The following is a 65,944-nucleotide window of genomic DNA, read 5'->3' as shown; positions in this document are numbered from 1 at the left end:
AAAACAGGGCTGAAACAGAGGGGTTTATGGCATGCTAGAATGATCTGTTTGGTATTTGGAGCCAAACCCTTCAGAGACAGGTTTTGTTTATATCTGATACCTATAAAATATTGTTGAAAAAGAGTATGATAGGGGACCTTTAATGAAGAACAGTTTAATCTGCCACTGGTATTTACTTTTTACTTTCAAACAGAAAAACTATGGCTGGCAAAATGTAGGCCTGAATGGGGTCAAGGAGGATGAACTTGTAAATGTTTTAGACCGAAAACAAACACTTGAAAGGACATACCTTTGTCGTGTGGAGGTGGTGTTGTTCTTTGCACCGAAAGAGATGTGATAGGGCACACGGTGCGTGTCAGGAGAAATACCTATTCTTTGGCAACCTGCCCATTCTGAAACAAGACAGTGTCACAAAAAGTTACATGACCGAGAGGAAAAGTACAACCAGGAAATGCTTTGAAGCTTTTCTATAACCTGCCATTACAAGTAGGGCAGACATATTAACAGTATATAACAGTATAATCGATTAGCAAAAAAAGTGCTCTTTCTTTAAAAATCTTAAACTAATTGATTAGTCTTTGGAGCACTGTTACTGCCGAGAGGAGCAGATGATCTTTAGAAGAAGCTGATGTTCACCTGTAATGTCATACACCTTGCAATCCATAAAGGCAAAGTATGTGATGCGTAGGCCCAGCATGCTGGACTCGGCCCACAGGTCCCCTTCCTCGGCACTATGGCAACGGTTGCATTCAGCACAGAACCGGGCCTCAGCAGGTTCACGATCCATCTCGAACCGCCTGCACAGACACAGGTCACGAAGGCAAAGGTTATGAAAGTTGACCACATAATACACGATTCAGCTGTGTGTAATACATAACGTTAGTCTGAAGAAATATCTGACACTGACTAAGATGATGTAGTGTGTGTAGCGACGTACTTGTGTTTGCCTTCACACTTAGTACACATCATGGTGTTCATGGCTTCCTTCAGGTCATCCTGCAGTTTAGTGAGGAAGTCATTCATGGACTTTGAGAGCTCAGTTGCTGCCATTCGCTTCCTGCATGGGACCGAAATAGACATGTTTTTAACAATGAATATAACGGGCATAATGACCAAACTCTCAAGTAATTATTGTACAATTGTATTCCCATTAACCCAAATAATTTCAGAAGAAAACACTATTCATCCTTAAATAATAGATGGTTTAAGACAATTTTTTTATTTACTATCATTATTTTAAATATGTTCTAATTGTAGGACATTTGAATATTGAGGATGAGATGAAGTAGAAAGGATTTGTTTTTTTAAGTATGCTACTCGTTACTATGTTTTTGATTATGCTTGATTTATTTTTTTATAATTGCCTTCAAATTTATATATCCTTTAATAACAACTTTTTTGTGCACTCACAACTCATATTCTCGTCGAGTCTCCGGATTACTGACAATATCCCAGGCAGCCCTGAGTACTTTGAACGCCTCTCCAGCTCGTGGGTGTTTATTCTTGTCTGGATGTACCTGAAGAAGAAGTGAAAAAGTTAAAGGCTGTACAAGTAAAAAATGTAGTCCTCTTTTAGCAGTATTATTTTGATTAACACACACCTGTACAGCAAGCTGTCTGTAGGCCTTCTTTAGTTCAGCCTCGGTGGCGTGCACCTCCACCCCGAGCACAGTGAAGGGGTCGAGCTCCTCCTCTGGTACCTCAGCCAACGCCAGCAGTCTATCCAGCTCCTGTCCTGGCCCGCTCCTCCCCACTCTGCTGGGTGAGTAAGGGCTGGACGGGGGTACACGGCCATTCCTCCTGAACTTGCTTCGGACTCTTTCCAGCAGGGACCCCACCCTCTTCCAAAACCTTGACTCCTGAAAGGTTGTCCAATAGCGCTTTCCCCTTTCTCCACTAAGACGACCCAATGCACATTTTGCCCAATGGTAACCCAGAATAACCAAAGCACAGAAAAGTCTCAAACAATATAAGGCAGTAGTCGTTACCCACTTCACTGACCTAACAGTTTTATCCATGAGGTCCGTTCCTGTGCATTTAGTCCATTTCAAAACCCGAGAAGCGTCTGCCTTCAGCCCTGCTATATCTGTGATCTTTACGAGGACCTGCTGCCCTAGGCTGTAAAGTTTCATCCCTCCAGTCTCAACACCGACTCCACAGTTGTGTGTTAATGTGACAATAATCTCAATCATCATGTGGACGCAGGAGATGCACCAGAAGCTCACAGACTCCGACAGCATCTCCTTGAAAGCTAAGAGGAGCTGGTTTCCTGTCCGCCTGCGACCTCGGCTCTGATGGTGATGGTGGTTACGTCTGCGGGTCTGCTTGTGCCGGCTACCACTGGACGTAACATTTCCTTTAGGAAGAGAGGAAAAAGCGCTTTGACTGCCCTGCTCTGAAACTGATCCACTGCTCCTCAATTTAAATCTCCGACCAGGACCAAGATTTCTCCAACTAGACTCCCCGTTCATGTGCTGCTCCTTCGCAGCTTCATCCTCTTCCTGATTTATAACATGCAAGTTCTCTTGATCTGCAGTGTCTTCATGCTCAGACCCATCTGAAACCTCCTCCGTATCCTCTTTGGCCTCTGGAGATCCATAATACCCTGCTTCACCAATCCAAGAGTCATTTGGAGTGGCTGGATTTGGGGTGTCCTGAGATGTGGCATAGGCTGTTTGGTCCTCCAGCTGGCATTCGTCATCAGTCCGTCTGGCCTCCCACTGACCACACTCGGTCACTGATGTGGAATCACCATCAGGGAACTCCTCGTCAGCATCGGAAACGCAATCCATCTCTTTCTCAGCTTCTTCTCTCTCCATCTTCCTTACAGCTGTTTGTTTGAAGTTTTGGGGAATTGGAATCTTATGGAAGATTATATCCTAGATCCATAATCTGTGGCAACATTTTCCCCAGGCCCTCATAAAGAAGTGAGTCTGGGGGCTCCTGAGGGATAGTGTCAGGTCCACCATATCAGCCGCCCCTTCCAGGTGTCAATAAGGCTTTATCACATCTCACATCATGCATCATGCGGTTATCTGAAAAGCAAGAAAATTTAGAGCTCAGTTTAAACCTGTGATAAGCGGAATAGAGTATTGTGACATACAAAACATTCCAGGTTCAAGGTTCCCAAATGTGAGGACTTTATGCTTTTCTGCTTTACCTCAACGGAATATCTTTGTGTTCGAGTCAACTGTAACAGGCAATTTCACTATCTTCTGACATGTTATCGATATCGAAGATAATAGTTTTTAGTTTTCCCTGCTGCTACTAGTAGGCTACAATCAACATGGGATGATAACAATAATAGAATTCAACATGATATCGATGTAGAATGAGTCATTTCAATTATTAATGATTAACTTACATGTAAAGCAGATACAAGACCTTATCTATCTAGTATTTGTAATAGTGAACTTGCAATAATTAGGACACACACACACACTTGCTTGTCGACGTACAAAATGTGCTAAACAGATTACATTCATGTAACTAATACTTAGTTGTTGGCTGATCAAGTTATACAATGAGGAAATGCCGTGTTTCTAGAAACGAGCTAACGTGGCATGAACAAACGTTGGAGAATTTAGAGCCCAATAAAAAGCGACGAAAACAGCCATTATAAAGCGGGCAAACTGTCTGGCAGACTAATTAGACACTCATTTAACACCACCATATATTTTAAAGGCGGCTAAAGTTAGCAGAGTGTTAGCATGGAGAAACAGTCAGCCAACAGGATGACAGACAGTCGTTAAAGGAGCTAAAATTAGATTGCTATCTGGCTGCCTAACATGACAACATTTCGACAAGATACGGTCTCAGACGAGGATTAAACGACAGCACAGAAGCAAGCTGGGGACGTATTTAACTAGCAGTAAGCCAACCGAGCAGCTAACAGTGAAGTGAGCTAATAACAGCAGCTAGCCAGAGATGCTAACGTTAACACTAGCGGCTGTTCCCCTTCATGTGGGGAGTCAGCTAAGGCATGTTGTGGACACCAACCTTACCAAGCGAGGAAGAAAATCATCTTACATTTTGCATTCAAACAAACTAGATGTCATATATACCTCTCAGTTAAGTGTGTAACCTTGTTTGTTATCAGACAGCCAAGTGCCCGTGTTGTTTTTTTAGCCACTTCTTCTTCTTCTTCTTCTTCTTATTTGCTTCACTTGGCAGATCCATACTTACTTTCAGGTGAATACCACCACCTACTGTACCGGAGTAAGTAGAGCAGGAACTAGTTTACATGCATCTTTTTTTTTTAAAGTGCACTGTACTATTGTCTACTTAATAAAAATAAGGGTACTTGTAGCAGGCTACCTGAGTATTTCAATTTCAAGCTGCTACTCTCTAATCTAATACAATTCGGAGACTGATGATATAGCTTTTTACTCCACTGCATTGATCCACAATCTTGAGTTTCTTTAAACATTCATACTACAATACCTTCACTTAACAGTAATACACATGGGTTTATACATCTTCTTTTAAGGCATAGATAATCTTTTTATTCATTCATGTATTTTACTTCCCATTTAGCCTGACCTTACAGCCTACGGCAACCTTTCTGACATTAATCCATCCATCTATAAATGCATCGTCCCATAAGAACATTATTTTACAAGAAAACCGGTAACCCTAAAACCGTCTCACAATAAATACAGTAGATGTATTTGGTACGAATGATGGTATTTAAAAATCAAATGAATAATGAGCATTTGGGTTGTAAATCTAAAAGCAGATCATGGCAAATCATGCAAAGTGCACTGAGTTCTACAACATGTGGTTCAGGTATTAGCAGTGCAGTGGGGCAATCAAAAGTAGCCTATATTAGTTCCAGTGAAATGTTCATAGGCATAAACTTATATAAAAAAGTTAGATTTACCACTTGGTGTATATGTGAACATTTTCACACACAAAAAATAATACAAGCATGATAGAAGTTGAGGGATGGGCAAGACTGTTCACCTGGTTAAATAAAGGCTACAAACAAACAAACTGTATGGCGTAACCTGTACTTTCAGGACCCACCTCCACAAACCAGACCACTGTTGATTATAAAACTCCCAACTCCTCAAATTGTTCTTTATTTAAGTCTATAGTGGTGGTAGTGCTGACTACTTGTTTTGGAGTCTTCCACATGGAAACTCTGGGAACCCCCCACAGCTTCTGCATAAAATACACATCTTGAAGACGCAGAGGGTTAACTTCAAGCCCCCACCAACACCACCACCCACATCTCCAATTTGAAAGCCGCCTCTCTACCGGGAGAGGAAGGCTCTTTTTCGGTCAGATGGCGTGCTGCAGTCCGCCCCCGTCATTCTCCAGCCCACACAGACAGGGCAGCCAGCAACCAATACGCTGCGCCGGAGGAGGATTTCTGCCAGTGATTTCAGACGAGCTACGATACGCAAAGGGGATTTACTACGCCAATCTGAGCTGGGGAAGCTTTCGGCGATAGGTAACAGGGTAAGAAACTTATAGGATAAAAACTGCGATGTGTTTTAGGGTGTTTTCTACGAACATCTGGCTGAGGAATACTCGATGGTTTTATCTAATGTGCAGCCAATAATCCAAGTGTTAATACTTTGTTTTGTACGCTATTCTAAATGTAACCTGCGTTTTATCTAATGTGCAGCCATGTCTCATTGACATTAGTTTTTATTTCTTTTTTAGTCACTCACTCCGGGAGTAGCCTACCGACCTTGGAGAGACACCATTCTGTAAAAACTGTCTGCACATCGGTCTGACCTGAATAAGGTAAGAGAGCATTTTCTGTACACCATCAATCATATAAGGGCTAAAAGAAAAAATAATTAAAAAAGAAAGAAAGTTGAACATGGTTTGCATATGTAAGAAACTATTCCAAAGCATGCATCAACTTTTTATATTCATGTATTTTTTATAAATGCTTTATCATGATAGAAGAGGTGCAGTTCAGATGACAAAATACAACAAGATGTCTAAACCTGCAGGTTCATGTCTTCCTCTGCCTAAACTTTCCACAGCTGTGTGCCATGTCTCTGCCTCGCACACTTGGGGAGTTGCAGCTGTATCGGGTCCTCCAGAGGGCCAACCTGCTGGCCTATTATGAAACCTTCATTCAGCAGGGTGGTGATGACGTGCAGCAGCTCTGTGAGGCAGCAGAGGAGGAGTTTCTGGAGATCATGGCTCTAGTTGGCATGGCCACCAAGCCACTGCATGTGCGTAGGCTCCAGAAGGCCCTCAGAGACTGGGCGTCCAACCCTGCCCTCTTCAGCCAGCCCGTCTCCAACGGTCCTCTGGGGGGCATCCCACTGTTCAAAGTGGACGGCACAGGCTCTGGTGGATCGGCAGGCGGGCCCAGGAAGTCTCTGAGCAACGGGCAGCCTGGGTCCCCCTGTGAAAGGGAAGATCGGGCGTGTCTTACTCCGATGCACAGTGGGAGTCCCAGAAGCCCTTGCTCCCAGGCATCCCCACAGCCACCAGACTCACACTACAGGGAAAAACTGTCCCCCATGGACCCACACTGGCTCACCCCAGAGCCCGATGGGAACTGCAATCTCTCATCTGGACTCGAGGATGAGTCTCCCAGCCCACCACTGATGTCAACATGTCCTCCTGGTCCCTCTTCTTCTCCAGGCCCCTCTGCACTGTCCGCCTGGCCCGGAGGACAGCTGGACGGGGAGACGGCAAGGGCGGTGGTGGAGAGCGTTGACAGGCTCCTCAGGACCCTGCCCAGGTCAGATGCTGCAGAGGTGAAGACTCTTCTAAGGATGAACAAGAAGATGGCAAAGACTGTGGGACACATCTTCAAAATGGGTTCCCAAGATGTTAACAAAGAAGAAGAGATCAGGAAGTACAGTCTCATTTATGGACGTTTTGACTCAAAGCGGAGAGAAGGGAAGCAGCTCACACATCATGAGGTAAAAGCACCAGCGACAAAGATGACATTGTTAAACATAGGGAGATAGAAGAGTTTGGAACATGTATAAGTGAACATTTTGCATAAAATATCACCCAGACAATGAATCCATTTCAAAAATAAAAGTTCAAAATCCAGAGTGCAGCTATTTATACATTTGTATACACAAAGTAATCAATGTATGTATTGTCTGCATTATATCTTTAAAGCCCTTTCCCTCCTTCACTCAGTGCTTTTCCTCCTCAGTTGATCATCAACGAAGCTGCTGCCCAGTTCTGTATGCGCGACAATGCCCTTTTGCTGAGACGGGTGGAGCTCTTTTCTTTGGCTCGGCAGGTGGCGAGAAAATGTGCCTACACCTCCACACTAAAGCATGCAAGGTAGGGACGCTGCCTGGAGAGAACAGTAATCTGTTCACCAGCAGCCAGTAACCAACACACCTCACACCTCGAGAAAAAAATCTGGAATATAGATTTAATTTCAATCCAGAACATGGAAACTCTGAAAATAAATTCATGGTTGAGTAGCATTTTGTTGTAATCAGTCATATGGGAAATAAAGGAAATCATAGCAGAAAAACTCACTTATGAGTCATAGTCCTACCGGTGCATTTATTTTCTTAATAAACATGGTTCAGAACACATGGGGAATTAAAGTCCAAACTCTGTGGTGTAAGAATGATGAGCAAAATTGGGGCCACACAGGAAAACAGAAATCCCCATTGTGTGTTTTACCTTGCATACTATATTGCTATAAAATATAAGCTTTAATGAGAGTTTCAAATTCCCTTGTTTATCAGTGTCATAATTCCAGATATCATTGAAACAACGATATTTAAAAATTCTAATATTTTGACCAATATACAAATATATATTTGATATCATCCCCCCAAGTCCAGTTAAAAAAGGTCTTGCCGCAACTTGACAAACACATTGTCGTGATTTACAAAAGTAAAAACCTAAATCGTCTTCATCATTCACCTGCCGAAGAAGGTGAAAGATCTGTGAAAATAATGTGTTAATGACATTTCTTGTAGCTGAGGTCACAAACAAACTCTTAATTTCATTTCACTGTGTTTCTCCTGCAGGACAAATGCAGATGAGAACAGCCTACTGTGCCAGAAGAGAGCGAGACATGAGGTGAGTTTTCATAGAAGCACGGCTGCCATTAACAATACTCAGTGACATAGTGACTTCCAATAGATTAATGTGTGTTTCTAACAAACGACCCTGTGGCTAAACGTAGCCAAAGTTCAGGTTACAAGTCAGTCATTTGAAGTGGGATATGAGCACTAAATTGTCAGTGATGTGTTTTAGGTAATTGTGCCTGAGAGTGTGTCCTCACTTCTCGGAGTGGAGAGCTCCGAGGGCTTGACCCAGAGGGCAGATGATGACAGCTTATCTGCAGAAAGCCTCGACAGTGTATCACATGGTAAACACTCCTTATCTAAATCATTAAGATATGTAAACGGGTCATAATTTAATCAGCTGATCTTTAACTCCAGACATTCTTCATATTTATTTCTATAATAATTTATCGTATTTGTAGACAGCATTTACACCCAAATCTGTGTGTCCTGTTAGACATCGGCTCACAGTGCAACCAATCTCCATCCCCCCGTCCCCACACCGACACGTCCAACCCTGCCAACTGGAGTCGCCATCTCATACAGCAAACGCTAATGGACGAAGGGCTGCGATTGGCTCGGATGGTCTCACATGATCGGGCCGGCAAGATCAACCTAGCGTCAGAACGAACTCACTGTACAGGTGACTTTTCCAACAATGACTTAACTATTAGTGCTGCAACTTTTAAGTTTGAGTAATACAGCAATTGTTTTCAATTTTTTCAATATATTGTTTTGTCTATAAATTGTCCAAGATGGTGTCTTTAAATGTCATTTTTTGCCCAAGATATTCAGTTCAATATGATGTAAATACAGAAAAAAGCAGGAAATCTTCATAGTTCGAGGCTCTTGCTTAAAAAAAAATGTTATCGATTGACAAAATAGTTATCAAAAAGTATCCCATTAGTCGACTTATCGGTTCAGTTTCATTAACAATAATATATGCTTAATAATGAACAAGGTCTTTTTGCAATGCTTGTCCAACTATGTTAAAAAAAAATAGTTTGATATTATGGGGAATACACTTCTTTGCTTTCTGGTAGAGATTTAGATGATAAGATCAACACTGCTTTCATATTTGAACTGCAAATAAATATAGGTTCAGCCAGCAGCTGGTATTACACTAACCGGCTGCTGGCTCATATTTAACAGACATGAGAGTGGCATCAATGTTCTAACTGTCTGTGCAAAAGCAATATGAAATATGAAACTATTAGTTAAAGTTGGAAAGTGGGGGAATTAAAAGCGAGCCAGTTGACACATGGGGTTGAATAGAAAATGACAGACAGAGTCTTCCTAACCTTTGCTAACAATGAATATTTTATAGCTCTACAGCTTGATCTGTAGTGAGTCACAATCTCTCTGAGGTGACGCCTCCCACCATGCGCAGCTGAACTTCAGCAGTCTGTAAATTAGAGAGGATAGAAGTTAGAAGGGGAAACAGAGGGAGGTGTTGAGTGATATATGGAGAGGAAAGGAGTGAGAGAAGGAGGGTAGAGAGCGAGAGAGGATGGGTGGTGTTACACTGTTTTAGCACTTCTTCCATACCCTGTTACTGTAGCAATTTTCTGACGCATCACAGATTCTCACAAGAAAAGCAAGTGATCTGGGCAAGTCAGCCGTTCTGTGTCGAAGAGATGAAGCGAGGAGAAGGAAGCCAGCAAAGACATGAGGGGGCGGGCAGGGAGGGTAGGGAGGAAGTACTCTGTGGGCGGCAGAATCGGACCCCCCCTCTCAGCAGCAGCTGACGTCAGAGTGTGTTAGGAGCGTGGGCTGAAGGGCGGGATGGATGGGGCGTGGGGGCGAAGGAGTGGGAGGTAATTGGAGGGGCGTTGCATTGACTCACCAAGCGACAGTGTACAAAAATAAAACCTGTGGGCAGAGAAATGGCACAGTCTTTTTTATACAGCTTCTCCCACTACCAAAGGGACTGCGGAAATAACAAAAAATGACATATGTTTCATCTCTGACGTCGATCTCCCTCGTCTTGGTTCTTCTTTTTTCTGTCTCTCTGATCCAAGTTTCCTTCGCATGTCTCTCTCATAACTGATCTTCCTTCATATTTCTGATTACGTGCTATCGTTTTTTTTATTGCATCTGTTCTTCATCAGTTATTTTATTACTGCTTGCTGTATGGACATAGAGGTCTTCTTAATTAGCAAATTAATTAATTAATTTTCATTGACTTGGGAAACAAGTTAAGTGGTATTTACATGTACTACTTCTCTTGCAAGCTAATTAATGCACATCAGAAAATACAAATCAACTTTGGTTCATTGGGCTTGGTCATTTTAAAAGTAGCTCCCAAGCTGAAAAAGTGTGGGCACCCCTGCTGTAGACCTTTTGTTATTCACCAGCTTGGGTTTGTCATAAACCATGATGAGTTCAGTGCATGTGGGAGAGTTTCTCAGTGAATTCCCCAAACTATTATTCAGAGGTCTTGAAACACTTGTTGCATCTTGAGTAATATGACTGAGCTTGTGTACAGTATAACCTCAGTTTTATAATAACTGGCTGTCCGGGCATTGTCAAACTGTGCTGTTCATATATCACTCAAAGCACAAATTACAAATTTGACCTTACTCCACAGATCATGACGGTAAAGTGGAGAGGCGGAGCTCGATAACAACGTGCAGGAGCAGCAGCCCTTGCATCACCAAAGACGAGTCTAGTCACCGGGGAAAATGAAAAAACTCAGCTTTTTTCCTCCGGCCTGCCACTGAACTCTGTCCGTTTTACAGGCTGCTACTGACACTGACATCTGATGGGAAGAAGACTACAGTAATTATCTGAATTAAGGAATGATACCATAAATGTGGAGTGACTTCTAAACACTGAAAAATATTCCATTTTGACTTTATAATCACTAAATATGAAGGGGAGACACAGAAAGTGGGAAAATTCAATGTTTTTATATGGAGAAAAAACATGATTAAGAAAATAAATCTAGTTTTCAGGTCAGTTTTTATTGTAAGAAGTGCCATGTGTTGACAGTGCGGCAGGTTTTAAATTAAATGGGCTCTACACAGTAGAGGGCACTGTAACTTTGGAAATAGAGTCTCTTACCTTCATCCAGTAACATACTAGTTATGTTAAGGGAATCTGGTGTCATACTGTAGGTAGACTTGTATTGACTTTTATAGCAAGTAACAGGCTAAAAAAGAGTATAAGCAGCTCCTCACCCTCAGGAAAAAATGTGATATTTTAGTTTTTGATGTATGTGCATTGTTTAGGATTCAAAGATGGTAATACTCAGCCGTGTGTTCACTCAAATCGCCGTTAGGTTCAGAGGCCTTTTGTTTTTCGCTGCATCATCCAATCGCCCATATGATCTAAACAAATGGGTTGTGGTTTATTAGATACAAAGCCGCAGGTCTTCATCATCCTCTCCTTCACATCTTTATGTAATGGTATTTTGCACAAGCAGCTGATATGGTGTTTTGTAAGAGATGATTTTCCATATTTTTCATTTTCTTAAATTCTGTGAGAATGCCCCCCAGAAAACCTTTCAAAAGCTGGTCAAAATTTCGTAAGAACACCAATGTTTTTTTATTTTATTTTCAGCTGATAGTTAACATTTTAGTTGCCTCTCTACACATCAGGTTACAGGCTCTTGCTCCAGAGCAGGGAGGATGCTGCTTTTCCCCCTCCTCTTACTTGAATGGTGTTCCCAATAGGTGCCATTTTACAGCCTGTGAGGACACTGCATTCAAAACTACATTGCAAGATTTAAAGGATAAAAAAACAAAACCACAGCATTTAAAAATAAAAGAGAGGTGATTAGTGTAAATGTTTAATGCAGTTTTATTTAGGCGTGGCGGAAACAGACAATATGGCTGCATGTTTTTCTGATGATTTCTGTAGTCTTAGATATTAAGTTAACTAATGGTTTACTTTCTAAGCTTTAGAAAAATAAAAACCCATGCAGAGGTTTACAGAAAGACATTTGCTTGACTCTCGATACAGCAACTGCTTCAAGTTATGCCAGCCTATTTGACCCTGATTAAAGTGTAAGTGTTTTCAGACTTAATGTAATGCTAATAATGACTTTTTGTATGCTTAATCACAGAGTATGTCAGTGAGGTAGCTTTCTGTGCATCAGTTACACCTGCCTGTCATTTGAGCATTGATAACCTCCTCAGTTTATTATGTTGCAAAACAGATTATTTATTTTGTTACATCTCAATAAATGTTATTTTATTGCTTAAAGCGTGTTGGTTTCCACAATAAATAATATCTTCTTGGCTTTTCTGATGTGTGTAAGAAAAGGGCTGCGGGAGCTGCGTCACACAGCCAGCGACACCTCTGCAGTCGTATTGTTTGTTGCACTGACTCTCTGCACTGAGCTTGGATGCTGGCATGACTCACCTGTACCACCAATGTAATCAGCGCTCATTCACACAAACACACAGCAACTCTCTCTATTATCAGACAGAGAAGATAAAGACAAACAAACATCATACTACCTCAAATAATTTAGTACTTTGGTCTAGACTAAAACTTCCCAACAATTCATTTATTGCCATGACGAGACAACGGACAACTACTAGTTGTATAGTTTTTATCTGACCGTTACAAATAAAAACTCTATACAACTAAGAATACAATATTTTAAAGTGGCCCTGTTTTGCTCATTTTCTGGTTCATATTTAGTGCCTCTACTCAACATGTTTGGAAGCTTTAATGTTCAAAAAGGTCTTTAATTTTCTCATACTGCCTGTGCTGGAGCACCTCTTTTCACCCTCTGTCTGAAACCAGACTACTCCGATTGGTTAGTTGGCCGGCTCAGTTGTCATTGGTCAACCGCTTAGAGATGTCCCGCCCCTTAGCCTATCAAATTCAATGTGTTGGAGCACTAGCCAATAGAAGGGTGAGTGTTACGTAGTGATGTAACTATGTCCCGGACGTAAACAAAAGCGTCCAATGGAGGCATTTAATGCAGGAGGGGAGTATGTCCGAGGGAAACTCCCTCTGACGTGAACTTTGGGATTTAAGCACAAAAACGTATACAACACACAACAGGAAAGGGAAACCCCCTAAAGCTTGATAGGGCCCCTGTAACCTGTTATGAGCTCAACATTCAACTTTCGTGGCCTTTATGTCGAAAAACGCATCACAACTCATATACAAGAAGCTTTCTGTACTTTTTCACTTATGATATGGACTCTTTTTGTAAACACAGTAAACACAATCACAATAGGTCAGCATTAGGTACAGAATCTAGAGAGGATCATTGGTGAAAAAACTGATCCTTTGACTGAAGAAATATGGCGCGACCACCAGGTCAACATTTCTGTTTACCAAATTGTTTGGTTAATGACCATAAACCTGCAAAACATACAACATGCCTATCATAACCAGCAACTGTAAGAATACTAAAACGCTAAACTTCAATGGTAAACATAATAACTTCTATAATTATTTCTAAATATCCACATGCTAACATGCTAGTCTGAAGCACCGCTGAGCATGGCTATAGACATTACATTACATGTCACTTGTTAGACGCTTTTATCCAAAGCGACTTACATACTCAATACTGTGGCCAACCCCCACAGGAGCAATTTGAGGTGAAGTGTCTTGCCCAGGGACACAATGACATGCTGATTGCAGTGGGGTTTGAACCTGTGACCACCTGATCCAAAAACCAACACACAACCCACTGCACCACACGCCCCAGACTTACAGTTCTGTACAGTGTTTCAGTAGGCTACTGTAGACTGTAGAGTCTTATTTAATTACAAGTCCTCCATCAATAGACCAATGTCACATACACCCTGTTCAGATGTTAAAGGTGAAGTTCATGCAAAATAAATTGCTTTTTATATTTGATTAGACTAGACAAATGATACTTTCCTCTGATTATGTGAGCCACAGTAAATGCGCAGCAGATGAATGCAGCCGTCATCATCAATCAGCCGTCAGCAACAATTATCAGGCAGTTTAATCTTTGAGTCTATTCTTAGCCCATGCTCTTTCTTCAGTAACACAGCAGAGCAGCAGACAGATTATCAGTTGAATGCCTCACAGCAAACACTTGAAAAGCGTCAGGAAGGATATTAATGAAATTAGTAGGTTTATCATCTGCTTACACATCTTGAATATTTTAGGATCTTCCAGATGAGCATTCAAATTCCCCCATTGCATGCAAATATGGGCAATATTAATAAGGATATTTGAAAAAGCTAAGAGTGCCTGCAAAGCCTTGTAGCAAATTTGAAAATCTTGTAACAAAAGGTTTTGAATAATAAATTTCTTCGGATTTAATTATTTATTATTGTTTTCTTCAAGCCACTTCATATAAAGTGGAACTGCAAATGTAAAGATCAACCAACGTACATACTGACATGATTTTTTTACATCAATTTGGAGATGGCTATTCTCTTACAACATTTAGTTATTATAATAAAAATGTAGAAAATGTCATCTTAAACCAAGGTAAACTAATGTACAGTTACATAAGTGTACAATAATCACTGGTCAGTGAGTACTGAACCCAGTCCCAACCATTTCATAACAGGTTAGCAACAACAGCAATTTGAGACGATGATGATGTAAGAAACGTGGCAGTAGATGCTCCAACATGTGGAAAGAAAGATTTTCTGTCTTCAAAACAGATATAATCTCCTTTTCAAACAGTTACTTAAGATCATAAACCCCAAATAGTGTCTCTCTTTCCAAAACTACCTTTGTTAAACATATTTTTAATTAGACACAATATCCAAGCCAAAATGACTTTGGTGCTCCATTTTGTTTATGTCCAAGAGCTACAGTAATATTAGGGTTTCAGATTGAAAAGAGGAAAGAACGCCAATTTGCCTGAACATTACAAATCACCATTTATTTCAGAGATTTATTTCCCTTTAAAGGCTGTGTAAGCCATCAGGATCTATATGGTCTTCAAACACATGTAATATCTATTAATCTCATTATGTAGAGCAATGTTTCTATTATCCAAACATTGTAATTCACCAAAGTAGGAATGGAAGTTTCACGAGTTTGCATTGTATTTCTGGCTACCTAGCTTATCATTTAAACACTGCATTGTAGGGTAATGTAAAAAGTGGACTCAATCTGAAGCCTTGATATTGGCACCTGTTTACAAAATCAACATATTGAAGAAGACTTGAAACATACACTCATCAAGAAAACGTGAATCTTGGAAATCAAAGTAGAAGTAGTCTCATTTTCTTTTGGAACCACTGGAGACTTTTGTTGGCTATGTGAAAGAAAGCAGGCACGTTGGCACTGGCGTCACTCTTGTTGCTGAATGATAAAGACACACTCATGTCATGAAGAGAAGACAGATCAGTTGAGTCTAGGTGACGTGGGTGTACAGATGGCGTAGGAACTCTCCTCTGGTGGCTGTGTCCCCGGGGAAAACCGCCTGGCAGAACTCACAAACATGAGACTGCAGCACCACGTCTGACATCAGCATGTCTCCAAACAAGGAGGGGCCTCCTGTCGCGGGCATCTGACACAAACACAGAGGACAAGACATGGACATTAGTGATGGGAATTCCGGCTCTTCTTGGTGAGCCGGATCATTTGGCTCGGCTCACCAAGAAGAGCCGGCTCTTTCGGCTCCCAAACGGCTCTTCAGTTTACCACATATTATACCTTTTATAATTCAATCAAATGTAGCCCTGTTTTGACTAATGATTTATATGTGTACACATATCACTTAAATTATTCAATACATCCTTTGTACTGAAGTATTCAAAAGTAAAAATTACATGTTTAATATCAATTATTTGCTGTGGCCAATTGTTTTCATTGCATTTACAGACCCTTGTATCTCTCTGATACCACCCAATGAATGCACAGACTTGCTTGTAGAACCACGCTACACAAAGCAGATAGCAACACCTATAAAAACTTAAGCATAGACATTTAAAAAAAGGGGCTACTGTATCGACATTTTAAAATTATATTTAAAGAAAAGGCCCTGACAAAACAGCAGGGCTCTATTTCAGTATTAACTATAGAAAAAAAGACAGCAACAGCTGACATCAAATCTTTGCTGAGCCCAAGGATAATCATAAATAAATAACATAGTGAAAATAAATATATTGCAATGCTCAGTACAGCAGCATCCAACCGTCTCTAATCATAAAAAAACATAATACAAATAAATGTATTGCAATGCTCAAAACAGCAGCATCCAACAGTCTCTAATCCTTGGATATTACATGTCACTGCATGCATGCACGCACGGAGCAGCTGTAGCGCGGAGATCATCATATCATTCTGTCTTGTATTACTTAACAAAAATAAAAAAAACGGCTCGTTCGCGGGCGGGAGCCGGCTCCCGTCGTTCACTTAAAAGAGCCGGCTCTTTGAGCCGGCTCGTTCGCGACCGACACATCACTAATGGACATTTTTGAGGAAGAACATGCTAAAAATCCAATGCCAGGTTTGAGGACCCTGGGCCAATACAGGTGGGATTGTTGTCCAGTGAAGAGACCTACCCCCACTGTGTGCATTGTCCTGTCTCCAACACGATTATCTGTGTGCCCCGCATCATTTGAGACATGAGGACAGGCTCCTTGCAATCTCGGGATGTCAAAGCTTAACAGGGGTGCAACCATTTGCTCAGACTTCCCATCTGCCTTTCCCGTCTGATGAGGCACATCCACATTGAGCTTAGATATATCTTCAGCTAGGACATCGTAAAAGGTCCCCACGTTTTTAGAGAGGCCAACAACGCCACAATGTGCTGCAGGGTTGCATGATTTGGAAGTTTGATGCTTTTCGTGGAAATATACAGGGATTTCTTGGGTACACTGGACAGGGATGGACATCAAATCACCCAACTCTCCATTAGAAACAGCGGCACCTGCAGACAAAGAGGTTTAGATGTTAAAAGGATAGTTTTAAAGTTGGTTTGTTTAAAGTGTTTATTTATAGCCAGTGTATAAATAGTGGTCAGCGAGCCCAAAGTTTGGAAAAAACAACAGAAGTTACTGCTCCTAAAATAAAGCAATGTACTGCTGTGGACTGGGGCAGCAGCAAGAGTGGTCGCCTCCATCTATCCTCTCAACAAAGATTCCTCTGACAAAAATCATAATATTACCTTGCAGAACTTGGGGGTTGCTAGTTTATTTGCGCTACTGTGTGTAACACAAACAAATTAAATGCAGTAAAATCTTATTTTGTTACATTTTACTGCACTCAGAATTCTACATAACTATATTTTGTGTAAATATTGTCTTTATTTTCATTTGTTGCAATAGTCTTAGCTTTCATAATTGTAAAACATTTTATTTAATTTTTCATTTGGTTACGTATTCTACTTTCTGTGTCTCTGTATGCACCACTTATACCAAATCAAATTCCCGTACTGTATGTGTAAACCTACTGTAGTTGGTAATAAAACTGATTATGGTTATTTACTTCTTTTTTTGTTGTTCTTTTTTCCTTTAGGTTTCTAAAATATGTTTTGCCTATGTCCTCTTCCATAACAGTACGTCAATTAGCTTTCATGCTGGTACCCCTGTCTGTGTCTCCAAACCTGAGTGTTGTCAGCTGCCTTTTATGTAGGGGATTCATTGACTTTGACTAAATAACTCAAACAGACTCACAGACTCACTTGAAAACAACAGATTATGCCTGGCACCATGAATGACAGCTAAGATATGATTATGAGCATTTGAAATAAATTAGGCTTTAAAAGGACCTGGCTGTTTCTGCAATGCTGTTGTGAGTTGATGTAGCAGAGCTGCCTGTCTCAGGCAAAGCGACCTCAGGTGGAGAAACTGCTGGTACAGTTCACTGTAAGCTTCCTCCATCTCACCAGCTCATGGATCTGCAGATGTTACAAAAATGGAAATAAAATGTATCTATATCTAAATTCTAAAATCTTGTATATATATACTTAGCAAATACAGATGTGTTACTTATTAGGAAAAATATTAAGAGTCATCAGTCATGCTAGCTCCTTGGCAGTACTCAGATATAGTAGAGCTTTGAGCTAAGTGTTACGGGCCGTCTCCACGGCAGCGTTAAAAAATCTTGAAACGCTTCTGCCCATTCACTTTGAATGGGGTGACGTCACTTTTTTTCGCTTTCGCCGAAATGCATTGTGGGCAGGCGAGCGGAGATTCTCAGGATTTTCAAGATCCAAAGTTGAACAATGTTCAACTTTTGAAGCTGAGGAGGAAGCGTCAGCCAATCAAATCCCGTGTACGCAAATCTGACAGTTCAAGCTCTAGCCAATCAAACGGCGTGTATGCTGGGAGAGACAGACCGCAGGTCATTTCCTCATATTCCAAAACATGGAGGAGAAATTAGCGGTAGCGAATCAATCACCCGGTGCTTTATGACCAGACCTACCGGGATATAAACCGGAGGAGCCAGGCATGGAGGGAGGTGGCAGAGACAGTGGTATGTTTTCGCCTGTTTTGGGGAGTTTATATCCAGTTTACTTCGGGCTTTTTGGCTTCATATGTCGCGGGCGGGAGATTCATGTGATTGGTTGATCGCAAAAAAATCCCCAAGCCTCAGATACGCCCACCTCCAAGATTTTTTTAACGCTGCCGTGGAGACGGCCCGTTAATGTCAGGACGAAAAAATATTATTATTATCTTATTTTGGCTTGTAAGCATCAAATATTTAGTGACCCCTTGTGCCTTGTATAAAAGCACCTTCATTATGCATGTTAAGTAGCTATTGTTTTTCTTAAATTAGCTAGAAATCAGTCTACCATTATACGTGAAATATGACGATATCCAACTTGTAAAATTACTGAGGGCATTGCACAAAAACACTACAAATCTTTAGTGACAAATTGCATACGTACATAAATATGTCAGGATTGTCCTATTGTAATAGAAAAAGCTGTATGTGCTTTAAAATCTTCTCCGTAGAAATGTTGATCCTGGATGATTAGTACCATATGTGTAATATACAACAAACACAAATCTTTCATAAGACCTTTTGAAACCATAACACCTTTTCTGCCTCTGTGCAGTGATTAAACTCATACTTTTAAAATACATTGCACTGTCTTGCATAGTACTGAAACTGAACTTACCCCTTATGAACTAATCGGTCACTGAATCCAGGACTCCTTGTCATTTGATGACAGTTGTTTTTCAGCCTCCTCCTGCAACAGGCTTCCTTATTTGTCAAGGCAAGAGACACTGTCTCAGTATGCAAATCTAGACTGAAATCTAGAAATGTGTAGAGCACCACAAAAACAACAACTTTCTGACAGTGAAATCTATTTACCAGATGAAGTCTTACCAACCACAGTGAGTGAATGACAAGTCTGTTTCTCCCCGAGCAGACCAATGGAAAGTATGCTTTACTCATGTAACAACACAGTGTGTTGGAAAATGTTAAACATAAGGAAGTAGCTCTTGAAAATAGGGAAGTGTAAGCATTTAAATATAAAAGGGAACCTCCCCTTCACTCAGACTCTGCAGATTATATATAAGCAAGAGGAAAGAGTCAGGCTCTATTTTTTGCTACTGTTTAATTTATTAAGATTTATGCACTGACTCAGTATATCAGTACTGATAACCCTACCTCTTTTAAGCTCACATGTCACTGATCCTAGAATTCAGGGCTTCTTGTCCTTTCATAAAGTTGTTATTAGCCTTCTCCTTCTCCTTCAGGTTTCCTGGTATTTTCAAGGAAATAGACAGTGTCAGTATGCAAATCTGGACTCAAAACATCTTTACGGCCTTCACTCAAACTGTTGTAAATGAGAGTCTGCAGAGCAATGTGCTATCAAGATTTTAAAATATGTGTTCAACAGGGTAAAATGTATTTTCCGCAGAATGGAAAAGGTGTTTCCTGCTTGCTATCCAAGTTACTGCACTCGTGAACTTTTCAAATATTCAAAGGCTTCATTGTTATATGCAAATGAGGGGTTATGTATTATAACCCTAGTTATATAAGCACAGGCGGAGCCCTCTACTGGACTCTATGGGTACTACTCTCAACCATGCTATGCGAGCATTCACCTACTGAGATACATAAACGTAGCCGGCCAATCGGGGCGAGCCTACCTGAATGCGCGCGCAGGCCCACAGTATATAAGGCGGCCACGCCTCCTGACTGTCATCCTACACCCTCTTCAGCGAGCGGCATAGGAAAGACAGGGCCCCCAGGTAGAGGGCTCCGCCTGTGCTTATATAACTAGGGTTACAATACGTAACCCCCCGTTATATCTTACACAGGCTCCGCCCTCTACTGGACTCTATGGGTACAGTGGGTGGAACCCTGATGGGTAAACGCCCTGTCGTTCAACAACATCGGAAAATAGTGAGGAAGACTCTCCCCCGCCTGCCCACAGGCAGGTCCACAAAAAAGTCCACCTTTTTTTAAGTAAAATATATGTATTAGCAGTTAGTAGTACAATAGTATACCTTGTAAATGTTATAATATTGTGTATTATGTTACAGTGTATTTTAGCCAGTGGTGGAAGAAGTACTCAGATTTGTTACTTAAAGGTGGGGTAGGTAATTTTGGAGAAACCGGCTCGAGATCGCTAGAATTTGAAAATACACAACCGGAAAAAATCTGCCACTTCCTTACAGAGCCCCTCCTCCAACACCCACGAACGTGCACATGACCAATGAGGGCACGAGATACATTTGTGCACAGATGGAAGGCTGACAGGCAGGTAGGCCATCCAGCTATTTTAGCCGGGCCAGCTAAAATGATTGGTCGTGCTTTTTACAGCGCTACGGCTTCCACAGATGAAAAAATGTTATGTATTTATTGTCAAAGCATTTAATATATTAATTGCTATCGGGATGTTAAGAGCATTCCATGGAATATAACAAAAAGTGTTTCTGAAATAAATTACATACCCCACCTTTAAGTAAAAGTAGCAATACTACATTTAAAAGTACTTTGTTAAAAGTAAAAGTCCTGCATTCAAAATTATACACACATGTAAGTAAAAGTACAAAAGTATCAGCATCAAAATAAACTTAAAGTACCAAAAAGAAAAGTACTCATTATGCGTAATGTCCAATTTCAGAATTGTACATTTATTGAGTTACTGGGTTACCATTATTAATATTGATGTGTTTTTATCCCAACTGGTAAATGTAGAGCTAATTTGAATAACTTGATATACGGCTGCTGGATATCTTAACCAATAAATATGTAATATAGGTTTATTTAATAATTGATTTATATTCTGAATTAGCTAATATTCTAAACTTAAAAAGTAACTAGTACCAAAAGCTGTCAAATAAATGTAGTGGAGTAAAAAGTACAATATGTATTTTATTACAATCCACCACTGATTTTAGCACAAGTCTTCCACAATGCAACAGTTTGACCAGAAAGTCAACTGTGTTTGACACAACGTTTCAAACATGAGGAGAAGGGTGCATGACACTGACTGAGCAATGCTTCAGCAGCATTTATGAAAATGATGTTGTATCCTTCCTTTTTTTACCCCAACACTCTGTTACTTAACTTGAACCTATTTTGTTTGTTGTTGTATCTAAGACATAAAACAATAAACAGAATATTAACGTTAGAATAGTAACTTTTATCAATCGCAACATTGTGTGATTGTCTCTGTGATGTTGACATGAAGAATCACTCTTTAGCTGGTTGACTCAGTTTCACTGGAAAAATGAGGAACTCAAACCGAAATTCGTTTTCCATTTAGCTTCTTTTCCTGCTGTGAGACTTAAATCATGTGAGAATAATTTCCCGTGTGAATCATACATATATTTTTGAGTTAAATGTAGGCTACTTACACTTTAAAGTATCGATCATTCCCAACAGGAAGTGCCGACGCAACCACAGCAGTCCAGTCCCTCTGACAGGACTGGACAAGATTCGCATTTTACTATGATGACGTCTGACGAGCTCACTCTATGGAGTTCACCGGTTCACCTGCGTCAAACAACAATAACCTACCAAAATCATACTTCCTGCCTGACTGCCTTCAAAATAAAAGACACAAACTTAAGTGGATATACAAAAGTCCCAACTAATGTGTCATGACTCATAACTTAAGATAAGCACCCTTACACATTGAAAAAACATGTGTGAGAGCATGTGTTTCATTAGCAAACGTATTGTGAATGTTCATTAAAGGAGCAGTGTCTAAGATTTAGGGGATCTATTCGCAGACATTATTGTTAAATAGAAAACATTTATGTAAAGTGTAACTTTGTTGTCAATGTTGTATAATTGCCAGAACATTTTGTTGGGTTTTCTTAACATAGAATGACCATGTTATAACTACATAGGAAGTCAGTGAAGTTTGCAATGATGCACCGCCATGTTTCTACGGTAGGCAGTTACTGACAAACCAAACTTTGGTTTTAGAGAGGACATTTGTTATGGTAAGGCAAGGCAAGGCAAGGCAAGGCAAGTTTATTTATATAGCACCTTTCAACACAAGGCAATTCAAAGTGCTTTACAAAAATGGAAGACATTATGAAAATGGCATTTAAAATCAGTCATTAAAAAGAAAAGATAATAAAATAAACATTAAAAGAAAAAATACATGGATAAAAGTTAAAAGTTACAGTGCAGTTTAAGATGTGAATAGTTCAATTAAAAGCAGCGGCAAAAAGAAAAGTCTTCAGCCTGGATTTAAAAGTAGTCAGAGTTGCAGCGGACCTGCAGGTTTCTGGAAGTTTGTTCCAGATATTTGGAGCATAATAACTGAACGCTGCTTCTCCATGTTTAGTTCTGACTCTGGGGACAGAAAGCTGACCAGTCCCTGAAGACCTGAGAGATCTGGATGGTTCATAATTTAGCAGTAGGTCAGACATGTATTTTGGGCCTAAACCATTCAAAGCTTTATAAACCAGCAACAATATTTTGAAATCTATTCTTTGACACACAGGAAGCCAGTGTAAGGACTTCAGAACAGGAGTGATGTGATCCACTTTCTTAGTGTTGGTGAGGACTCGAGCAGCGGCGTTCTGAATTAGCTGCAGCTTTCTAATAGATTTTTTAGTGAGACCTGTAAAGACACCATTACAGTAGTCGAGTCTACTGAAGATAAAAGCATGGACACGTTTTTCCAAATCCTGCTGTGACATTAGTCTTTTAATCCTAGATATGTTCTTTAGGTGATAGTAGGCTGATTTAGTAACTGTTTTAATGTGACTGTTGAAACTCAGGTCAGAGTCCATGACTACACCTAGATTTCTGGCTTTATCTGTTGTTTTGAACATTGCAGACTGAAGCTCAGCGCTAACTTTTATACGTTCTGCCTTGGCTCCAAAAACCATTACCTCAGTTTTATCTTTGTTTAATTGGAGAAATTGGTACCTGAATATAGGTTCAGACAACTTAAGAGAATGGTGAGCAGAGGTATTCACTTAGTTGCAATCTGCAATGCCACCGCTTGATGTTACTACATTTTTCAAAATTGTGCTTTTTTGAAAGTGTTTAATGTTTTTTGGACATTACTAAAAATGTATTCTGAAAAATATTCTAAGGGTTATTTTCTATGGTTGGGTCATTTTCTTTAAAAAGCGCTGTTCCAACAAATTTGACAGTAATGAAATTACACAAGTAAAAATTAAGTTTACTCAATAGAATTGCTTAATGTCCACGAATACTGAGATTGGAATAGGTGACTGTGTTTGCATCATGATACTTTTTCCTCCAACGTCAAAGTAGATGGACAATGTTACCCTGATGTCCTTTTTTTATGTTAAAGATTTCCATCCATATTATCAGCCCAAAAAAAGGTTTGCTTTTGTTTCTACTGCACCTGTTTTTGTTATGTTCAATCGTGTTTTTAATTTGTGGCATTATGGACAAAGCATCATCCGCATTATGTTGTGTAACCCTGTGTATCATATTGACAATTACAAATAATTCAATCAAAGCCATCGAACCCCTGTGATGAGAGCTCTACATAAAAGTGTTTAGTCATGGTTAGTCCTGCTTCACTGTACAGCCTGTGTGGCATTCTTGTGGTGCTGTCATGTGATGACTGTAGCTGATATGGATTTAAAAATAGACTAACATTAAGTCAGCAGAGTCCTGTGGGTGGCAGACTACCTTCAATGCCACCCATCCGTCCACTTAGGAGGAGCAGCAGTTTTTTCCCTCAATGTCAACCCCTGACAGCTGAGATCACAGCCAGCCCCTTGTGATCCAAGAGGGGTGCCAGCCCCTTTGCTTCAGACTGCTTATGTAAGAGAGGGATGGGCAGCCTTCACCTCCCTGAGTCGTGTCTTTGTCAAGTGCTTCTCCTAAAGAGGATCCACTTGTGTAATTTGCCTTATTTTTAGCTGAAAACAGCTGCTAATATGCAGTATTCACGTATTTTTGTGTTGTTAGACATATTATCTACATGTTGACCTGGTACAGTGTAACGTCAAGTTAAAGCGTGGATTTTAACAGTTTGGAAACACTTAACAATCCAGTGTACATATGCCATGGTTTAATTTTTGTAATGACTCAAATTAAGCTTTTATACTCAGGGCTCAAAGATACCTATATCATCTCAAAGTTACAATTTGATGACAGCAAGCAGTAACCACACAGCCATTAGACGATCAATTAATAATAAATGTAATATAAAGATCGCATTAAAGGTAGGGTAGGTAAGTTTGAGAAACCGGCTCGAGATACACTTTTTGTTATATTCCATGGAATGCTCTTAACATCCCGATAGCAATGAATATCTTAAGTGCTTTGACAAAAAATCCATAAAAAATGTCATCTGTGGAAGCCGTAGTACTGTAAAAAGCACGACCAATCATTTTAGCCGGCCCGGCTAAAATAACTGGATGGCCTACCTGCCTGTCAGCCTTCCATCTGTGCACAAACTTATCTCGTGCCCTCATTGGTCATGTGCGCGTTCGTGTGTGTTGGAGGAGGGGCTCTATAAGGAAGTGGCAGATTTTTTCCGGCTGTGTATTTTCAAATTCTAGCGCACTCGAGCTGGTTTCTCCAAAATGACCTACCCCACCTTTAAGTTATATAAAACCCAAGGCAGCAGGGACATGTGAGCTGAGTAGGTCCTGAATCTTGGCAGATTGTACCTGCAGCCTTCTTTACATTTCTAACCTTGTATGGATAAGGAAGGTCATTGTACTTTAATTTCAAGAGTAAGTAACCATAACTCGCTGGAACAGGAAGAAAACATTTCTACTAGGTATTGGTGACAAACTTTGAAGCTTAAGATAAAAGTGTATAAGCTGCTGGACTTTTCTACATACAGCATACACAACTCTCAGGAAGGCAGCTGTTTTTGCTTTTTTCATTCTTGTGTGGTGCTTTTATGAGCCTCAAATTAAGGCTGGAATACATTTATAAAGATTGTGTTAATAACATATCATAAAGAATATAAAATGGTAATACAAAATGACAGTAAGAGCAAAAGTTAAACAATGTCAAAGAAAATCACATGAACCATTACCCCCAAACTTCGTCTTTATAACGTGTGAATGTCTACATGTTGAAATCTATTTTGAACAGCTCTTCATGTTTCCAAGGACATGTGTGATGCTTTTACACTTCCACTGCTCTTCATGAGATGCTAGTGTCCATAACTGTTCATTAAATGTTAATATCATCAGATTTATATATATGTATTTATACAGGTTTACTAAACTCATTATAATTAAATAGGTTTCGACTACAGTACATCAATTATTAGCAGTTAGAGTGAGGATTGTTTATATCTGCAGTTATATATCTGTGTTGAACCGTAGGCCAACAGCCTGCACTAGTTGCTGGTTTGCCCCATGTGTTTGCTCTGACCTTGAACCCCTCTGTCCTTGGACACACACACACACACACACACACACACACACACACACACACACACACACACACACACACACACACACACACACACACACACACACACACACACACACTTCAGAGAGCCCCAACACAGGGATCAAGTGCAAAGGGATGGTGTTAGAGGAGGGGGGCCTGCGGACAGCAGGGTGTGTGTGTGTGTGTGTGTGTGTGTGTGTGTGTGTGTGTGTGTGTGTGTGTGTGTGTGTGTGTGTGTGTGTGTGTGTGTGTGTGTGTGTGTGTGTGTGTGTGTGTGTGTGTGTGTGTGTGTGTGTGTGTGTGTGTGTGTGTGTGTGTGTGTGTGTGTGTGTGTGTGTGTGTGTGTGCGTGCGTGCGTGTCTGGGGGATTTGCCGTGAATGTATTCCAGGCATGCAGCCAGGAACTGTCATCTGCCAGTGCAACACGATCCATCCTGTCAATCTTGTTTTATAATTGTAACATTCTCATATTCTCCGGCTGAGCAGAGCGATGTTTCCAAAATAGTGAGACAAACACACACTCACACACGCACATAAACACACACAGAAGCGCACACTTTTCTAGGAGCATCTTTATATATTAGAAATCAAATAAGGTGCATATTGAAAAAGCTAACAATTTGCTAAACGAATTAACTAACTGTTTCAGTAAAGGAAAACTGAATATTTATTTTATTTTAGGCAAAGATTAAAGGTAGGGTAGGTAAGAATGGAGAAACCAGCTCGAGTGCGCTAGAATTTGAAAGTACACAACCGGAAAAAATCTGCCTCTTCCTTCAGACTTCCTTACAGAGCCCCTCCTCCAACACACACGAAAATGACCAATGAGGGCACGAGATAAGTTTGTGCACAGATGGAAGGCTGACAGGCAGGTAGGCCATCCAGTTATTTTAGCCGGGCCGGCTCAGATGATTGGTCGTGCTTTTTACAGCGCCACGGCTTCCAAAGATGACAATTTTGTATGTATTTATTGTCAAAGCATTTAATATATTCATTGCTATCGGGATGTTAAGAGCATTCCATGGAATATAACAAAATATTAAATGTTTCTGAAGTGAATTACCTACCCCACCTTTAACACTGTAAAGTTAAAATCTCTCTTAAAATGTGAAAAGTGTTTCAACTTGGATGCATCTTATGGCCACTGAGGTAGGCACATTTGGAGAAACCAACACAAGTGTGTTACATTTTGACAGTATCCAAATGAAAAATATCCCAGGCCCTCCCTTTAGCCCTATCTCCAAAACCACTCCCCCAAAATACAAGGACAAGTCATCAAGAGAGCTTTAGGGGGAACGTTGTCATCGCGAACCATATCCAACTACCTCATGTCTCATTCTGAGCAATAAGATATCATTAAGGAACAGAAACAGCGAAGATGGCTATTGAACAATCAGAATCAGTGGAAGGCTGGAAGGTCATTTGCTGACTTGTTTGTTGTTGTACTGTGTTTAGTAACAGAATTTCAACAAAAATGCTTCTTAAAAGTTTGGCTACCCTACCTTCACCCAAGGACAAATCATCTATCATCCACTGATGTCCAGTGAACAAATCATTTTTCAGCCTCTAACTGAATGATAATCAACCTGCCTCACCTTACTTTAGAATTTAATCCTGCAGAGTAACGATATTAAGACAGTGATGTGGAGCGTAGTTATCACAGAGATCCTATGAGCAATGACATCTGCCAACTAATTTATCACCGGACTCCTTTAGTGAAAGAGGCAAGATCCGATTACAGAGGTTTCTAGGTGCTCAACAATGGCCTGCTATAAATACACTCACAGAGGGTTTTCCACATGCGACAGCACACCCACACACATACAAGAACTGTTGCACAATATACAGGACGTGTACAAATGAATGTGTATTTGCATGTACATGGAAGACCATGTGGTCATCACTGAAAAAGGTAATGTTGCCGACTTCTTATGGGCTTTATTTTTTGTCTTTTTCTGAAGCATTGTTAAGGAGTCAGCATTGTGTTTGAAAGTTCTGGAAAAAACAAAGAAATCTGCTAAATGTTATGTGTAGCTACGTCTAAGTCCTAGTGCATATACACTTACTGGAGAGGAAGAACAGTGGAGAGGGAAACAGAAGCCTCCACGGAGCGCTCAGCGGCTTCACAAAGTTATTTACAGCTCAATCCATCAATAAACGACAGGTGCAGCATCCTCACAAACAAACCTATTAGCTTTCCACCCGCTGGAACAATATCCTCTCCAGCAATCAGCTGCTCTCTCTCACACACACACACACACACACACACACACACACACACACACACACACACACACACACACACACACACACACAAATAGAGAGACAGACACCAACACAGACAGGCCAATAAGTTCAATTTATGACTTCATTGTTGACTGATGTTTCTTCTATTTCTTCTCAGTGTATATTTGTTCTGTCATTGTTCTGGCATCTGCATGGTTAATTATAATGCATTATTCTAGAATATTGTTTTCCGTGCTAGCAGCAAAGGTCTATAGATAGAAATGTTGGTGTGTCCACTACTTTACATACCATAATATTTGAACAATGTTGGCTGTATTGCCCTTCAATTCTAGTTATCAGCTGTTCCCAGTCAAAGTGTTTTCCCTTTATTGAAATTTCAAAAGTAAATGGATTGGCACCTTTGTTGGCAAAAGCTCCCTCTAGGATACCCTTAGAGTGGATAAAGTTAGATCCAGTGCCATACATGTGGCAGCAGGCCAATAAGCCAATCCATCTCACCTGCCATTTTTATTTAAGCTTACCATTGAACCCTACACTCTCCCACAGACCTTGCTCACCAGCACACCTTCATATCCCCTGCTGTATCTGCTGTACTTTTCACTTGGATCCACCTGTTGTGCTCTGTAAACAAACCCCCCCTCCAATCTGTGTGTGTGTGTGTGTGTGTGTGTGTGTGTGTGTGTGTGTGTGTGTGTGTGTGTGTGTGTGTGTGTGTGTGTGTGTGTGTGTGTGTGTGTGTCACTTCATGTACAATGTATGGGATTTGAAGTCGTCGGGTGTCCCTGTCAAAGTGAAAGAGTTAAAAATAGTATGCATGATATTGTCTGAACTCGGTAGTAGTGACCTTCCCCGCCTGCTGCTCTCAATCTAATGTTGCATGTAAAGCAAGTCAGTGCAACCTTTTTAACCCATAGTTGTCTAATGAGCAGTATTTCTAGCTGTTGTGAGGGGGTGCTGTTCTATTGTGTATGCATTCACATGGAAATGCATGTGCCCGTCCAGATGAATTGGGGATTTCTTGAATCTTCCAATAATTTGATTTCCAACCAAATGGCTAAAAAAACAACGACAGTCCTATTAGAGTCAGCTCTTTGTGTTTATTGAAGACTATCATCCCAATGCTATGTTGGAGAACAGGTAGTCTAAACACTATAAGCTACCTGCTCAGCAGCATTATGTTGGCCTTGTTATCATAGTGATGTTAGCATTTACTTCAAAGCACCTCTTTCCTTAATTACCGTTTCACAGAGCTGTTAGTGCGGCTAAAGACTCTTGGGGTTGTTACTGGTGGATTCACAGTCAATTTAAGCATAGTTTTACTGTTGTGGTTGCATGTCGGGGCAAATGTTCACTTCTTTGTATACTGTTCATTACTGGTATTGTGGTCAAAATGTTATTCTACAAAGTTCCCTGCAACTACATTGATTGTCCTATGGTAACAAACTAATACAGTACATTTATCAAAAACAAATATAAAACCATTGTCTACTCAAGTAAAGTACGTTGAAATAACTATGTATACTTAATGATAATAAAGAACCAATTGCCCAGGAAATCCTGCCCATCTTGATGTGCAGTGAAATAGCAAATATGTCCTCATGTAACATGTTCTCAAACCTTTACCGAATAGCAGGTGGTGCAGAAGCAATGCACAAAACCTCGACCTCAGCAGGTTTGTGCAACAAATCACCATGACAAGTGGGTCAGATATTATATGGCAGAACATATGTCTCATGGTGTAAGGCTACAGTTTGTCCCTGAATGGAGAGTGTTGCATGTCAGATCACAGGTCAGATGTTAGGGGCCAATAGCTCCAGATGGTAGCTTTCCACTTTTGGAAGAAGATGGTGTCAAGACCATGACTTCAGGGATAAGATATATTGACATGGGAATGTATTTTGACTTTTGGTTTGAACAGAGTGAGCTTTCCTGGATACCAAGTCACACTGAAAGTCAAAGGGGACTGACACCATACATCATTTCGATTTAAAAAAGAAAAGTTCTGATTTGAACCAAGGGTACTCTCTGATCCTTCATTTGAAACTGACTCGTCTGCTGTTTCAATGGCATCTGTCTTGGGCAGCATGCTTGCCATTTTGTAACAAAATGAACACCTCAATGCAAGCTGGCTTTCATAATTGCCTCCTTCTCTTTTCTTCCCTTGTCCCTTTTTTCCAGTCTGTCTGCCAACATCAAAATCCAAATGACCGGAACGTGGTGTACAGTAGGATCGGGTGTCAAGCGGCTGAATCAAGTCGGAGCTGCAGTCTGCCGTGGCTAAGAGTGGCACGGTGTCGTCTTCCTTTTGGTCAGAGATGTTGCCAACATTAACACCATGTGTGACACAACAAAAACTGACAAAGTGAAATGGAAATGAAGGACTACTTTGGTCGGTTTTCATCACATTAACATTATGTAACAATCTGCAGCACAGTGAGTGCTTTTTCAAATAAAGCCCAAGCTCTGTTACTAACTGACTGGAAACTTCACAACTCTTCTTAAAGGATAGGTCTAGTGATACACGTACTTTTCCAACTCTTTCTGACATTAAACACCATAAGAACACCAAACACATGAATGAATTGTTAACACTAAGATTTTTTGCCTATGTGGCCAAATTCTGATGTAGTTAATTTTACACCAGGCTCTATGAAACTTAAGCACAGTGAGGCATTGAGCAAAACGCTGATGTCAGCATGCTGTCATGCTGACATGTTCACCATCTTAAAACATTTTTTACAAATGTTTACCATGTAACATTATTTTCAAAATGTTCACTATAAATACTCACTAGCGCTACAAATACACATCTGAAAGCACTCCGCATCCACACAAATATACTCCTGTTTGAGCAACTTTTCTAAAAGATACAGTGCCTAGCTGTTTAAAAGAATAATTACCATGATTAATTCAAACACAATCCTATTGAGAATGGAAACTAGATATATATCTGGAAGACTGTATAGAAACCATAATGAACGGCAAACAGGAGATCAATGCATCTCCTAACATTTAAACAAAGGCAGTCAGTGTTGTGTTTTCAAAAAAGATTTAATATCAAATATTCTCTGTCTTTTAACAAACCTGCACCATTTTACCAAAGCCATGGCAATATTTTTCACACACATCCCAAACAAAACACATACAGTAGGAGAAAGAAGTGTTCTTCATATTGTTTGAACACTATTTGAAGTGCTCTTAGCTGCTCATCACATTTCATTGTGATTCCTTAAGATATTTCTTTAGTTCATTCTGATATGGAAACACATAAAAATTCCAAAATATAAAATCTGCGTAACTCCAGAATGTGGAAGACAGTCCTTACGAACACGTGTAGGGGTGTCAAACATGAAATGCCTGCTTTTGCATGTGGATGATCAAGCTTTGTAGGCTATTAAATCGTATCAAGGATACACTGCATGAAATTGTGGATACAGGGAGACTCTGAAATGTTCTTTGACTAAATTTGATCTTTAACTGGAAGGCTCTGCTGCAGTTAACACTGCCTCAGGGTCATGTGAACAGGATTCAGTTTTTCTGGATCCTAAACCACCTGTCATCACTGTATGCACACACAGTGCACCAGGGCGAAGTGTGCGTTCAAGAATTGTATGTTCCAAGTGTATTTCAATCCCAAGTCTCAGGCACTTCATGTCCAAAGCTGGCACAGACCTGACAATTTTATTTTAATGGAGACATTAAAATAGATTATTTAACATCAATATTAAACAGGGCTTGCGGTATTTGATATTTGGAATGAAAATCAACTTAGTGTCACCTACTATGGTTTAGGAGCGACGCTTTATGAAAGGCACTTTGTTTTTTTCCATTTAGCAAGTTAAAAAAGTTCTCAAAGTATGTTGTTACCGGGACATGCGGTTCAAACGGAACTCTGCCAGCATCAGCCTTTACAAGGTGTTGCAAAATGGCAGCATGGAGTTGTGGCAGAACATTTTGTTTATCTTAAGGCAATAAGGTTTGTTAGTGGAAGTATCAAAATAAGAGTAAACTTTGGTCCAAGACCTTTTACAGGAGCACAGTTAGGACTACAACTATGTTTTGTTATGCAATGATATTAGTAAAGATATCCATAATAAAAACTGGGACTCTAGAGTTCTGTCAACCTGGCTTTTTCTACAAAATAATCTAATATATCAGTTTCCTCTACCCAGTGGGCTCAAAAGCAACTTAAAAAATGCTTTTTAGGAGATTAGTGTGTTTTTCTGCTTTTGGGAAAAGCTGAGTATGTAACACTGCATTGCATCGACCCAAATATCCATATCTCACTAGCTGCATAGCAAGACAACATTCAAACATCCAGCACAGCAATAAAGTCCTTTTACAAATGCACACAAAAATATATACTTTATAAACTGTGTCCTGATCTGTTAATAACATTTCAGCTCTCTCTGTTTCAGAGCAGAAACTTTATACGATACTCACACAGGTACCAAATTACATTTTAAAACGTAATGTTAGAAAAATAAGGATCTCTTGAACAATGCCAGACATTGTTTGAAGGAGGTTCACCAGTACAGTTCAGTGGTAAAACCTCACATTAGGTGCTTTGTGTTCTTTTACAAACTACTTTGCCTTCTTTTTCAGAATGGCAGAGTATCCATAAAGATTTTCTCCACTATTGGTGGAGGGGGAACCAGGTCCTCGAGTTTCAGGTAGAAGATGCGCTGCAGGCCCTGTGTGCACAGAGTCCTCAGCTCGGGGAGTTTGCCCAGGAGACGAGAAAGATAGTTGGGCTGTGTCCGACTCGGTTCTGATCCGTTTCCATTCACATGCTCTCTTAGAGAAGTGATGAGATGACTCTGAAAGTCTTCCACCTTCCTGGGCTCTTTGAGGCCATGGCGATCTAAACGAAAAACATGTTCTCATGAGAAACACAGTGCTAACCAGGGGGAAAAAAGCAAATGCAGTGAGATTCACTCGAATGCAAAGCAAACACAAGCTCTCACCAGTGATGATAACTAACGCTGCAAGGCAGGCAAACAAGGAGACGTCCAAGTTCATTCGGTGAAGGCTCTGGGAGAAATCCATTATGGAGTTAATCCAATCACCAAAAGTGGAAACGCATTGCAGTCGGTGTAGGACCAAACCGTTGCAGAAGATCAGCTTGTTCTTCTCAGGATTAGACCTGCATGGGTTTAAACCAATTTTACAATTAGTCATATAGCAAGGTGCGCATTAGTCTGGATAAATAAGAGTTAAAGAGGGTATATTATTAAATGTTATATAAGCTGACCTGTATGCAAGTCGCAGAATGAAGAGCTCAACAAAAGCTGATTCAAGGAGCAGCTCCTGGTCCTCTGTGCAGAAGTCTTTGAAACCTGGGATGGTTTCGGCCCAGTTTCTTATTACATCCAAAGAGCCAGTCAGCAGGTCATAAAACTGCTGAATATCAGCAGCATCCTCCTTTTCTTTCCGGTTGTCCACAGTCTCCTGGTACTGAGGAGAGGAGAGAGAAGGTTAATGAAAAAGAACTGCAGATATTCACTGTCATTGCTTTTATTCTACTGTGTTGAGGTCATTGTTAGTGATCTTTTTGATTCAAATTAACTCTGAACACACCGCCAGTCTTGAGACTTACCTTGGAGTAGTCAAGCTTTCCAATGGTTGGGTTTGAGTCTAAATGAGATCTGACAAGAGAGGCTAAGATGTTGACGCTGGGGGTTGTGGATGAAGCCTCGGACACAGTCTTGGGTTTCGAAGGCAGACGACCCCGACGGCCTTTGAGGCTGTCGGTGCGAACAACTGAGGAAGAGACAGAAAAGAGGAAGCACAAGAACATGAATCTCCAATTTCCATATTTGAATGCTGCAATTTAAAAAACAACTGCTGTATCAATTTCAGTTTCTCTTTTTTCTGCAGCTGGCACTAAATGTTTCGGGTTTCTTATGTCTGTCCTTTTTAGCTTTAGACTGTCATTACAAACCCTAGTTTCTCTTCATCATACATTTGTCACTGAAAGCGTGTGTCTGACATTGCATTACCTTCTTTGACCATTCCAACTGTGAGACATTTCTGGAAACGGCAGAACTGGCAGCGGTTTCTTCTTCTCTTGTCCACAGGACAGTCTTTATTGGCAAGGCACACATACTTTGCGTTTTTCTGTACAGTTCGCTGTCAAATAGGAACAAAAATAACATTACTATGGGTTCCAAATGGTGCACACATTTAACAATTTAAATGAAAGACATGCATACTATCTTTGTATAGGGGACCAATACTGAATTCTTAAGGATAAAACCCAAATCAATATTTGGGAGTTAAAAAAATTCTATAATTTAACACAAACACTTAATAAAAATAAGGAAAAACTTTTGGATTCTTCAAATGTGACTTGTTACTATATATGTACATTGTATTACATTGTAAAGTTAAACAGATAAACTCAATGCTCTTTAATGAAAGAACATTGATTGCTGTCACTATTTTTTAATTCTAAACATATCTTTACTACAATTTGTCGATACGTATTAGCAAATAAAAGCTGATGCCAATATATATATAATAAGCTAATCAGCCAATATGTTGTCCCAGCCTCCTCCTCAGCTATTTACCTTGAAGAAACCTTTGCAGCCCTCACAGGTGCGGACTCCATAGTGCTGACAGGATGCGTTGTCACCACAAACTGCACAGCGGCCCTCACTGGATCCTGGGTTGTGGCTTTTGGGCGACATCATGGACCCTTCAACTAACCTCGGGCTTTCCATGGATCCATGGTCCAGGGACATGGGGGGACAATGAAGTGGAGACATGTGCTGCTGAGGAGGCAGGAAGAAAGGGTCGTCGTGGCCCGGCAGAGCATCCTGATGATGCCCCAGGGGAGAGAGCTGCTCTGGAGCGGGGCTGAAGGTAAAAAAGGAGAGATGCTGGGCCATGGCGGTCTTATCAGCCACAGAGGACGGGGGGGCTGAGGGGTAGGGGCTGAAAGGGGAATCCCAGATGGGTGCAGACTGGGCCTGAAAGCCAGATGTGGGAGGGGAAGCTGCGGTATAAACTGGGCTGCCATAGTAGTCAGAGCCACATGACGACAGCGTTTCATCAAGGCAGCTCATCGCAAAGGAACCTGGGTAACAGCCATACACCTGGAGATCATCCAGCTTGAAGGCCTGGCTCTGCATCTGAGGGCAGGAGCTCTCCGCTGAGTGGCTGAAGGAAACTGTAGAGGCCGGAGGAGAGTTGGTAATCCTGCAGGAATAAGCATCAAACTCCCCCACATAGCCATTTCCCACCAAGGTGTTGATGCTGGGCAACGAAGATGTAGACAGCTGGTCCTTTTGGCCACTGATGTCCATCACCAGTTTGGCACTGAGGTCAGGATTCAAGAACTCAGAGCTGAAGTAAGTGTCATGGGGCAGGGAGGCATACTGGGCTTGTACACAGGGCATCTCTAGGACAGAAAACAGCAACAATTAGATTAACATAAACATTTATAGTATGCTGCATGCGTCAATACATCTAAGAAAATGTCATAATATTGCACAAATATCTTTCCATAAATGTTAATGCATTGTAAATGTTTGTCACACAATCATATTGCAAAGTGTGAGTTGTTATGCTTATAGAATAAAATCATTGGGAATAACTAGGGCTGAGTGTTCTGTCTAAACATACAGTAATGTATATACAATGAAGTTAAATAATCTCATTAAATTATAAACTTATAATATTAATCAGCCTTGTTTAATCCTCTCTCTGTGACCTTACAAACAGTAGCCATCATGAACACCTTGACGGTACACGATCTCAATTCCGCAACATGCCATTTTTCTGTCTGCAGGACCTATCACTCCTCTTGAGAAAATGCTGTAAAGTGGTGTAATGAGATATTGAAAGATGTTATTTGACTGGCTGTTAATGCTCTGAAAACCTCCTTCAGTGGAGGGCAACCCTCTTTCACAGGGACTATACCAGGGAGTGCTGCAGATTGTATTTCAGGGTGGGCTGAGTGCCAGCTGTAATGGGAATGGTGGCAAAGCCTGTGCCTGTGTGCGTGTGCGTGTGCGTGTGTGTGTGTGTGTGTGTGTGTGTGTGTGTGTGTGTGTGTGTGTGTGTGTGTGTGTGTGTGTGTGTGTGTGTGTGTGTGTGTGTGTGTGTGTGTGGTTGGGAGAGTGGGCGTGTATCAACAAGTGCAAGACAACTATTTACCATATAAAAAGAATTGCCATTTCTACTTGTTGAGAGTTGCATTAACTAAGCTTAATGTTAATTTTAGAGGTTGTAGTTTGTTCTGCTGGTGTAGTGTTATTACTAATATTAATTTGTACCGCCTCTCTAGAAGAGCCTAACAAAACTCAACATTATAAACATGAAGAAAGGATAAATGCAGTAAGTTGTAAACATTAGTTTTAGCTACAGTAGGTGTACCTAACAAAGTTGCAAATGAGTGCATAGCTCTGACTGCTGTCAGAAAAGTGAGGCTGAGACATTTTAAAACATTAGTTTCCATTAAACCAATTGAGTATAAAGGTGTATATGTTACACTGTTGTATCAGCAGTCTAGTTAACATTCTCCTATGAGCTTGTATTCATTTGGACCTAGTTCTAAAGTCAAACATCAGCATGAAAGTGGTCCCCTGAATAATCAAATATCAATACATGTAAACAAACTCTTTCACTCACCTGGTTCATGTAAATATCCGGATTTTGAAGCTTATTATTTATTCCAAACGAGTAAAACTGATGAATGTCACCTCTGCCAGCTGCTGTCAGAACGCACACTCATTCAAACACACTCTCACACACATACTGGTTCAGACCAATGCAGGAGGATCCATACTCTCTAGTTTTATTTTGACTGCGTCGACATAAGGGCGTGTACATGACCATACATGGTGAACAGGGCAGCGGAACGTTCCGGGTGGCGAGCCAATCAGCGTCGGGATTTACACAGACGTTCTTCCATGTGACGCACGCACGGGATTCCATTGACGCAAGAGACGGGGGAGCGTGTGTTCTAAATATAAACCGACAACGACAGCAGCGCTCACGTGGGGCTATTACTGGATGAAAAATACTAAAAATAGCCGTAGTTTCAAAGTGCAGACGTTTTCTTACTGGAAATGTAGATGTTATACACGTTTATAAAAGGGAGGTGTGTTGTAACATGACAGAACAGGAAACACCTGGGAGGTATTTTCTCATAAAATAGGATTCTCCCTACACTCTGCCAATCCTCAACTGAGGAACCACGAGCCCCTTTTTTCACCATCTTTATTGTCAACACTATGGCCTTATATATATATTTATAAGTGTGAAATATTACAGTTTTTATTTCAAAGGACATTCTGAAATAAAGACTGATGAATTTAGGTGTAACTTACTGCAATCAGTTTTCTGTTTCTGTTCATATTGTTGGCTACATTTTTCCATAATGATAATATTTGTTTGATATTGAACACTTAATAATCCGTAATAATCTATTTTATAATTTTACATTTAAATGTACTATTAGTACTTAATGTTTCGAGGACTCCTTAATCTTTCATGACTAATAGTTTAGATTATAATTGGATCCCCATTAGTTGTGCCATAAAGCAGTCTTCCTGGCTTCCACATTTTTAAAGAATCATAAAAATGTACATTTAACACATTTGACCAAAAAAAAGTAAATAAAGTAAACACAAAACACAAATGAGAAAAATAAAACACTGATATTATGCAGTTTCAGCAATTAACAATTAATAGGCCTAACGCTGGACTTATTTGATAAAATATCCCTTTTTAAGTGGTTGTGAATAAACACTTCATTATGTTGCATACATTTCACGATAGACAGTTATCACAAGAGAAAGACCCCTCTTTACAGGAGTCTCTCCCATCGAGACCGACTGCATTTCTTTCAACATAATTAATCCTCTGACCACTTTCAGATCTTCAAACTGACCCACAGAGAATGCTAATTACACTTTGAATTCAAAAGATGTGAAATCTTAAACCATTTTACAACATACAGGAATCAACGGTCAATCTGCAGCATTGATGTCACGGCCACAGCTGCAAATGTCCATTTGACAATATCCATTTAAGCATCACTTAATACCCCTAATTTAGTAGTTTCTCCACGACAACTACCAGGAACACAAACACCCTAACCCTCAGGGGATCTTTGGGCGTGATCTAGTTTCAATAGTAGTAGTAGTATGAAGAAAGTGATAGGGGTCATTAAGGTGAGAAGCACATGATAGTATTCATCAGAGGAAATAACCTGCAGTTGGAGCAAACCGCTGTGAGTTGGGTTCTTGTGTCTTATTATTAAATGTTTTTTTTCTTTGTTTAAGTCCGTTTTGATCAAATAAATAAACGATAAACAGTACTCCTGTTTCTGTATTCCTTGAAACTAAATGATGTCTCAAACAAACACACACCATCTACACTGAACCTCGTGTTTTCTGTTGGCACTTCTCTCCACCACTTCTGGATTATTCCTCCTGCTTTTCCTCCTACATTGATGCAAATCCTGCCTCACTGTATGCTACCATGCTTGGGCTTTAGGGGGATTTAAGCAACTTAGTTTCGGGATTTTTGAAAAGTAGGCTGCATGCAGAGGAGTTGTGCATACACTTAATACATCAAATTAAAACACAAGTCTGATAGTTTGGAATATAAGCAATGTTATTTAACATACTTTATGACAAATACACATGGAAGTACACATGATACTAGATGTTTTTATTCTTTTCCATTTAGTAGCACATTATTAAGATAAAGGATTTAAATGACCCCGTAAAAATTTGGGCAAACTGACATTTTTTCCTAAAAGAGTTTAAGAACTAGATGAAAATGGAGGGTTTGTATTTGCATAATAAATACTGAAGCATCTTTTTGCGTCTCATTTCATTGTTACCAAACCTTTTATAGCTCAATATTCACCTGCAACATACAGAAAGATCTTCACAAGTGTTAAAAGGTGAGAGGATGTACACTGAATTACAAACACACTTGTAGGTGTGTGACGGATGGTAATTAATTAAGAGGACAATGTTATGCTATATAAGCATCCTACTGAAACAGAGTATGCAATATTGTCAAGTCACAGGCAAAGGATGACCAATTGAACATTAAGACAATCATGTTACATGTATATAAGCAAACTGAAAATCCAACACAAGACTGAATATCCATAGATACTAGGTTGGTAATATCTCGTTTCATTAGGTCTCAGAAAGTTTCTGTGTATTTTGTGACAAGCTTAATGCAGAGAAATACATTTTTGGCAAAGTTACAGGACAACAACATGTATGAAACTAACATTACTATCCAGGGTACATTGATGTATAAAATACAATTGAATGCTGTCTTTTTAAACCAAATGTGGAACATCTTAGAAGAGATGTATCAAACTCCCTCTGGCCTTTGACAGTTATAACTGTCGAGCAAATCTTTATAAAAGTCCTTTCACATTCAATCAAGGTCTTTCTGAAATCAGTTTTTTCGACTATCTAAGAAACAGTAAACACTTTAACATGCTTTTCTTTCAGTCAGAAAGACATGAGAATAGACAGGTAGTACAGTGTTGTTGAATAAAGTGAAGCAGGTTGCACCAGCTGCATTAGGAGGAACAGATGAACCAGCAATACACTATTGTAAATACAAAAATGCTATCACAACATTTGATAAACAATGATATTTCTTATCTATACACTCAAGATACACAACATTCTATGTTCTTCTTTTTACAAACACAAAAAAAAGGATTGCATTACATTTGGCACACAATAACAGTGGACTGACTTTGATTTGGTCAGTGTTCTCTCTGGCAAGCTGTCTGCACTTATAATTATGTAGAATTATATCATGGATTACGTGCAAAAGACACAATACACAATAATACTTAATAGTAGAAACAGAAAGCAAATATCTTTTAACCCCCCATTCTGCGTTATTCACAATAATAAAGTTGTTCTGTTGTGACCCTCAGCAGACTGGAGCACGAAGTGTTGGTTCATTTGAGGTGAAAGAAGCCGCTTGGTTTTGTTGGTACAGCCATCAGCATGTTAGCTTGGTTCTTGTGAGTTATGTGGATCTATAATAACAAATAAATAAATATTGGTGAATCTTGAAATTCCTTTAAAATAATGAATATCACATCAGCTAATAATAATAATAATAATAATAATAATAATAATAATCATTATCATCATCATCATCATAAATGTGATTTTTTTTTTTATGTCTCAATAACTGTAATACACATTGGATAAAATCGACTTCTAAATTCAAATAATATTAAGTAGCCTTCAAACTCGTTCTCCTTGATAGCCCTAATCAGGGTTAATCTCAGTTTATTTTATCTATGCTGTACGAGCCATGTGTCTCGGCCACAGGTTTGAAAATAACTCTACAAATAATAACAACTTTGTTGTTCATTACGATGCTCTAACCACTGGGTTTAATTACTAGTCTGATATGTAACGTCTCTTGGCACTGAATTGGATTGGTTAATATCACTTACAGTACACGGAGGCTGCATCCATGGCTCCCCATCAATCTGCATGGGCAGGGCTTTGATTGTCCTGCACACAGGGAAGATAGAGAAAGTCAGATTTAAATATACTTTACCCGAACCATATGTCAAGTGTTTCTCTGTTTACATTGGATGGCATAGAGAGGGATTACAAATCAGAACATCAGACAGTAAAATGGAATCAAAAACAGCAGCCACATACATTCTTGTAGTTCTTGTTTCATATTGTCATGTATTCTTGTTATTATTGTCAGCCCCCTGTAGGTAAAAGTGAACAACCTGATGGTGATTTGGGAAGTCTGTGCCAGTCTGTGCCCGGCGCTCTTCATTTTAGTGTAGATCTGTCCCATCTCTATGGCTCCTTCCAGCCCCACCACCTCCATACGCCTATCACTGATATCTGCAGCACACAGAGAAACACACACAGATCAAGTTCAAATTGTTTGTAAAAGATTGAATCAGCATCATAAAACCAGGTTAACGCCATAACGTCAAGATAATATTTAGAAACAATAAATGTGGTGATTTAAGATAGTACAGACCTTGAGAGACTGTTTTAAGAAGTTCAGGGTCAGTGATAACCTCGCTGTGCTCTGCCTCTAGAGCACCGTCACACTTCTTGGACTCGCCCCAGAGGTTGGAGCCTCCGTGCATGCTGGGTATGTTGAGGACAGCTATGCCCTCCAGGGACATACTGCTCAGATCCAGAGACCTCCCACAGCACTGGGGGAGGCAAAACAAGATTAGCTATTATGTGAAGTACAAATACTTCTTTAAAATTAAAATTGCTACATGACTTATAGACATCTCACCTGAATCCTAAGACACTCCTTCAGCTTCTTGCAAGTGGCAGAGATGGTTTCAGAAGTGGCAAACTCCAAATACCAAAGTTTGTTCTTCATTCTTATACAAAAAGAGAGCTTCACGTTAGATATTTTTCAAAAGTCTAAAATGAACAAAGAATAGATTTCCCCTTCTCAAGATTTGGTTCACAAAAGATAATGGACTTGTGATTTTATAGTGTAAACACACGCACAACGTATTGCGTTTGATTTATTTTCTCCAATTATCATATGGGGTGGTGAGTGCCATTAAAACTTGGCCAAAGCAATTAAAAGAGCAAAGGGAGAGATGTCAGCCAATAACTTGGGAAAGAAGGAAGAACATATTTGTGTATTCTATTTTAAAAACCTTATTTTTTGTTTTTATTTAAATGTAATTTATTCTTAGTTTAAATTGTTTATTTTCATAACACAACCATCATTCGATAGCAAAATGAATAAGGTTGAGCGAAACCGCTTATAAGTTTGCTTCTGTTGCCACCAACTCTCTGAAGACGCTAACAGTTTCTCTACATGTGCCTACTAGCGCTGATCTTTGTTATGATATTCTGTACCCCAATGATGCTGATTTGCATGTATAGAAATGGGACATTTTACCAGAAAATGTATGCAAATTAACTAATTAAAAGGCAAAAAGGAGAGGATACTGGAGATGTTATTTAATCAGCAGCCCTAAGGGGAACATTTAACCTTTACTGATGTTTTTAGAACTACACCATTTATGTTTGCCTTATCTGTGCATGTTTAAATGACGCAAAAGCCGTGCAATCCTTTTGTCAATTGTCTCTCTCTCTACAATTCCGAACCCTCACCTGCTGTTGAATCTCTGCGGGTGTTTCTCTCTCATGGAGTGGAAACGATGTGCAATAGAGGCATCCTGTCAAACACACATTTCAGGGCATTAAGAAATGTAAATGTTTAATGTCATTATTCCTTCATGCTTTGGCAGTGACTCACCACTCCAATAGAGAAGTAGTTGTTAATGATCTCGTAGGGCACGGGGTCTCCTGCGTCCTGGGGGTCTTCTGCGTCCTGGGGGTCTTCTGGTATCACCTGGATGCTCCAGCGGTCCATGGGAACCTGCTCGCTAGCTTCAACCTCCTTTAGGATCTCTCTCAAGTTCGACCCGTCGTAGCCTTTCACAAGATACAGAAGAAGCAGAAAGGGTAAGACACAGAGCTCCAACGCTAGTCACAACACCTCAGTGATGTTTAGAGGTAATGTGCTGGGGGCTTCACCTCCTCCCCAGCGCAGACAGCGGGCCAGGTCGTTCCCGGTGCCCAGAGGCAGGACAGCCACCTGAGGACGCACCTGCAGGTCTGCTTTGTCTGAAATCACAGGAACATTTATTACATTTATAGATGGTTTCCTTTATTACCTCTCTAAACCCCAAAAGGACCCTAAGTACCTATAGCATCCAGGAGCCAGCCGACGGTGCCGTCTCCTCCACACACCAGGATCCTGCACTGATGCAGACTGCGGAAGAAGTGAAGTCTGAAGAAACAAAGAAAACATGACATTAAGCTCATTGTCTAGAATGCTTTATTACAAAACCTTAAATGCATTCAAATCTGCTTATACCACTTTCTAATTATAGATAATATCGCTTGTAAATATTCACAATTACAGTAATTATAACAAATGATTAAGCATTTTATAAAGAGTTAAAAGGACTTAAAACTGTGATATAATGTAATTGTCACATGTTTCATTCATTCATAGTTGTAATACATCATTAGCACTGTTATCCTATGATTATAATGTGATTGTGATTTTAAGTTATTCTCCGTGGGAGTTGTATGCTTTAAGTGTAAACAATAATTTTAGAACGTTTTGTGATGTTCTTAATAATATGACCATTGACCATTTATGAATATAATGGTTATAATTCCATACAAAAGAATATATTATTGTATTACAAAAAAGGGACTTACATTTCAAAATAACTCTTGGCCAATAAAAGGCCAGTATTCAGTTTATTATTAGTATTTATTATTAGTATTTGGTAGTCATTATAAAAGGCTTTTATAATGAATTATCATTATTGTTATTAAGCATTATTAATAGCATTATTGCACTTACATTTACAATTATTATGTATTACATGTATGTTTGTAAAACATTGAAGACATGGGCGTACATATGTACAGTAATGGTGGTGAAAGTGTACAGTACCCTGATGCAGGACCCCCGTTGGAGAGGTTGTACACCTGACGCGGGTTCAGCAGGTACTGAAACTTCCTGAGCACTCTGTGGAACAAACAGAGAAGGAAGCACACAAATGAAAAGGATATTCCTATTCCAAAAATGAAATGAGAATTAGTAGAACACTTTGGCACTAGGAGTAAAGAACATGTCACCATCATATGGAGATTTGAATCTGCTTACCGTTCCCCCTGCTTTCCTCCACTCTTTGGGTTCACAAACACCAGCAGAGGGTGCCTGTCTGAAACCGGATCGATCTGAAGAAGAAAACATGACAGATTCAGATCCAATAGATAATGTAAATCACCTGAAAAACACGTACATATTGTAAGGATTTAATGTGTGAACACATGCTTTGAGTGAGGCTTCTGTGGTGCAGCATCATGCAAACTTCTGCTGTCTGTTGATACAGAAAATGTTGAGTTTTTAAAGAAAATAGCTTTGGTTTATACATGACCGCCATTCACCATGGCTTCTTTGTGTCCTGTCCTGGAGAAATTGGCAACCAATGATTGGCCTTTTGTTGCCTTCAGCGACAACCCCTTGTGAACATATAATGAGGGACAGGAAATATCAAAACATGCATCCCAAAGTTAATATTTATTTTTTATATGTGTTGCTTTAATATTGTCAAAATATTGCTGATGATGCTTTTATTCGTATTTTATGTCACATTTCTTTACTTAATCAAACAGACTACAAAGGCATTGGCCCAGTCTTTTTTAACACGATGAATCACTGAAAGTGGAGAATCTCCCAAAAGCAATGATATGCAGATGGTGGTTTGAGCAGGCAATTTGAAATAAACCTCACAGAGAAAACATGGGTGTACAGTGGGATAAGGAATAAAATGTCTTTTTGATTGACGAAGATTTGATGACGCAGACCTGCAGGATGTGGCCGTCAGGGGTGACATTCAACAGGCTGCTGTCCTCTTCCTGAAAAATACAGTTAAATTAAATTACAATATTCTAACAACTACACCACAAACAATTCACTGACAATATTTCACATTTTGGTAAAGCACATTCCTTGTGTTGCTAATTTTACCTTTGAGATGGGGAATATGGCCCACGGAGGCAGTATATGATCTCTTAGTGGCCCACAATCACAGGACGATAAGCCGGAGAAAATACACTCATCGTGACGCTTAAAAAGAGACAACATTTAGCGAGCATATATAAAAAAAAATGTATCCTCTCTAATTATTTCAGTGTTTCCAAACATGAGCACACTCCTCACCAATTCCTGGCACCACACACAACGCCTCCCGGCCAGAGTTTTGATCTTCTTGTGGCAGACCTGACACTTGTTGGAGTTACAGTCCGCTCTGATCCAGTCGTGAGCCGCAATCTGAGACACAGAGGAGAGCAAAACAGAGTGTTCAGGAAAATATGTATATCATTACTTTCTGAGATTCATTTAAACAGTTTGATCAATAGCAAGATTAAAACTCATTCTTTGTTGTCTGTTTCAAATGACCCAGAAGATGACAGGGGAGGGGAGTATGATAGTGATGATAGTTTCTCTTTTGTTAACTGGACTTATAACTTCAAACTGTACATTTTATATTTATATTTAATTGAATATGCCATTCTTGCACACTAAATGTAAATGATATCCCACTTTTATATTGTGTTAGCTGTCATTTAGCCCTTCAATAGTGTTTTATTTGTCATAGTTTACAGATTTGTATCTTCACGGTCAACTTTTATATTTTCATTCTTTTAGTTCTGATTTTTCTTCTATTTTGAGATGTTTATATTGTATACTTGCTCATTTTCTACTCTGTTTTAATTCTAATTTTGTGCAATACTTTGTTTTACATGCTGCTGCATTTCGCAATTTGGGATTAATAAAGTATATCTTAAATAATCATTTAAGTACTTTAGTGACTATTTCTACTTACTATAACTAAATAAGTTATATATTACCCCTAAACATTTAAAAATTGTTTATTTTTTATGATCAAGAGATATATATATCTTATAAGATATTGTTAATCCTGCAATGTGCAGTGTTTTATGTCTTTTTTTCTTCTAATTCCTGAAATAAATCCAAACAATTACTGACGTTCACACATTCTTCTACCCATAATGTCAAGGCAAGTCTTTACATGATGTTAAACGTTCGCCCCAGGACCAACTGGATGTTCATTCGAGCGGTGCCAAACCCCAGCCCAGCCCTGAATGACTTCAGGGAAATGATGTTATCATTGACTTTAAGAGAATTAGCGCAGAGCACACCCTCTTTATAGCAGCTGAGGAAGTTATGCACATTGTTAGACGTATCATCTTTTTTGGAAAACTAATGACAGGCAGACGTGCATCAACAGATCTAAAACCCCTTAAGCACACTGGCAAATCAAACCTCCGGAAGCAGCAGACGAAACCTGGCCAGTAAACTGATGAGATGTATTACAGATTTTCCGTTGTGCTTGAATAAACATACATCGGAAAATAAAAGAAACACATATTGTGCCAAATCAGGACATTGAGCAGACATGCAGAACATGCAACTAATAGTTAGTTGCAGCCCTATAACCAACATGAATTAAGTGATATGTTTCTCAGCAGCCTGATTTAAATTGATGTTGAAAAAAAGTATTGAAAGAAAGTTTAATGTATCTTTGTTGTTGTTATGTTGATAAATGGAAAAGAACAAATATCAAAAAAACTAAACTTATCTTGCTGATTTAAATGTAAATTTCAAAAATGACAAAAAATCCAATGTAAGGAAATGTTCATAAAGTGTTTGTGTGTGTCCTTACACCAATCTCATTTTTTGATTTCACAAAGGTACGAGAACAGGGTTCAGGATTCTTGTTGGCACATCGACTGTGGACAGTGTACTTGCAACCTGAGGGGCAAGAAGAAGAGCAATTGTTACAGGTGTGACTGAGCTCACATGAAAAAAATAATAAGTAAGTAGTACGGTGAATAAGTAGGGTTAGGAATTATTATTCTATAGCAAATGGCACAATGTGTGACTACTCCTCTTCACTTGTGCAGTGTGTGCGGTGCGTGGCGGCCCCCTGGTGGCGGCGCTGAGCTCTTACAGGTGCAGCAGAGTCCCTGCTTCCCGAGGCCGAGCAGCATGTTCTGACACACGCTGCAGTAGGTCGGCTTGTTGAAGTGCTTCATCCTCCAAATGTGCTGTCCATCCCTCTCTGTCATCTGCAGGGGAGCGGGAGAAAGAAATACTAAATTAGAAAGAACCCCAGAAGACCACACTGCAATAAGAGCAAAGGCGATCAATTTAAGCTGTTTAAACCCGAGCAACACTGACAAAACAGGGGGTGTTGAGGGGACATGAGGTGTTTTATGTGTCAAATGCTTGTTCACTTACCTTCAGTCCGAGCAGGACAAGTAAAGGCACATTGTTCATGCCTCCTTTCACCCATTCCTCCAGAGTGACATACCCACTGTCGTCCACATCGAACGCTGTCATCATTTCTTTAAGCACCTGTACACAGACAAAAAAAAAAAGCTTGTTATTTACTATCTAACTGCTGCTTCTGATAACATATTTATTATTTAAAGCTTTAAATGAAAAAGACATCAAAATGAGACTCATACTGGTCTGAGTTCAGTCGCATCCCATCCCAGGTAATCAGCAGCTCGCATCATCTGGGTGATTATACGATCCACTTCCTGATGGAGAAAAATAACATATTTTGTATTCCCAGTAGACATGTTCTTCTTTTTCAATGTGCAAGATATCGTTACCTCTGACAAGTATGCTGTGTGCTCTACATTTTACTTTAAAGAGGGTCATGTGTTACTATACTGTAGGTCTAAGACCAACACAACAAAAATGTAAATTAGACTTTTTTTGCAGAACTAAATGCAACAATAAATGAACACATGTCAACTGTTCTAGGTGAATAGTGTGTGTTAGTCATTGTGAGTAACTTACAGAGCTGTCCAGGAGTTGGTTGCAGTCTTTATCGTAAAGTTTGAAAGTAACTACAAACAAAACAAAGGCAGTCAGTGCTTCAGCCATATTTATCCTCCTCCTCAAAATGTTCAAATCAATCAAAAATGTACATTAAATCCAGTTGCAATATAATAAACTTGTTGTTAAATGATCAAATCAAGATGATACCCACATTCAAGTTTTTCACGTGGCTGTCCTTCCTCCAGCACCAAGAAGTAACAGGACACGTCACGAAGAGAGACCCTGCCTTAAGACAAAGAAATATAGAAATACAGACCCCTTTATTATATTACTGAGGTCTGAAACAGCAAGTCTTAGTTTTGTTTCCTTCCGGAATAAAATGTTAGACTGTAGCAATAAAACTATAAGAGCAAGTATTTAGTCAAACGTTGGTTATTTTGGAATAGGTGCAGTAATCTCCAAAGATTTTCTACGCCCACGGCTTCATTCCTATGAAGCAGCACAACAAGATAAAAACAAACAAACAGGTGGGCGGCGGACAGCGTCCAACAGGAAGTACTCTTTCTTTCTTCCTTTGATTATTTACAGTATGTTATGTGGAACATTACCAGCCACACTCAGAGCTGATGACTGTAGAGCTTTAACTCTTAACACCTGCTCTATGCTGTTATATAAAAGGATATAGGGCTTTTAACATGATTTACCTCCTTTAGGCAGAGAGCACTTATTGGACCCATCCTGATCCACGTGTCGAAAATAATGAAAAAGGCGCTGACAGAAATCTGCAGGGAAGTCGTCCACTTCTAGGTAGGTCTTGAGAAAGAGAGAGAAACCCACTGCATCCATGCACTGTGAAGAGAAGTGTCAAGTCAAAACAAATAATGTGTCAGTGTAACATTTATATTAATTGCAATGCTTCATTTTACTGTAGGCCTATATAATCCCCTAATAATTTCCTAGAACATTTTTAATCTGCAACTCATTACAAGACCATGGAGTTAAGTGTAAATGAATTTACCTAAAATAACATTTATTCCAACGAAATATAAATGTAACGAATAGGAAGGGCTCAAAAATGGAGGGGCTCAAAATGTGATATGTAGGTAGTTAAGCAAAACAATCTACGTATATATCAAATAAAATATCATTGTCCTGAAAAGTATTATCCTGATTTTAAAAGAAGATTTTCTTTTGTAAAAATCCCTGTTTCCTTTATTATAAAAACACCTAAATGTAACCTTTTTTTCAGGAAATGTAGTACAAATGTCAAATAAAGACTTAATACGTGTATCATTGATCTTTGCATGACTCACCTCTCCGAAGCTGTGCTGAGCCAGCCGACCCCCGGCGTGAAACTCCTTGATCACGTCTTTCACCCTCAAACTGCTGTCTGCAAAGAGAACAACAGAAAGTGAGTGAATAAACAAAAGAATAAAGGTCACACAAAAATAATTCAATTTAATTACACATTTATAATATAAATGTTAAAACAAGGACACATTTGCAAGAGCATCATTATTTGTAGAGAAGGACGTACATTTTTTCTTTCTACGGTCCAGTGTAATTATCCCTTCATCAATTATCCAACAGTGCAAATACCCTCTGCCCCCCCAACGTAACACTAAAAGCCCATTTCAATTCTCTCAAAGCCTCTGAGTGTATAGAGAATATATTTAGCCCCGCTCAACTTCTAGTTTCCTGCTGACTGCTTCTCTCTATCCACTAATACTAGTTTGAAGTCTGGCGCATGTACTTACAGTTACGAGTTGTTGTTTGTGTATTTTAGTTATTGCTGAATGATCCTCAAAGGATCCTTAAGAAGCAATTTAATGATTACACAGGAAATATTGGTGAGTATTTTTTCCAGAGTAATTACTATTTTGCTCTGAAATAGTGATATTTAATCATTTTGGAGTGTATTTATTACTCATAGCTTCTAGAGTGCGATCAAAAATGCAGAGTCAATTCTATTGGAGTTAAACCATGACCACGCTGTAACGGAGGTGATCTCTGGGGCCATAGATCTCGGTCTCCGTTACGGATTATATAGCTTCATTATTGGCGAAGTATATTCATTTGTTCCACGCTAAAACATTGCACAGGAAGCATGTGATTATATGTCATTTATGCATATATTTGTCACAATCTGTCTATGTTTTAGTTTGTCCGTCTCTGTTTCCTGTTTTAGTTTGAAAAGTGTTCCCCCTCCTGTCTTGTCTGTTGCTGGTGATTGCGTTCACCTGGTGCCCTGTGTTTTCTCCTCCCTCCTCACCTGTGTCTTGTTGGTTTGATTAGTCCTGTGTGTATTTAGGTTCTGTTTTCCTGTTAGTGTGTGTGTGTGTGAGGTCCTGGTGGCTGGTGACTGTGTTCACGTGAGACAGTCATATTGAGGCTGTGTATCCTGTACCACAAAGAGGAATAAATGCCCACACCGGGTTGTATTTGAACTCTCTGCCTCTGCCTCTGCCTCCTTGCTTGGTTGGGCCGCTCAATGGTCAGCTTCACACACGCCCACTCATGTTCCTTAAGCACTTTGGTTTATTGACCTTTTTTATTGTAAAGATCATTATGGTTCATTTATTCTATTCTGAGTAAAATGACCTTCTATTGGGAGTAAAATTACCTTCTAGTTGGAGTGAAATTACGTTCGATTGGGAGTAAAATTACCTTCTATTATGAGTAAAATGGCAGTAGAGTTGTTTTTAATATACACTACATAGAGTAAATAACCATTAAGCAGAGTCAAATCTAAGCACATAATAGAGTAAAATGAACTCTAAAAATACAACTCTGAACAAAGAGTACATTTTACTCTATATAGGTTGGGACCAAATGTTATATTTTTAGAGTAAGATTTTCTTCAATTTGAGTCAATTTTACTCAGAGAAATTTACTGTGTAGGAACTTCCCCAGTCATGTATTCAATTATGTTTAGTGACTACTGCTGCTCTCCCTTTTGTGAATATCGATTGATCTCCCAAAGGAGACATTCTCAAGTTTGAAGGAAGCTTAAAACTCATTAAAGTCTCTGATCCATCAAGTCTAGATGTAGAATGTTTATTCATCACACAGGCTCAGGTGTTTCAGCATTTTCCTCTTCTGTACCGGAGGTATAAGCTAAAACATAAGATTACAAGAAGGTTGTGATTTATATAAGTGTGTAAGTGTGTATTTCTCCTCATCAAGTATAGTTCATGTCTTAATGTCTTTCTTTTTTTCTACAACTAGTCACTGACCATTGTGTGGTCACTTCCAAACACTCAATGCTAGAAGAAGTATTCAGATCTTTTCAATTCTGCTCGTAAAAACAGCAGCCAGGCAGTTGAATTTATACAAAAACGTGATATTATATAAACTCTTAATAAAGTGAGAAGAGAGAAATGCATAATGAATTTACTTTATTTTTAATGTATTGTCCTGATGCCTACATTTCAACTGAAATTACGATATATTAAAGTATTTTAAAATAATTTGCAATAATGCTTTTTCATCAAACACATATGTAAACTGACCTCTAAATCATAGGTCTCACATCTGAATACATGTCCTTAAAATATGTCTTCTTATTGTTTAATTATCTGTTTTACTCTGTAAACCCATTAGTTACAGAAATGAGTGAGGAGGTGAAACTGACCTTCCATGTAATGCTGCAGCTGGATAAAATCCACAGGAGTCAGAGATCCTTCTGCATCACCAGAGGAGGCCATGTCCTGAGGCTGAGCAAAAAGAAAATAAGAGGCCGTGGGAGGACACCAACACAAAGCTTTAAACATAACAGAGGCCTCCACAACCAAAGGGGTATACTGTGTCATTTAAAAGGTAGGTCCTCCACTGTTTTGGCAGTGAGTGACGCATATAAACTGGTTTGCATGCATTCCTTGGATTGCAAAAAACATATTTAAACACTCCCATCTTCAAATACACTCATTAGAGAGTCTGTTCAGATATCTAGACTATTTGATAGCTGAGGAATCTTTGTCAACCAGTGACAAAGAGACATATCATTCCACATTCAAAGAGTTCAGTCATGCACAGATTAGTTGACACCTTTAGAAATATGTAAATAAATCAGAGGTTTATTAGAAGATTTGACAACATAAGGATCGGCCCACATCAAGTTACAACAGTAATAACAGGCAGGATCAGGCTCTAGGTTGATTGTCGGCACCCAATGAAACAAAACTTCCGCCAACAGAAGAGCATATTTAATTGAACAGCAGCTTGTCGAGGCATTGGTTGTGCTGGTAAATGTGTCCAACAATATTCTCTGCATATGTCTCCTATCTCACAAAAAACACTTTGTAATATCATTCTAGCTTAACCAGCAACCCTAACCCTAACCCTAACCTGCATCCATCAAATAGGATTATAATGTGAAGCTATCTGTCTGAGTAACAGCCACTGCTTTTAACTTTGCTCTAGTAAGTGCTGCACAGGTGTTCAGACATCCACACAGGAAGAGGGATAAGGCTGAGGGCGAGGCAAGTTTATTTACACCAAGTCAATTGAAGGCTCCTTACCTTCCTCTCTCGTCAGACTTCAAATACAAATGTGTCCCAAACTCGGAGCTTCACGGCACGGAACGTTGATGTTTTTGTTGACGACAGCTTGTGCTAGTGAGTAAATGTCTCTGGTGGTATTAGCGGATATAGGAGATTAAGGAATAGGGCAGAGGAGGAGCTTAAATACAGACATAATTACTGTTAGTGGCACCGCCTTGCGCGCGTTACCACACACAAGCGAAATAGCCATACACAAGCACGCGCACTTTGATTTATTTGACCCTGCCAACATGTCAAATCAATCTGTGAGCTGTTTTTTTTTTTAAGGGGGCAGAGTGACATGGAATATAGATAACATATGCTGAGGCAAGTGTCCAACTAAAAGAGCAATATAACATGTATATAGTGCAAGGAAGGGTGAACATAGCCTAACATGTGACAACAGTTTTCACATAACATGTTTGACACATGGGATCTAGAAATCACATGACTGTCATGTAAATTAGTCACATGTCAATTGTATTTAATGTGGACCTTTCTTTAAATAGTATACAAAACAAACAAGCCGTTAAATAACTCTCTGCATATCTGTTTGTTGAGTCTTAGTCTAAATTAACCTTGTATGGGATTGTTTCAAAATTAAAATAGGAACTTTGACACTTAAAGACATCATCCAGACATGTTTTAGTAACATAAGTTGGACCCAATCCTAGTACACATAAGTGAAATCAATCCACCAGTCAACACTGCAAGTCCATGCTTCCTGGCCTCCATCATCATCATAATGTCATCCAAAAAGCAGGATATGGAAAATACCCAAACAAATTACACCTCAAACGTGTACATAAGTAAAGGCAGGGCCGTCCCTCCCTAGGCTGATCATGCAGACTGCGTGGGGCCTCACCTTGCGGAGGGGGCCTCATCTTGCGGAGGGTGCCTCAACTGAGCCGAAGATGCGGCGCACCTATGCGCTTATGCGGCGCAATTAGTGTGGGGCGGCATGGTTTCGCCGCTGCGAGGCTCCATTAGCACCCCCCCCCTCTTGCTGGTTCAAGACCAGCCTGGCCAGCTAAACCAGCATAGACCAGCATGGATGCTGGTCTATTGGGAATGCTCATTGATGTCATCAAGAGCCATTGAGTCTAGCTTTTGTAGTCAGCCTCTTAGAATGTTTATAATTTCTTTGTCTCTTAAAGGTGGGGTAGGTCAATTTGAGAAATCGGCTCGAGATACACTTTTTGTTATATTCCATGGAATGCTCTTAACATCCCGATAGCAATGAATATCTTAAGTGCTTTGACAAAAAATCCATACAAAAATGTCATCTGTGGAAGCCGTAGTACTGTAAAAAGCACGACCATTTTAGCCGGCCCGGCTAAAATAACCGGATGGCCTACCTGCCTGTCAGCCTTCCATCTGTGCACAAACTTATCTTGTGCCCTCATTGGTCATGTGCGCGTTCTTGTGTGTTGGAAGAGGGGCTCTGTAAGGAAGTGGCAGATTTGTTCCGGCTGTGTATTTTCAAATTCTAGCGAACTCGAGCTGGTTTCTCCAAAATTACCTACCCCACCTTTAACATTCCTATAATAATTTGTTTTTTTATTGTTGATATTGTTTTGTTCTTTATTTTTGTTGTGAGAATCACTTTGCAATTGTGTAAGTGCTATATCAATAGTTATACCAATATTATTGTTGTTAGCATCATTTACTAATATTAATAATGTTTTCTTTGTTTTCTTTATTTATCGCTGCAGAAAGGATCATGCCAGCCCACATCAAACACCTGATCAAGAAGTTGTGAATCTTCAGGCAGAAAAGATGAAAACACCTGTTCAAAGTTCCAGTTCCCTGTACATAGAACCATGCCTGTCCTCTGTTCCACATGTCTTCAGTCAGTTCTGGACTCGGACACTAGTTCTACCAAGGCTTAGGTAAGAGTGGTATAGGAGAGGAGTGGAGTTATCTTTGTATTTAGGCTGCAAGTCGACAAAGGTGATCAAATGCTGATGCTAATAATGATCAGATTAATTTGATATTGATTGTCTGCCAATACCGAATCCTGATCCGATTCTTCTATTTCCCAGATAATACAGCTGCACCGTAGTGTACACTAGCTCTATTGGTTTTTGCCATTGTAAATAACCATAAGCAATTGTTGACTGTAATGTCTATGCCAACCAACTGTAATTTGTAATGTATTTTACCATACTTTAACGGTCAAGTTCTGGCAACCACAGCAGCCCAAATGTTAACGTAAATGTCAAGTTTTCTTTTTACAGTGTACTTATATCTGTACATTTATTTTCAGTTTGCTTCAAGAAGTGGCTTCAACAGACAGAAATGCAGGCCAGATTGGGAAAGGCTGGACGTTACACAACGGGAAACATTATGGACATGAACAAGGAAAAACCAAAAACACTTTATTTGTTGCCTTTTTCTTATCATACATAGTGTTACTGTTTTTGTTACCATTTACATATTGAATTATATTTATTACTTTTATTTTAAATCAAATGCATCTGTTTTAGATAATATATTTATTTTTGATGTAGCCTATAGGTTGATTTGCAGGTTGGTTGTTATTTGTATAATTATTGTATTGTTACTGTGTATTTTATTATATTAACTAGATATTTATTGCTATTTATTAAAGGGGACCTATCATGCAAAATGCACTTTTGTACGTCTTTTATACATGAATACGTGTCCCCGGTGTTCCAGGGAACTCACCAAGTGTCAGAAAACACAACCCTCTCTATTTTCCTCCATACCCAAATCTCTAAAAAAGGGGCTGCAACGGATCTGATAAAAACTGATCCAGATTTGAACACTTGACTGACATCACAGAAGTGGCGCTACGGCTATTGGGCCAACTCTCCACCTATCAGGGGAATGTGGGGTTGGGCCACGGCCGGCCATTGCTGCTCGAAAGCGCTGGAGACGCTGTAGTACATATGCCAGGCCTGTACGTGGCGCTGTAGTCTGCCACAAAAGCAGCGAAGAAGACTTCCCGCCCATAGTTACCATGGTTACCCTTTTGTTTATTCTCCGCTGTGGCTTTTTTTCTCCCTCCCAGAGGCAAGCGTTTGCTCCCGCTGCTTTAATTCAATGCAATCCCTCCCCGTCGAGGCAAGCACTGTAATTCTCTCCGGTTAGTCCACCAGCAGATGACAAACACCCACCTCTCCGCCTCTTCCAAGGAACGAGGGGACCGTGCGGCAGAGTTTCAGTTTCAGTTTCTTTCGCCGGTCAAGATGTCCGTTAAAGTTTAAATCTTCCGGACAAAATTAGAAAAGTGCCGGTCAAAGGTCTTCTTTGTTATTTATTGAGCTTTAAAACAAATGAATAACGATTCTATAGGCCTATAATAATATAATAAAACCATAGACTGTATATATAAATAAAACACGGAGGACGGAGATCTTTTTTTCTCCCCCTCTTGACTTGATCAGAGCATGGCTCCCCTCTCCTGCAGGGGGGCGTGGTCAGCTGCAGCTCACAGAATCAGCCCCGTAGACAGCAAACAGCACATAGAGCGAAATGAGGCATGGCTAAAATGCATGATCTGTTTGGTATTTTGAAAACAGAAACGTATAAATATACCTTATATAGGTATGACCCTACAATATATCATTTAAATATAGCATGATAGGTCCACTTTAAATTAAAATACTGTTATGAACACTTTACAATGTCTTTATTTTGGTAGATACCAGAATACATGACACAATGAATCTTTGTAATATATTTATGTTCTCTGGTTTAAATAATCATACCAGTATTTAAACAATGTATGCTGGTCACCTGGAATACTGGTAAGCTTCCAGCATGGAATATTTAATACAAGCATAAGCTGGTGATAGATGGATGCTGGTGACCAGAGTATGCTGGTATGCTGTTTTTTTTAGCTGGCCAGGACAACTGGTTTAGCTGGTGGCCGGTTTAGCTGGTGCACCAGCTAAACCAGCCATCCTGGCCAGCTAAAGTGTCCAAAACCCCTCTAAACCAGCCAACCATCCAGCCTAATATCTACTGGCTGGTCAGGCTGGTCAATTTAGCTGGTTGACCAGCCTGACCAGCTAGTAGCGTCTCGCAGCGGCGAAACTGTGACGCGCTGGGGGCCTCGCATCGGCGAAACTGTGGCGCCCCCCCTTCCCGCATCCATCAATACACCAGAGCAAATACATTTAGGTGAAAACTAGACTAGTCATTTTCCCCACAGGCAGTAGGTGGCGGTAACGGGCTCAAGTTGACAGGTGACAGCCGCATTTAATGAGTAGAAGAAGAAGAAGCACTTTACGGAGGTGTTTACGTTTTCCTACTTCCGTAGCTGCCTAAAAGCGAAATAACGTTTCTAATCTAACGTTAAATCCAACAAATTGAGTGGAAACCCTCGGTCATGTTTCTCCTTTTTAACTAATCGTTAAGTTTCAGATATGCCTGACAGATAAATAGTACTGAGGTCATTTGCTGCCCACTATTGGCGCTGTATCGCGAGTTTTCCTCATCTTCCATCGCAGCAAAGCTAAAGCTAAAGCTAGCGCTGTGTTAGCTGCGGGTCAGCGGCAGTGGACATAATTTGAATAATCATCGCCTGATCCGCATTTTATTCAGTGTAAATTTAGATATCACATAAGGCAGTCATGGCCACTAGGCGTCTGACCGATGCCTTCTTGTTAATGCGGAACAATGCGATCCAAAACCGGCAGATATTGGCTGAGCAAGTGAGTACATACGACCCCCGTCTGAGTACACGTAGCAATGCTGCGGTGAGTTGTCTGCATCGTTTTGACATTTAACTTTGTGTGTTGTGTGCATTTAGCCAGTCACTGAGCTGTCTTAGCTAGATACAGTATATATAGTACTATAAGTATAGTAGTAGTTAGTGGTATAGTTGTATTTCACACATATGGCTAATTGTTTCATGTGACTCAGTGATGGAGGAGGATGGAGTGCAAGGATATATTTTTCAGCTCGTAATAGCTAAATGCTTTAAGTAAACATTGGAGAAAATCTATATATTATTCAGCAATTGCTCATTTCAAAGATAAAATACGTTGGCAGCATATGTTGGGTGTGTTTTTGTAAAAGATAATGCATGTTTTTGATGTCCACATTATGCTCCTCTAGCAATACGTTTGTTGTGGCCACTGTATAAAGTCAAAATGCTGTTAAAATATCCTGAAATATCAAATACTTAAATATTTAAACTAATATTTATGGAGGTGGTTTATTAAAATCTATTGAAGCTATTATTAAAAAAATGAATTTAACCATGAAAATGTTCAAATGAACTGTATTTATTGTAGATCACATCTGGCCAGACACCATTGTTGCTGTGTATCTCTGTCTTTATGTGTATCCGTGTCTCACTCAGTTTTAATTTCAATTTAATTCAAATATCTTAGAGAAGATACCACATGACATACATAGGTTTCACATATGCAGGTCCTATGTTATACTGATGAAGACCATTATTTCCTTATTAAACAATCCAATACCAAACATGAGAATGTGACTGTGTAGGACAGATGCATATTATGCTGACAAGCTGATGTCCCATTACATCCTCTCTCCCTCAGTTTGTTGTCTCTTTTCGTTAAAGGGGAATTTTATTTGACATACCACACTGATGGGAATGTGATGTTGGGTCTCAGCAAATGTATCACATATTTTAAGCTTGAGCATGAGCAGTTCACAGCTCTCCTGTGTTTGCGCTGAAGTTCACCTCACCTCTCCAGTAGAGGCCAGGTGCAGGACACACAGCACAGTGAGCAGGTGCAGGGTGTGTGCAACCATTCACACCCAATTGTGAAGATTTTAACCAGTTAACTGCTTGCTGAAGTAGATTTATTTCTGCCAACTTGTACTCTAGGCCTGGGTATCAGTTTACAAAACACGATACCAGTCTTATACCAGAACCTATAAAGTGATAGCGTACTTCATTTGCGAAGTACTTCATTTGCGAAGTACTTCATTTGACACCTACTTTTGTAGCCCTTTCACACACAGTATATCATGATGGAAACTCAGTATGACTGTGGTTGTGCTTGACTTTACCACCACAGTCTTGTATCTGCTGCGGTAGCGGGCCAATCACTTGTTGCAATAAATCTAATAATTCTTGCAGTGATTGGCTGCGAGCAAAACCTTACAAAGAGCCCTTTGTTCGGCATGAGTACAAAAAGGATCAAATTCTAATTAGTTATATCAACGTTTTTGATACAACTTGTTACTGGGGTAATTCTGCAGTCATCTTAAAAGTATCAAGTTCCAATACCCAGCCCTGTTGTACATCCAGAGGCACTGAACACAGCGATATCCAAATATGCAGTTTAGTTTGCATTTGCAAAAATGTGCTTCTGAAGTAAAGGTTCGACTTCTCCTAACCTGAGGTGAGGCCATTTAGGTAAAAATATGTCATGCTCAATGGTGCAACTGCTGTTTTCGACATATTCACTTCTCATAAAGTTTAATAATACACAATTCTAAAAGCTGTGGTGAGAAATAGTGAAAGGGCCATAAAGATCCAGGAATAAAGCATCTGTATTCAGATGGTCTCCTCTGGTGTAAAGACTCACTCACTCTTTAATTAGACCTCCATTGACCCTTCACAGAACACACATTACACTGTTCCAACCACACTATGTGTCATGTAACATATAACGTTTGTGTCTTACTATCGTATTTGTCTTCCAGTGTCTGTGTTTTGTCCCAATGTCCCTGTATCAGAGTTCATTCATAGGTGCTATAAAACTGTGTTCTATCTGCACTTTCCAACCAACGGCACAGATTAGATTTACATTAGCCAGTGTTGAGATTGTGATTCATTCTTTTTACAGTAGTGCAGTTATAACATTTATTCACAAAGACTGAAATATATTTGCAGTGACTAAAAGGCACTGAATCAACTAAAACAACAGTGTTTGCCATTAGAAGACACACACTCAACTTGTTAAAGCTGTTTTAAAATAACTGACTTTGCCAGAAGGCACAAGAGACTCTAATAAAGCTAGAAATCTAGGTGTAGTGATGAACTCAGACCTGAATTTTAACAGTCACATTTCAACAGTTATTACATCTGCATACTATCACCTGAAGAACATATCTAGGATTAAAAAACTAATGTCACAACAGGACTTAGAAAAGCTTGTCCATGCTTTGATCTTCAGTAGACTCGACTACTGCAATAGTGTATTCACAGGGCTGACAAAAAATCCCTCAGAAAGCTGCAGCTGATTCAGAATGCTGCTGCACGTGTCCTCACTAACACTAAAAGAGTGGATCACATCAGTCCAGTTCTGAAGTCTTTACACTGGCTTCCAGTCGGCCAAAGAATTGATTTTAAATTTATATTGCTAGTTTTTAAATCACTAAATGGTTTAGGACCAAAGTATATCAACGATCTCCTGCATAATTATGAACCATCAAGGTGTCTCAGGTCTTCTTGGACGGTCTGCTCTGGTTCCGAGAGTAAGAACAAAACATGGAAAAGCAGCGTTTAGCTATTATGCCCCGACAATCTGGAACAAACTGCCCGAATCATGCACGTCCGCAGAAACTCTTACTATTTTAAAATCGAGACTGAAAACATATATTTTTGCCGCTGCTTTTATTTGAACTGTTCATATTCACACTGCTTTTTATTCATGTATTGTATAACTGTTGTGTTTAATTTATTATATTTGCCTTTTTTATGCCTGTTGTAAAATGCCATTATATAATGTGTTTTTACTGTATTTATTCTTAAATGTCTTTTATTTTATTTTGTAAAGCACTTTGAATTGTCGCGTACTGAAAGGTGCTATATAAATAAACTTGCCTTGCCTTGTCAGTTCAAACAAGACAAGACACAAGAGAGACATATTTATCCAAAATAAGGCCCTGTCTGTTTCATATTCTATTACATATTTAAGTCCTGATCTTTTTTTCTTTATGTTTCTTACACCTAATGGTTTGTTTAAAGTGGAATCATTTGCACATATTTTCTAGATAAATGTGATGTAGCCTATCTTTGCATTCACTCTCTAGATTTACACTTTTGCACATACACACATGTAAACTCAGGACAAATGATTCTCAATTCAACTGCCAGACATTATGTACCTCTGCTGTACAGCAATTATAATGTTATACTTCAAATGTATTAGTTATATGCAGTAGGGGAGTGGATGCAAAATAACTTTTCTGGTATTAACTGCTGATTTTTCTGGGGCTAACTTTCTGTTACTTCTGTCCTTCTCTCCTTTTCCTTGTTTTCTATTGGATGGAACCATCTGCTATCTGCCAATCATATTAGGAGCTCGATGAGGTACTGTCGTTTCCCTTTAATTATTTACACCAAAACATGTTAATGCATCATCATATTGACTTATTTTAGAAAACGTTTTTAATGGTATCATTTATAATTTGTGTTTTCAAGTTGGCTGACGACCGAATGGCCCTGGTGTCAGGGATTAGTCTGGATCCTGAAGCAGCCATCGGCGTCACAAAGAGGCTGCCTCCCAAATGGACAGAGGGGATTGATGAGGTGAAACACTTAAGATTAAAGCAGAAATATATAGAGACGTATCTGTTAAAGGTTTGACATATAAATACAGTATCCCTCTTTGTAAGACCAAATACTCAAAAATGCATCTGTTCCTGTATATTAAAACGGGTTAAGTCCTCTGTATGAGTAATGTCACATGGCTTTCAACCGCTGTGTATTCCCTTTCAGATCCAGTATGAAATCACTCGGGTTCGGCAGAAGATGAAGGATCTGGCTTTACTTCATGACAAGCATATGAATCGACCTACACTTGATGACAGTAGTGAGGAAGAGCATGCCATAGAAATCACTACTCAGGAGATAACACAGGTACAGACATTTACCAGAAACAGAGATAATGCTTTTAGAAATAATAATACAATTGCTATCTTTCCAATGTTTTTAGGATTTGGAAAATATATATTTTAGAAAACAGAATATGGGCAGAATATAGTTTGGAAACAAAATATTTTCCATCCTCCTTTTTCATACTTATCCAGACCTGGAACAAGTTTTAGCTTGAGCCCAAAGTCATATAAGCATAATACAGTCTGTGGTGTTGATTTCATGTTAGGTGTTTGAAAGGAAACCAGTAGCTGTTCACTCACTATCTTTGTGTTAATTGCAGATGTTTCACCGGTGCCAGCGAGCTGTGACGGGGCTGCAGACTCGCTGTGGCCACTGTACCGAGCAGGAGGAGAGGCTGCTGAGAAACGTGGTGTCGTCGCTGGCTCAGAGCCTGCAGGAGCTCTCCACCAACTTCAGGCACACGCAGTCTGGCTACTTAAAACGTAAGGACTGCATGGAAGCTATGATTGCATTGCATATCATTTAGCTGACGCTTTTATTCAAAGCGACATACAGTCAATAAGTGCAAAAACCATAAAGAATCAAACTCCGAACAACAAGGGAAGTGCAGATATATTCACTTCAAGCAAGATCATACCATAGTTAGTGCTGATGAATTAGTTACAAGGCCTAAATGAAGTAGTAAGTATTAAAAGTACTTTATTTTTTCAGCAAGAACTTAATGGCCAAGGTACAATCGAAATAGATGCGTTTTCAGTTTGCGACGGAAGATATGCAGAGTTTCTGCTGTCTGATTGGTGTTTCTGAATTCTCATCCTGCCTCTCAGATATGTGTAACAATTAACAAGATTATAGCTCATGTTTTTATCTTCAAGTTGTTCGTTTGGGTTGATTATTGGTTTATATTCCAGGTATGAAGAATCGTGAGGAGAGATCAAAGCACTTTTTTGACTCTGGACCCCTAATGGAAGAGGATGAAGATTTAGCTGTATATGACAAGGTGACTATCCAATAACATGTATTAACTCATTCAAGTAAACCCAATTTAAGAGTTTCATAGAGAACAATTAAAGGGGATACTTTATATTATAAACATGAAATCGACAAGATAAGAAAAAAAAACATCCATTAAAAGCCTTAATACCCATTGAGTTATTAATACAGGTCTACTGTGTCATGTTATCACTTTCCATATGGGTGGAAAAAAAATGTAATGCTTGTTTTTCTTTCCTTTTCAGTTAAATAAAAAATAATTTGTGTTATTTAAGAGGGAGATTACATGTCTAATTGTGTTACATAAAATCACCTACTTCTATTAATTCTTTCAATCAGGGGTTCACAGACGACCAGCTGATGCTGGTGGAGCAGAACACAGTTATGGTGGAGGAACGAGAGAGGGAGATCCGACAGATAGTGCAGTCCATCTCAGATCTGAATGAGATATTCCGGGACTTGGCTGGAATGGTGGTGGAACAGGTATTTTAAGAAGTCCTGACACAGTAACACACAGAAATAATAAATAGGCTTTATAATAATTATGGCATGAGGTTGTCTGTGAGTTGCCCTAATGACTTCCACAATTAAAGCATTTTGATGTTTCATATGTGTAACAACAGAGCTTGAAGGACAATTACTGAACTACTTAAGTCACTGCCTATCACTAAATACTACATTACCTTTGTGTAAAATAACTAAAATGATTTTCCTCTGCTAACAATACTCTTATTTTCCCTCTAGGGCACCGTTCTCGACAGAATTGACTTCAATGTGGAGCAGGCTTGTGTGAAAACAGAAGAGGGAGTGAAACAGTTACAAAAGGTAAATGCAAAGGGCTCATGTCCTGATACACATTTTCACTTTTTTAGCTAGGTGATAGTCACCATTCTTTTTCAATCTTTTGTCACACTTGTACAGATGCTAATAATTTTTCCAACTTCAGGGGAAAACAAAAAGACGATTTTAAGCGACTAAAGACAGCGTTATGATTTAATTTACCATGAATTACAAACCTTTTGAACAATCATCTCTGTTTTGACCCCAATCACTGCATGATGGAAAGAAGCTCAATGATTTACCTTTCATTCATTCATTCGATGAAAAGACAGCAAAATACAGTGTTTGACATTTTTTGTTTTCATTTCCTTTGCAGGCGGAACAGTATCAGAAGAAAAACAGAAAGATGCTGGTCATTTTGATCCTCTTCGTCATAGTCATGGTTCTAATTGTTATACTTTTTGGAACAAAGTTTTAATTATGCATTCCTCTGGCTTTTGTTTTCTGTGTGGGTGTTTGTTGTGCATCTGTGTGGACTTGGACTTGCTCTCAGTTCTGCTCAAAACAAAGCTGACTGCCTTTCATACCCAGCAGGAAACGTCAAGAAGATTTCCTCGTCCCCTTAACAGGTGCACTTTGGGCTGTGTGGAGATAATAGGTTGATTTGAATGAAAGACACAATCAATCTGGCTATTAAGTGTCTCGCACCCAAATCACCAAGCTCTGTGACAGAAGTTTGTTGAGCCTGACTATTTTGACTGTGTCTTAACAAATCAAAAAGAACGTTGGTGTTTTAAGACCAATGTTTAAATCCTAAAGCAGAGTGTTATCATTTCTGTCCAGTTTAATCTAAAGTCATTTTGTTTCTGTGAGGAACGTTTGACAAGTAAGAATGTTTGTGAAACAGAAATATGCAGTTAGTCTCATTTCACTGCAAATCCATGTTCATTCCGATTTATGTCCTGGCTCAGTATTTTTCCTTGAAAGAGTATTTAGTATTTGGACAATAGCAGATTTAATTAGAATAGTCTTCTTCTTTTTTTGGTTTAAGGACCATCTATTTTTGTATCCCTTTACTCCACAATTTAAAAATAATACTAAGATTATTGTACTTTTGAAATCATTACATATGCTGCACTTTTGAATGAGTGAAGGAGGTTATGTTTGCAGTTTGTTTGTTTGATAGTAAGCAGGATAACGAAAAGACTACTGGCCCGAATTTCATGAAACTTGGTGGAAAGGTGTAGCATGGGCTAAGGAACATTACATTTTGGATCATATCCAAATCACAAAGCGGATACATTATTTGTCCTTTCATTACCGTTGCGATATTTGGCCTGTGCTCTCCAAGTGCCCTCCCAGTAGTTTATGTTTTAAAGGTCCTTGCTTAAAGTGCTACCTTTTTAAAACCCTTGCAGTTTGCACATATTGAGGCCTGAGGGGAGAAGGGTGGTTTTGTCATGGATGTAATACTACTGACGTCAGTATGATGAAAATAATTATTTATTTTTTAATAACTTCAAGAATCAAGCGGTTCAGAGGTGTTCTGTCTGTTGCAGAATGACTGTATATATCTGTAGTCTAAATGAAACGGTTGTTATTGTCCACTCCATTGAGAAAACTGTGATGTAGACCAACACAAGCAGACGAATGAAGACACTTGTGATTTTCTTTTCAGGTCGAACACTTTACATTTCAGTTGGCTGTGTTTGAATTTCTTTACATGTTCTTGTGTTCTGTAAGACGGATGCGCTGATTTATGAAGAGCTTTATTTAACATATCTGTGCTCAAATCTACACTTTATACACCTGTCAAATCATCTTTGTCATTGATGTAAAGTTATGTGTGAAAAATTGTTATGTCTTAGTGGTACTCTACTTAAGTTTTGTTTTCCAAACAAACAGGTGAGGAGACTGCAACGATTTTTAAAATAAACCTGGAACATAAATGTGTTTTGTGTGTTTTGAACTGCAGCCTTGATGCAAAGATACCACTTACACAATTGGGTGATCTACTGACTTAATTATATTAACTATTTACTAATAAATTATTACTGATAAATCATTTAAATCGCTTTTAATTTGGGGATTTGCTGCTCATCTCGGTTTTATAGCATCATAAATGAAATGCAGTACAATAAAATATAGAATGAAGGATAATATATAAAACATAACTTACAGTGAAATAGTATTATATTAGTAATAGTAGTTTAGTGCAACAGTATAACAGAATAATTCAAATTGTATAATATGATGCAGTAGTGGTACACTTTACTATTATTTAATACTATTACAGTATACTACATAAGTACAAGTAAGTATATTAAAATATAACAGCAAAGTGTTTCATGTTTATATTTTTTAAGGGTTACATAATTATTCAAGACTGTTCATTGTGTGGTGCAAAGTGTTTCAGAATTCATTTCTTGTCAGTCCTGTAACCCGGAAGCTAAGTATGTTTTACTCAAATGTCAAATTAAAAGCCTTGTAAATTCCCAACCCTGACAATACTGAGTAGCAGACTTTACACCAAGTGAGCGACTGTATGTACTACCAACCATGACTTGTACAGGATAAGTTGACGACCCGTTCCCGGTTGAAGACAGTCTGTTTGCGGAGACATTTTCTCAGGACACCGTGTACACTTTGTCCGGCCAGCAGCTGAACATCAGACAGGTGTTCGGGGCCAGCCTCGGCGTGGCTTCCCGGGTCTGGGAATCTGTAAGAAAAGACAGCTTATAATGGCGTTATAAAAACATACCAGCTTTACCAGGTTAAGCATTATCTAACGATGTGGGGTGTATTCTGGTGTGCATAATGGCGTTACACCTGTGTGGTACTTGGAGGAGCAGTCTGTGGAGTTGAGAGGGCAGCGCATCTTAGAGCTGGGAGCAGGGACCGGGGTGGTGCTTCCTGGCAGCACGCCTCGGTTTGTTGTTACCATTTCTATTTTATTTGTTTTTTTAATAAATATGAGTGCATTTCACGCTCCTGAAAATTACCCGGTGGCTTGTTTTCAGCTATTTTTGCTTGTCCATTGGATAGGTCTCTCTATTTAGCTCACTCTCAAGCCTAGCCCCAGTTTTCCACCAGAGGCGCTGCTGACCTGCTGCAGGTACTACAGCAGGTGCTGCTGTCACTTAACCAGCACTGTACCTGAATATATATATTTTTTTTATTTGCTGCATCTTGCTGTAAATCAAAACATATAAACATTGGACGATGAGAACAATAATAATATATCTACACCATGATAATAATAAATCCATATCATGTGCAATATTGCTTCTTCAATATTCTGTCAAATGTTACTCTTTATTACTTTTTCAATATCATTGCCAACATTACTCTCTATCATGTGCATTATACGTAACTTTTTTAGTTTACTA

General features: G+C 39.4%; 7 protein-coding genes across 17 annotated transcripts in view; 3 read left to right on the top strand and 4 right to left on the bottom strand.

The window, feature by feature from the left end:
* Positions 1-4,161, bottom strand: part of dnajc14 (DnaJ (Hsp40) homolog, subfamily C, member 14) — a 7,864-nt gene extending 3,703 nt beyond the window's left edge. Inside the window, exons 1-6 of the mRNA XM_034138912.1 lie at positions 4,065-4,161; positions 1,602-3,035; positions 1,411-1,517; positions 938-1,057; positions 637-797; positions 290-392 (exon numbers count right to left, since the gene is read on the bottom strand). Coding sequence (XP_033994803.1) covers positions 290-392; positions 637-797; positions 938-1,057; positions 1,411-1,517; positions 1,602-2,819 — 1,709 coding nt within the window. The 5' untranslated portion in view covers positions 2,820-3,035; positions 4,065-4,161. The remainder of the gene's footprint in view (positions 1-289; positions 393-636; positions 798-937; positions 1,058-1,410; positions 1,518-1,601; positions 3,036-4,064) is intronic.
* Positions 4,162-5,317: 1,156 nt separating this feature from the next.
* nab2 (NGFI-A binding protein 2 (EGR1 binding protein 2)) lies at positions 5,318-13,552 on the top strand. The gene is made up of 8 exons (XM_034139167.1): positions 5,318-5,466; positions 5,674-5,757; positions 6,006-6,902; positions 7,148-7,281; positions 7,989-8,040; positions 8,218-8,332; positions 8,485-8,670; positions 10,618-13,552. The coding sequence occupies exons 3-8, from the start codon at positions 6,015-6,017 to the stop codon at positions 10,713-10,715; spliced, it is 1,473 nt and encodes a 490-aa protein (XP_033995058.1). The 5' UTR covers positions 5,318-5,466; positions 5,674-5,757; positions 6,006-6,014; the 3' UTR covers positions 10,716-13,552.
* A 1,289-nt stretch (positions 13,553-14,841) lies between these two features.
* zgc:113184 (uncharacterized protein LOC553745 homolog) lies at positions 14,842-21,860 on the bottom strand. Of its 6 annotated transcripts, none has more exons than XM_034139168.1 (6): positions 21,761-21,860; positions 19,560-19,653; positions 19,063-19,148; positions 17,707-17,835; positions 16,499-16,866; positions 15,219-15,501 (listed from the first exon to the last, which is right to left on the bottom strand). In XM_034139168.1, the coding sequence occupies exons 4-6, from the start codon at positions 17,816-17,818 to the stop codon at positions 15,346-15,348; spliced, it is 636 nt and encodes a 211-aa protein (XP_033995059.1). In that variant the 5' UTR covers positions 17,819-17,835; positions 19,063-19,148; positions 19,560-19,653; positions 21,761-21,860; the 3' UTR covers positions 15,219-15,345. The 6 variants fall into 6 exon arrangements, with proteins under 6 accessions (XP_033995063.1, XP_033995059.1, XP_033995060.1 ...); XM_034139169.1 differs by having other exon boundaries at positions 19,063-19,144; XM_034139172.1 differs by lacking the exon at positions 19,560-19,653 and having other exon boundaries at positions 14,842-15,501.
* Positions 21,861-31,045: 9,185 nt separating this feature from the next.
* LOC117489883 (nuclear receptor subfamily 4 group A member 1-like) lies at positions 31,046-36,765 on the bottom strand. Of its 2 annotated transcripts, XM_034139442.1 has the most exons (7): positions 36,651-36,765; positions 34,586-35,418; positions 34,016-34,145; positions 33,613-33,776; positions 33,268-33,470; positions 32,981-33,159; positions 32,615-32,877 (listed from the first exon to the last, which is right to left on the bottom strand). In XM_034139442.1, exons 2-7 carry the CDS (start codon positions 35,414-35,416, stop codon positions 32,615-32,617), a joined length of 1,770 nt encoding a protein of 589 aa, XP_033995333.1. In that variant the 5' UTR covers positions 35,417-35,418; positions 36,651-36,765. The 2 variants fall into 2 exon arrangements, with proteins under 2 accessions (XP_033995332.1, XP_033995333.1); XM_034139441.1 differs by lacking the exon at positions 36,651-36,765 and having other exon boundaries at positions 31,046-32,877; positions 34,586-35,416.
* A 1,913-nt stretch (positions 36,766-38,678) lies between these two features.
* Positions 38,679-52,102, bottom strand: dgkab (diacylglycerol kinase, alpha b). Of its 4 annotated transcripts, none has more exons than XM_034139324.1 (25): positions 51,962-52,102; positions 51,076-51,157; positions 48,755-48,831; positions 48,146-48,290; positions 47,653-47,727; positions 47,460-47,509; positions 47,120-47,194; positions 46,890-47,006; positions 46,600-46,717; positions 46,312-46,400; positions 44,784-44,894; positions 44,592-44,690; positions 44,429-44,479; positions 43,994-44,083; positions 43,725-43,798; positions 43,512-43,586; positions 42,745-42,830; positions 42,575-42,664; positions 42,294-42,472; positions 42,149-42,213; positions 41,307-41,397; positions 41,037-41,217; positions 40,774-40,894; positions 40,483-40,543; positions 38,679-40,053 (listed from the first exon to the last, which is right to left on the bottom strand). In XM_034139324.1, exons 2-25 carry the CDS (start codon positions 51,146-51,148, stop codon positions 39,973-39,975), a joined length of 2,274 nt encoding a protein of 757 aa, XP_033995215.1. In that variant the 5' UTR covers positions 51,149-51,157; positions 51,962-52,102; the 3' UTR covers positions 38,679-39,972. The 4 variants fall into 4 exon arrangements, with proteins under 4 accessions (XP_033995215.1, XP_033995216.1, XP_033995217.1 ...); XM_034139325.1 differs by having other exon boundaries at positions 44,009-44,083; XM_034139326.1 differs by lacking the exon at positions 43,994-44,083 and having other exon boundaries at positions 51,962-52,101.
* A 4,136-nt stretch (positions 52,103-56,238) lies between these two features.
* On the top strand, positions 56,239-64,504 carry stx16 (syntaxin 16). 2 transcript variants are annotated; one of them, XM_034139266.1, is made up of 9 exons: positions 56,239-56,667; positions 60,243-60,254; positions 60,366-60,473; positions 60,663-60,803; positions 61,102-61,264; positions 61,694-61,782; positions 62,115-62,258; positions 62,520-62,600; positions 62,932-64,504. In XM_034139266.1, exons 1-9 carry the CDS (start codon positions 56,587-56,589, stop codon positions 63,031-63,033), a joined length of 921 nt encoding a protein of 306 aa, XP_033995157.1. In that variant the 5' UTR covers positions 56,239-56,586; the 3' UTR covers positions 63,034-64,504. The 2 variants fall into 2 exon arrangements, with proteins under 2 accessions (XP_033995157.1, XP_033995156.1); XM_034139265.1 differs by having other exon boundaries at positions 56,239-56,712.
* Positions 64,505-65,111: 607 nt separating this feature from the next.
* The window catches only part of LOC117489796 (EEF1A lysine methyltransferase 3-like), a 1,931-nt gene continuing 1,098 nt past the window's right edge, over positions 65,112-65,944 (top strand). Inside the window, 4 exon segments of the mRNA XM_034139331.1 lie at positions 65,112-65,275; positions 65,375-65,388; positions 65,391-65,463; positions 65,465-65,484. Coding sequence (XP_033995222.1) covers positions 65,115-65,275; positions 65,375-65,388; positions 65,391-65,463; positions 65,465-65,484 — 268 coding nt within the window. The 5' untranslated portion in view covers positions 65,112-65,114.

The sequence above is a fragment of the Trematomus bernacchii genome, unplaced genomic scaffold (assembly GCF_902827165.1).
Source record: "Trematomus bernacchii unplaced genomic scaffold, fTreBer1.1, whole genome shotgun sequence".
Taxonomy (NCBI): domain Eukaryota; kingdom Metazoa; phylum Chordata; class Actinopteri; order Perciformes; family Nototheniidae; genus Trematomus; species Trematomus bernacchii.
Note: the sequence above shows the minus strand (reverse complement) of the source record. Positions and strands in the feature narration are given on the sequence as shown.

What these genes read in the sequence shown, in the direction of transcription:
- stx16 (XM_034139265.1), top strand. Translation starts at nt 56,587, where the DNA reads ATGGCCACTAGGCGTCTGACCGATGCCTTCTTGTTAATGCGGAACAAT. An exon ending in GCAGTCTGGCTACTTAAAAC is followed by an intron (nt 61,265 to 61,693) that starts GTAAGGACTGCA and finishes TTTATATTCCAG; the next exon opens with GTATGAAGAATCGTGAGGAG. An exon ending in GAGTGAAACAGTTACAAAAG is followed by an intron (nt 62,601 to 62,931) that starts GTAAATGCAAAG and finishes TTTCCTTTGCAG; the next exon opens with GCGGAACAGTATCAGAAGAA.
- dgkab (XM_034139324.1), bottom strand. Translation starts at nt 51,148, where the DNA reads ATGGCCTCCTCTGGTGATGCAGAAGGATCTCTGACTCCTGTGGATTTT. An exon ending in TTGTCCTGCTCGGACTGAAG is followed by an intron (nt 46,718 to 46,889) that starts GTAAGTGAACAA and finishes GCTCCCCTGCAG; the next exon opens with ATGACAGAGAGGGATGGACA. An exon ending in CCGCAGAGATTCAACAGCAG is followed by an intron (nt 41,398 to 42,148) that starts GTGAGGGTTCGG and finishes TTTTTGTATAAG; the next exon opens with AATGAAGAACAAACTTTGGT.
- zgc:113184 (XM_034139172.1), bottom strand. Translation starts at nt 17,818, where the DNA reads ATGGAGGAAGCTTACAGTGAACTGTACCAGCAGTTTCTCCACCTGAGG. An exon ending in AGCATTGCAGAAACAGCCAG is followed by an intron (nt 16,867 to 17,706) that starts GTCCTTTTAAAG and finishes CTTTGTCTGCAG; the next exon opens with GTGCCGCTGTTTCTAATGGA. An exon ending in GGACAATGCACACAGTGGGG is followed by an intron (nt 15,502 to 16,498) that starts GTAGGTCTCTTC and finishes TGTTTGTGTCAG; the next exon opens with ATGCCCGCGACAGGAGGCCC.
- LOC117489883 (XM_034139442.1), bottom strand. Translation starts at nt 35,416, where the DNA reads ATGCCCTGTGTACAAGCCCAGTATGCCTCCCTGCCCCATGACACTTAC. An exon ending in GCTGCAAAGGTTTCTTCAAG is followed by an intron (nt 34,146 to 34,585) that starts GTAAATAGCTGA and finishes CCTATTTGACAG; the next exon opens with CGAACTGTACAGAAAAACGC. An exon ending in ATTCTGCGACTTGCATACAG is followed by an intron (nt 33,160 to 33,267) that starts GTCAGCTTATAT and finishes AAACCCATGCAG; the next exon opens with GTCTAATCCTGAGAAGAACA.
- nab2 (XM_034139167.1), top strand. Translation starts at nt 6,015, where the DNA reads ATGTCTCTGCCTCGCACACTTGGGGAGTTGCAGCTGTATCGGGTCCTC. An exon ending in AGAAGAGAGCGAGACATGAG is followed by an intron (nt 8,041 to 8,217) that starts GTGAGTTTTCAT and finishes GATGTGTTTTAG; the next exon opens with GTAATTGTGCCTGAGAGTGT. An exon ending in CCTCGACAGTGTATCACATG is followed by an intron (nt 8,333 to 8,484) that starts GTAAACACTCCT and finishes GTGTCCTGTTAG; the next exon opens with ACATCGGCTCACAGTGCAAC.